The following is a 72,089-nucleotide window of genomic DNA, read 5'->3' as shown; positions in this document are numbered from 1 at the left end:
CTAAACATAAGACTTTGTTTTCTCCCACTTTGAGTCAGCAGAATATACAGGTCATTCCAATTTCTTAGCTCTGAAAAAATTGGTAGTATCCAGACTTACCATTTAAATAAGAAGGTATTAGTACATCATTGGTTTTGAAGTGCTTTGAGACATCCTGAGGTCATGAAAGGTACCAGATAAATGCATGTTTGTTCATCTTTCTTCTCTTTATCAAGTCTTGGAGCTAGTTTAAAGGAGAATTTTTAGTTAGAATCATGCTGTCTGAACTAAGGAATATGTCTGCAGAATTTGGATGACTGAGAGAAACTGAAGCCTGCCTCAGGGCAATGCCCCTTTAAAGCAGTAATATGAAGCTTTTGCACAATGGGTTGTTAATTGTGGAGTGTGTTAGGCAGCCAGTGGCTTGTCCCTTTCTTCAAAGAACTAAAATAGCTATCAATCAAAGTTATTACCCTAGTCTGGGCCCTACCCTTTGAACTGTGGGTAGACAATGCACCTCTCATGATTTAATTAAACCAAAGTGGCTGTACATGAATATTGAATCCAAGCAATCTATTCTGGTGGCCTAAAATGCTTTTTGATATATGTGACCATTCCAATTAACTGGTTTCAGGGTTCCTACTGTTAAAAGCCCCAGCATTTGATATAAGTAAGCAACAGTGATGCCAACATATCTACAGTTGAACTGCTCTTGCTGACCACAACCCTCCCCCACCTCGCCCTTAGAAATTCATGGGTGACATAAGGGTGGATTTTAACTCAGGGTGGGTTTCTGGTGAGAAATCGCTCTAACTTGTTAACTTCCTGCCCACCAGAAACAGCAGAAGGCCATGATCATTTAATCACTAATCATTTGAATGCTACCAGTTCACTTCTCTGCTGGCACAAGCACAAAGAAGGCACAGAGCAGCTGCCAGTAGGTCAAGGTTTTGGGTATATGGAGTTAGATCACATTGAATCACGAAACATGCTTGAGGAGATAAATGGCCTATTCCTATTCCTATGTTCCCAAAGGTCACCCACCAGCTACTGCACAAGCGGAAAGGAAGATCTCGCAGAAAGGAAATGAATCCTGCGGCTTTGCTTGTGCAGCCTGGAGGGGCACTGACAGAGGAAAATTTTTGACTCACCTGGTGGAACACTTCATCTTTGCCACCAGTCTGACAGCAAGGCTGTGGTGGATTTCCCATTTAGGCCCAGGTTAAAATGCCATGGCATCCTAGTTGTGACGATATCTCTTTAAATAGTGGGCATAGCTGTGCATATCACTATTACATTAAGCACATAAACTAACAGGTTGACTGGAAGCAGTTTCAGGAGCTGCACGAGTCTGCTGCTTTACTGGACCGCACAAAGCGGAGCAAGAGAAAAAAAACAAAGGAATCATCCTGTGACAATGACTCAGACACCAAGCACGTATAGCAAATGGGCACCCTGCATCACAGCTTTTCCCTTAAAAGACAAAGATAGACTACCTAGCTATTTCAGAGTACAAAGAAAATCACACATAGAGGAACTCATAAATTTAACCAAAACAAATCACACAATCATAAGCAAGCATTATTGAAACAAATAGTCCTTAAATCAAGATGGGGGCTTGTACTGTCTTCCATTTCTGAGATCAGTGATTTATTTCTGACTACCAGGCATTTTAATTGTTGTTATTTGTTTTGGAAACATTGGACAGTTCAAAGAACTGCTGAGGACCTGCATTTCATAAGAGGCCTCAATCACAGGAGTTCTGCATACAGGGTCTCATCATTATAGATCAACTGACGCCAATTCCTACATTATGATGAGTCTCCAAATTACAAATCATAAATTCTAGGACCCTCCACATTTGCACATGTTTCACTACTTCAAGTGCACAGGTCAAGCTTTCGTCTGTATTGAATTATAAGGGTACATTTCTTGAAGTGGTTCACCAATTCTATGATCATAATGCAGCTGACGTTGCTTCAAGCCAACAAGAGCATGAATGTCTTTGTCAGTTGAATATCGAAACTGTAGAAGTGTCCTGGCTATCGGAAGTTGTGTCTTCCGCCAACGACCTGTAAGTTTCTGTGTCGGGCTCATTCCTGCACCTTCACTCAGTGTGTTGTGCCATTCTAATAGCACAAGAAACTGATTGATTGGGTTCCTTGCATTTTGTTTTAACAGGCATCGACAGCAATTCTCAGCTTTGATAACATCTCATGTTTAAATCCCTATGACTGGCAAACACTGCAAAATCTGTGGATGCGAACTGTGGATCGTTATCTGTGCTAGGATAGCCCAAACCTTGAAAACATCTCTTGGATTTCTCTCAGAACACTGTGCATAATAATGGAAGTAAGGCCAGTTACTTCAATAAAATTATGACAATAGTTACACACAGCCACGTAGCTCACAAAGGTCAGCAGCAATGTTCAATCAAAGCCTAGCCACAATTTTGTTCCCAAGTAATGTTTCCTCACATGGAGAACTTCTACAAGCCAAACAGATATCGCACTTTCTAACACATTGGCTGGAATTTTCTGTCCCTGTTGATGTCGGGCGTGAGTGGACAATATGGCGAGAAGGCCAAAAATTGGTTTCACACTGTCGTGAAACCAGTTTGCGATCATCCGTTTCATCCATCAATGGCGGGCCACGTTTCCCACCACCAGACATCGGGAACTTCATTTTAATGCATCTACATAAGCCCTGCTGGCCGGAATCATCCCCCTCGCTGGATCATCCGGGCACATTGGCATGATTGCACACCGTCCCTTTTCACATAGCATTTAAAAGGCGTGCACCTGGCGAGCTGGGCTTTGAGGGGAACTCGGAGGTGAGTGTACACTAATGTTGCTCACGAGGGTTGCCTGTTCGACTTCAAAGAAGAGGCACCGCGCATTCAGGCGAGGGCACAGGCAAGTCACATTTTCCCAGCTGGCTAACAGTGTGGTGCCAGGACAAGGGCTGCACTGTGGTTGGGGCAAGTTGGCAGGGGCAAGGCAGCACGATCTGATGGTAGTGCACAAGCACATGCAGGGGGCGGGGAGTAAAGCGGCCACACATTAGGGAAACCTTGTATAAAGAGAGCGTTCATCCGCAGCTGAGACAGCTCAGGTGCTGCTACATTGACGTGCTTGGAGTCGGGCCTCCAGCTTATCTGCCCACTCAAGAAACACAGAGGCATGAAAGTGCCTGAACTTTTCACCTCTTGGGCACAGACTGCAAATTCATGAGCGTTTTAGGGGGCTGTAGAACAATTGGATGACTGGGCAAGTTATACAATCACCTTGTGAAATCTGGCCATGGAGCAGTCACTGATGGAGGCGCTCACAGCCCCTTGCAATGTCTTCATTAAGCTTTGAACCAGTCTACCCCATGGTTCAAGCTAACAGTGCAGCCTTGCAGTGCGAGTTAAGAGAATGCTGCTGTGCCTGAGCTGGGAGCACAGCATGCAGTCCAGTGGGTGAAGATGTCACCAATCGGTCAGGTGCAGCGGGGCAGAAGTGGGTAAGCTTTCGGGCAGCCATGCTGCGTACTAAACTTTGGCCATCCTAATGGTGGCCAGCACTCTCCAGCATGCATTAAGGGGCCTTGAGACAGCCGGAGCTGCACACGTAACCTTGAGAGGTCCCTAGGAGACCAATGTTAACCCACGGGTCTCTGTCTGTCACCCTGCAGGAGGAGTACATCAGGAGCATGGAATCAGATGACCTAGCTGTATGCCTCATGGTTTACAGGGAGCAGAGATGAAGGAGAAGAGAGAGATGGGGGTGCCTAGCTGGGCAGAGGGAGGAGCAGCACCCTCAAGAGGAAGGGGCGGCTAGGGCTCCTCCGCACACCGCTGAAGAGCCACAGTGAGCCATCGTAGGTTGGCACATAGTGACACCCAGAGTTTTTTACATGCCGTCTGTCATTCCTGCACATGACTGAGAACCAGCGTCGCTGAAGACTGTGCATGTCTAGGGAACTGGTCGGTCATATCTGCCACCTGCTGCAGGATTTGGCGCCAAGGGGACATGGAGGGTATCCACTGCAAGTGGTCGTTAAAGTAACCGCGGCACTCAATTTTTATGCCAATGGCTCATTTCAGGGTTCCACAGATGACCTGTGGGTGCTCAGCAATGAGTGAAATACCTAGGATGTGTGATGGGTTTGTGTGTGTGTGAGTTGAGAGTGATTCCCCAAGTCCAAATCCTGGCAGAACCGAGGAGATTATTCATCCTCTTTCGGCACTATGTGGCTGTCCTCTTTTGCAGGGCGTTGGCGCTGACCATCGCTGCCACCACCACCCATGCTGGATTGGTGACCTTGTTTGCTGGTCTTTGCCAAGACTGGGGGTAGAGGACATCGCTGTGGGCCTTCACTGTGTCCAGTAGGACTCGAGGGAGGTGTAGTTAAATTTGGGGGCAGCATGTTTCCTCCCTTTGGCAGCCAACAGTTCCCAGCAACATCCTATCCCTTGGAGAGAGCTAGCTCTGTGCAGAGACAGCCTTTAAATTTGGCACCCAGATTACTGAAGGCCTGAGGTGTCGGCAGGGTGGGTGAATCAGAGGCTGCCGGGCATTCAACCTGGCATGTTTCCCAGCAATGCATTATTAATGAGGTGAGACATGCCGGGAATGAGACGATTTGGCGCAAAAAGCCGCCATTGCAGCCAGCGGGTAAAATGTCCTTTCTCCACCCGCTTCTGCACTTCATGCAAATCTGGGACAATTCTGCTCAATGTCTCTGGATTCGTAACAGCATTATTTCAAGTCACTTACATGCATTGTTTATTGACTTGAAAACAATTGATTCTAATGGAGGGTGACCCATTTCAATATTCAGTGTTCAGTTGTAAATGTAAGCTTCAAATTCAGGTTCCAGGGGAGTACAATCACTAGAAGCTCTTTCTCAATCTGTGCATATTTCGCCTTTGATGCTGTTATGCCCTTCATACACATGCCACTGCTTCGGAATCCGGCATCAGTGCTTCCCCAAGTCCAAATTGAGACACATCACTGCTTTTTGATTTGTTCATGGGATTTGGGTCTTGCTGGTAAGGCCAGCATTTATTAGCCAAAATCTCTGGTGGTCCAGTGGTGAGGATTTTGGGCTCTTACTGACATGGCTTGTGTTCGATTTCCCAGTATTGACTGGTTGGGCTGAATGGCTTGCTTCTGTGCTTTATATCTTACGTATTACCAATGCCTATTTGGCCTTGAAAAGGTGGTGATGAGCTGCCTTCTTGAACCATTGCACTCCGAGTGGTGTGGTGTAGGTACTCCTACAGTGCAGTTAAAAACTTTTACTTATGTTATGCCTTTCACAACCACAGGAATTTACAACCAATAAAGTGCTTTTGAAGCATAGTTGATGTTGTAATGTTGGAGATGTTTGCGTATTGTTGTGATAAGAAACTTGCTATGTGATAATAATCAGATAACCTGTATTTTATGATGTCGATTAAGAGATAAATATTTGCCAGGACACAGAGCATAACTCCTCTTCTCTTCAAAATAGTGCCATGGGATCTTTCACATCCATTCAAGGGGACAGATAGGGCCTCATTTTAACATCTGTTCTGAAAGACAGTGTAGCACAACACTGGAGCATCAAGTCCTGAGGTTTGAACCCACACTTTCATGACTCAGAGGCAAAAGTGCTACCAACTCAGCTACAACTGAAGCAGCTAGTATTCATTAACGCAGCTGTGTTAGGTAGAAGGTTCCAGCACTTTGATCCAACGACAAAGGAACAGCAATATAGTTCCAAGTCAGGATGGGCATGTGAATTGGAAGGAAATTTGCAAATCATGGTGTCCCCATGTGCCTGCTGCCCTTATCCTTCTAGGTGGTGGTGTCATGGGTTTCAGAGCTACTGTCAAAGAAGCCTTAGTAAGTTGCTCCATACATCTTTAGATAGTACACACTGCAACCATGGATTGTTGGTTGTGGAGGGATTGAATGTTTAAGGTGGTGAATGGGGTGCCAATCAAGCAAGTTGCTTTGCCCTGGATGGTGTCAAGCTTCTTGACTGCAGTTGAAGCTGCACTCATCCAGGCAAGTGGAGAGTATTCCATCACACTCTTGACTTGTGCCTTGTAGATGATGGAAAGGCCTTGAGGAGTCACTCTCCACAGAATTCCCAGCCTCTCACCTGCTGTCGTAGGCATAGGATTTATATGGCTGGTCTAGTTCAGTTTCTGGTTGATGGTGACCTCCAAGGTGTTAATGTGGGGGATTTAGTGATGGTAATGCCACTGAAAGTCAAGGGGTGGGGGGTGATTAGGCTCTATTTTGGAGGTGGTCATTGTCTGGCACTTGTTTGGCGTAAATGTTATTTGCCACTTATCAACCTAAGTCTGAATGTTGTCCAGATCTTGCTGCCTGCACAAATTGCTTCATTATCTGGGGGGTTGCAAATGGAACTGAATATTGTTCAACCATCAGCAAACAGCCCCACTTCTGACCTCATGATGGAGGGAAGGTCGTTGATAAAGCAGCTGATGGTGGTTGGGGCGAGGATATTACCCTGAGGAACTCCTGCAGTAATGTCCTGGAACTGAGATGACTGGCCTCCAAAAAGTACAATCATCTTCCTTTGAGTTACGGATGACTCCATCCTCTGCAGATCATTCCCCTGATTCCCATTGATTTCAATTTTACTGGGGCTACTTGATATCACATTCAGTCAAGTTCTGCCTTGATGTCACATCACCTCTTGAATTCAGCTGTTTTGTCCATGTTTGCACCAAGGCTGTAATAAGGGACTGGAGCTGTGGACTCCTGGCACCAGTGAGTAGGTTACTGGCGAATAACTGTCACTTGATTGCACTATCGATGACACCTTCTGTCACTTTGTTAACGATTGTGAGTAGACTGATGGGTTGGTAATTGGCCAGATTGGATTTGTCCTGCTCTTCATAGAAATGGCATAACAGAACAATTTTCCACTTTGTTGGACACATGTAGTTGTACTGGAGCAGCTTGGCTAAAGGCAGTGCTCACTCTGGAGCACAGGTCTTCAGCACTACAGACAGGATGTTGTAAGGCCCTATAGTCTTTACTGCATCCAATGTATTCATCCTTTTCTTGATATCAAGCGGAGTAAATTGAATTGACTGAAGGCTTTGGTGATAGTGGGGACCTCAGGTGGATGCCAAGATGAATCCTCCACTCGGCGCTTCTGGCTGACAATGGTTGTAAGTGTTTCAGCCTTATCTTTTGTTCTCATGTGCTAGGTTCCCTCTCACATTCATGGAACCTCCAGCTGCTATTAGTTGCTTAGTTTTCTACCAGCATTCATAACTGAACCTGATCCCTTGAATGAGGGATCACTTAGCTCTGTAGAATGCTTCTTCCGCTGTTTAGCATGTATGTAGTCCTGTGTTTTTCCCTTTTCTTGGTTCTCTCACTATTTGCCGCAAGTCCAATCTGGCAGTTATGTCCTCCAGCTCAGTCACGACTGGTGCTACCAAGTCACCCATGCTGATGGACATTGCAACCCTCAGTGCTTCTTCCAAGTGGTGTTCAATTTGGCTCAAGGAGAGAGGGCAGGAAGTGGTAATCAGCAGCTGCTGATGGGACAGGACATACCCAGATATGGTGATGGAGAAGTCTGAGTTATTGGGTGAAAGGTATGATTCTGTGAGTGTGCCGATATCCGGGAGTAGCTTGACTAGTCTATGGGGCAGCTCTTCCAATTTTGGCACATCTCACAATTTTGCAGAGCTTTGTGTTTCCCTCACACTGATAATGAGATGTCCACCAAAATAGTGAAAATCACTTTAAATAATCACCACATCCACTACCACCATGTATCAATGCCTCTTTAAATAGAGCTATGCATTGGTAGGAAGAGTTTCAATGTTTTGTTAAGCATATAAAATAACAAGTTAACTTATAGTGATTTCAGAAGTTGTACTGGACCACACACAGAGAGAAAACAAGAGAAATCACCTGACTCATCAGGAGCCAAATCACATGACAATGGCTCAGATGCTACACACGTATAACAATCATGCGCCCTACTTCACACAAGTGACATAATAGAACTCTTCTTTGCATACATTCATGAAGTTCCTGCCTGTTTTAGGCAGAGGCCTCAACCATCTCCAGACCCTGCATATTACAATCTGAGATGACAGAAAACGGTCAAGTTATGAGCCGTTAAATACACTGCTTGTTTTTAACCTAGCCATCTGCTCTCCAACATGGGGGCAGGGCTAAAATCAACCAGGTGGATTTAACCCCTTCAATCCTGATCCTAGTACTACAGAAATATATGGTTAAACACATGGCAACCCAAGCAAAAATCTATTTTGCCAATCTCAGCACAAAGCCAAAATCTTCAGTTAAGGAGAGGAGGGAAAAATTGGCAAGGAAAATAATCCAAATAATATGTACAAATAAAAGAACCAATTCAGTAATGATAAAGGAATAAACTCAATGATAAGACTAGTCATATCTTGGTATGTTTATGTAACAAGCAATAGAACTGGTGTTAGCTTGTTTCTGGGCCCCAGGTGAGTTGGACAGCTTATAAAAGTCTCATTTTGTTTACTGCTCAGGGAATCTAAAGAATTTGAAATGCAATGTTGCAATTTAAATTGAGTATGAATTGATTCAAAAACAAAGAACATTCTTTGTAATCAAAAATTTGATTCACATTTATTTCTAAATCTCTGCCGTTATCTAATTTAAACTGTCAAACTTTATGAAACAAGCTCAATTTGACAGCTGCATTTGTGCAATATGTTGCATATGAATCTGACACAGAAACTCAAACCAGCTTTTCCAATTCATTTCCAATCGGTTAGAGTAAAATGGATGAACTTCATAGCTATTAGCGTACATTCTGCAGGTTCTCCTTTGAAAAGTTCCACTAATTCCACTTTAACCACTGAGTGCATAAGTGTCAAGCCCTATCCGGCCCTCACCTGTTCTCCACACCTCTCAGCAGAGGTCACAGAAGGAATGGGAGCTCCAGCTGATTCCCTCTCTCCCAGCTTGAGGGTACTTATAATGTTTTTCCTGGCACTCCAACTTGAGAACAGCTAAATCATCACAGACCAGGGGCTGAATTCTGAACACTCCCAGTGTGCTTGATTCTATTTGCCCACAGACCCGTCAAAGGAGCCCAAGGCCTAAGCAAGGAGAGAGTTACCTTTTCCATAAAAAAGTGATGATATGTCAGCATAGCAATAACCTTTTGATATAAAGGCTCAAACTGCCTATTTGTACTTCTGTTAAAAGCACTATGTTCAACCTCATTAACCAAACCACTAGTTGTATTTTGTGTGAAGGGTACAAAGTTATAAATCAGGTCTTGTCAACACAATAGAATTATAAAAAGTACCATTAAAAGTGATTTAATTATGTTTGTAGTGACTGACAATTATTATTGAAAAATTATGGTTTAGATATCATTGTAGACGTAACTAATCTTCCTGAAAAGACAAGAAAAAATAACATCCACCACTAATCTGCTTAGAAAGCAAAAACATCGAAGTTGCAACATGTGAACTATTAACATTCAAACAGCTAACATAGTCACATGAAATTCCTTAGTATGTTATTTCCTCACATATCTCAAAGCAATGGTCATCGTGGAGAAAACACATTCGGTATGAGCATTTCTACATGGTATGGAGAATATATAGGAGCTGATTTTCTTCATGTCTCAACAATTAAAACAAGCAATGGCTCCATTAAAACAGAAAACAAATGAATCTCAAGTAATTGCATTATAGTGCCTTAAGCCCAATATTTATAGTGTAATTTCGAGGCCAAAATATACAAAAACGTTATATCATTTCATATTGCTAGCTAAAGCATGACAAAATTAACCTTCATAATCTGTTCTTGTTGAGATTTGAGTCTGTTTCCTAACTTCAATAAAACTTCTACCAGGGGGATTAATTTGTCAAAACATGCAGCATGTAATATATCTTTGTCAAAGTAAGACTTTGGTGTTGCTTCCCTTAAAGAAACATTTGAAACCAACTACCTTCTAATAAAATTACAGTGAAATAAGTAAGTCATGTTTTCCAGTGACTGATACTATAGTTTATGACGTTCGATGGCATTCCTAATTTAAATGAAACTTTGAGTACTTTACATCTGATTGATCAATCTGCATCTGAGCTGACTAATAAAATTCATAAAAGATTTAGGATGTGAATTACCATTATTCAGATGTAAAGGACACATCACTATTCACTCCCACACTGGAGTGCAGAATGGACAAATCATCCTGCTCCCCTTTCCTTAGGTATGCAGTAAGAGATTTACTTCCAGTTGTATCAACAGAAAATTTTCAACCACTGACATATTTTTGCTGATTGTTTTTGGCATTTACAAAGCTCAGTTTGGTAATAAAAATGAAGGACAGTGAAAGATTAAACAAATATATAAAAAGAGTCTTGTGATGCATTTTAGTGACAGACAAACGATAACCAAATATAATTAATCATTGCAGGGAACCTCATAGAACAGGTCACCACCATCTAATGCTAAATGTGCTAAAATATAGAAAACACAGCACAACAGTGAACTGCTTCTAACTATGCAACTAATACAAGGGCCTGAATTTCCTCGGGGATACTGACTGTAACTTCAGCAGGAATTTGGGGATTCTTAACTAAAAACAGCAGAGAACCAGCATGTTTGCTGATTCCAGGATTTCCTCGTCAGCCTTTGCATGGGGTGGAACTCCCCCTACAGGGCCACTGACATTAAGGGCAGCCTCAACAGAATTCTTACTCCCTCTACTCATATTAGACACAGGCTATCACTGGAAGCCAGTAGGCCAAGTCGGTCCAAAGAGTGGAATTCAGATGAGGTTTGGCAAGTCAGAGAAAAGGAAAAATTATTTCTTTTAAAATAGGTTCTGCCCTCTTGCACAGGTGATGAGGGGGCACCATGACAACTCAAAAGGTGTTGGCTGAGCTGCTCCCGAACACTGACCCAGCACCAGATTTTCCAGCTGTGTGAGACAGGCAGGCAAAATCCAACAAGTTCTGATTTGTAAGGCATTGCCAGCCACACCCCAATGCAACCATTAGTGTGGTAGTCCATGGATTTCTGGGCCAGAAATTCTTCTAACACAAACAATAACAACTAACTGGAATTAAACAGTGCCTCGAACATTGCAAAGTATCTCAAGGCACTTCACAAGAGCGATATAAAAAAAAACATAGGCGGTCAATATATTATACACAGGTTAAAGCTGAAGTATTATGCCTATCAAAGAGTGGGTTGTGGGCAATGCTGGGGGGAGGAGGAGGGTCTCTGAGGCAGAGATAAGAATTATGCAGTCAACGTGAGTCTCTGAATGTTAGCCGTGTGTCCTCTCTTCTCCTTTCTTAATTTAAGTTTGACAATTTTAAGTTTGTTTGAGTATTCTCTCTGGCTTCATTTATATTCTGTCAAGCTTAGGTTCCTAAATTTCCTTGACAATTGTATTATCAGTATCAAGTACTTATTCTAAGGTGGAACATTGATAGTAGTGAAACGGGGATTAAAGTTAAACAACTCTTTTTCCTGTCCTAACACGGCCTGTGGCCATTTTAATGCCAGGCGATTCAGGGGTCAGCCTGATTCGGGTCACCTTATTGATATGTTAATCGGGATTAGGACAGCCGCTGGCGGAGGCTAAGAATACTGGACACAGACCATGTCCTCCAAGCCACCAATCCCCATGCATGCTCACACAGAAAAATGGCTACAAGCTTAAGGCCTGCAGATATAATTAATTAAATGAGCGCTACAATTGCATTCGCTCACTGAATCACTTCACTGGTTAAATTTTGGTAATAATTGTTAATAATAATTGTACTAATAACTAATATGTGTAACTTAGGGAACATATCTTTGCATTCTTCTGAAAAATTGATGCTGTCTACTTCCAGCCTGTTTCTCTTGTTTCTCCAGGTGATGGTCATCATGGGGAAACCACATTCTGTATGAGCATTGTTGCGCAGAATGGAGAATATATAGGAGCTGATTTTCTTCATGTTCATTAATATTTTTCCTGGTCTTTGCTGAAAACTTTTAGGTACCTCTCCTTACTGGTCTGGCAATACTTTATTTCAGGGGAGGATATAATGCTTTCCACAGTGCCGAATTCTTTGTACAGTACATCTCCTTCTACCTCTTTAAGATTGCATGCTTAAACACTATCACAAAATTCTTCAAAGAACACAGCACTTGCAAGGGCTAAGATGGACATTGTGTAGTGAAAGTTGCTTTCAGACAAGCTATATCTGTCACACAAGTACTCTTTGACTCTTATGTAAAAACTTAAAAAGTCTCTCACGTTTTCCTGCCACATCTGGCGTTAATTGCTTCAATCTTCAATTCTTGTCCCAAATTACCATAAGACCATAAGACATAGGAGCAGAAATTAGGCCGTTCGGCCCCTCGAGTCTGCTCTGCCATTCAATCATGGCTGATAAGTTTTTCAACCCCATTCTCCCGCCTTCTCCCCGTAACCTTTGATCCCCTTACCAATCAAGAACCTATCTATCTCGGTCTTAAATATACTCAATGACTTGGCCTCCACAGCCTTCTGTGGCAATGAATTCCATAGATTCACCACTCTCTGGCTAAAGAAGTTTCTCCTCATCTCTGTTCTAAAAGGTCTTCCCTTTACTCTGAGGCTGTGCCCTCGGGTCCTAGTCTCTCCTACTAATGGAAACATCTTCTCCACGTCCACTCTATCCAGGTCTTTCGGTATTCTGTAAGTTTCAATCAGATCCCCCCCTCATCCTTCTAAACTCCATCGAGTATAGACCCAGAGTCCTCAAACGTTCCTCATATGTTAAGCCTTTCATTCCTGGGATCGTTCTCGTGAACCTCCTCTGGACCCTCTCCAGGGCCAGCACATCCTTCCTGAGATACGGGGCCCAAAATTGCTCACAATATTCTAAATGTGGTCTGACCAGAGCCTTATAAAGCCTCAGCAGCACATCCCTGCTTTTATATTCTAGTCCTCTCGAAATAAATGCCAACATTGCATTTGCCTTCCTAACTACCAACTCAACCTGCAAATTAACCTTAAGAGAATCCTGGACTAGGACTCCCAAGTCCCTTTGCACTCCAGATTTCTGAATTCTCTCCCCATTTAGAAAATAGTCTATGCCTCTATTCTTCCTACCAAAGTGCATGACCTCACACTTCCCCACATTATAGTCCATCTGCCACTTCTTTGCCCATTCTCCTAACCTATCCAAATCCTTCTGCAGCCTCCCCGCCTCCTCAATACTACCTGTCCCTCCACCTATCTTTGTATCATCTGCAAATTTAGCCAGGATGCCCTCAGTTCCTTCACCTAGATCATTAATGTATAAAGTGAAAAGTTGTAGTCCCAACACTGACCCCTGCGGAACTCCACTAGTCACCGGCCGCCATCCTGAGAAGGACCCCCTTATCCCCACTCTCTGCCTCCTGCCAGACAGCCAATCTTCTATCCATGCTTGTACCTTGCCTCTAACACCATGGGCTCTTATCTTACTGAGCAGCCTCCTGTGCAGCACCTTGTCAAAGGCCTTCTGGAAGTCCAAGTAGATAACATCCATTGGCTCTCCTTTGTCTGACCTACTCATTACCTCCTCAAAGAATTCTAACAGATTAGTCAGGCATGATCGCCCCCTGATGAAACCATGCTGACTTTGCCCTATTTTACCATGCACTTCCAAGTATTCTGAAATCTCATCCTTAATAATGGACTCTAAAATCTTACCAACGACCGAGGTCAGGCTAATCGGCCTGTAATTTCCTGTCTTTTGCCTCACTCCCTTCTTAAACAGGGGGGTTGCATTAGCGATTTTCCAGTCCTCTGGGACCCTCCCTGACTCCAGTGATTTCTGAAAGATCACCACTAACGCCTCCACTTCTTCCTCTAGGTTCCTCCTCATGTCGCTCATCAGCTCATACACTTAGAGGACACTGAATGGTTTGACCGCTAAAGCTTCAATACAATATGGCAATATTTTCAAAGCATTGCTGAGAAAGAAAAACTAAAGCTCAGCCACTTCATTGGCAACCCCTCATCCCCAAAACAATTCCATAGTTCTTCACCTAAACTCTGAAAGCAGTTTGTCACACAATTCCAACATTTCAATGATCTGACAATAGCCAGTAGTAGAGAAAGCCACCTGGTCACAATGTGCCTCAATAGATTGCACTCATCCACTTCAACAAAGTCACAGAACTTGTTATGATGCGGTAGATGATGTGTGCCGGGCAGATCAAATCCACAAGGGGAACTTAACGACATGGTCACAATGGTTTTGCAATTTGTATTTTATTTTGAGGTGCAGGCCTTGAATTCAGTTGTAATAAGCCCACCAAGACTTAGAGATTCTTTACAAAACTAAATTAAAGATTTATTAACAAAAGAAAGGATTTTAAGCACATACATAGGTCTACAAATTACTACTATAATAACTTAATAAAATCCTTAATTAATCTGGCTCCTAGTTACACTCTCATTAAGGCAACAGTAAAAACAAATAGATTTAATCAGACCCAGGCAAAGCCACACAATACCCTGTATAGTGGTATTCAAAGTGCGTTTTCTCAGCTTCGGTTCCTGTAGACAGCAACTTGATGTGCAAAGCCTTTTCACACTTGTGTTAGATCTCTGAATGCCTTCTCTCTTACACATAGCCTTCTCTCCTTTATACATGTTTCTCCATTTTTAGTGCAATTTCTATTGTTCCCATATGTTTTTGCAACTTTACTTTTCTCATAATATAAATGTTTCATAGTACTAATTTTATCAGTAACCTTTGGGAAAAATAAACACACTATTTGGCTTAGCATCTTCTGGCTAAGTGTAACATCCTACCATGTCTTTGAAATTCAAACTAGCCTAATTTATCTATAAATGCAAATTTTCCTCACACCTCATATTCTAAAACTTCAGCCATGTTTACATATTTAACATTTCAAAACTAGCTACTACTTGATGACTCAAAACCTCCAGCCCAGCTGTCTCAATTCAATTAAATCCCACTATTAACCTACCTTTACAATAAATCACAATAATATTATGAAAATTATTATATTTTCATGACATCCTCAATTGTTATATTCTGCTCACAGAAATGCTGCATCAACATCATGATTTCTGACAATGTGCCTTGTTGAATTGTGAAAAATACGACCCAATCAATTGGCTGCAACCATGACCTTTTGTCCTTTCAGTTTCTGGTAAACATTGCTGTGCTTTCCATAATTAACGCTTGCATAGTCAGCTGAATACATGGAAAGTCTCCCCAGGCTGAGACTGAAGCCGCTGATTTTGGGTAATATTTCCGCTGTAATCTCTTCCAAGGTTTCCTGGCTATCGCTATAGAATTCCAAAATTAAATGCTTGAAAATTGAAATATCTCAAAAATAAGGGGAGACACTGTTGGACCCTTGTTTGTGGCATCAGTTGCCAAAGAATAAAAAAGATAATTTGCTTTAACATTATCCAAGAGCTTGTATATAGAAAATGGCATAAGAACATTCTTGCTTTCTGATTTCACCTTTGTTTTCCCACATCTTAGTTCTCTCACCATGGAGGAGTCACACTAGATTTCTTTATCAACTTTTACACTGCAATCGATACTCCTATAAGATTGGTGGTGCCTCATGGCATTGCAGACTTTACATAGTTCAGCAGCAGTCACCCTATTGCTTTTTAGACAACACAGGTGATTTAAAAAGGGAGCTCAATGATGATGTACTGCACTTCGAGTATTAAATTTGTGCTTTTCCAATAATATGTACTGATTCAAATCTCCCTTTCCTCAGTGGCTGGCATCAATATCACATCGACACAAAGTGCAGGATGCATAATGCTCTCTCTTCCTGTTTTTTGCTATGAAGTCACATTCTTTTGACCATTCAGGATTGAAGAACATCTATCTCTTAGGCATTTTGAATTGGTGAATGGTGGTGATGAGGACAATATGTTAGGATCTTCTCTCATAGGTACTCACTGACCTGGAGATGATTTTAAATGACTGACACTGATTTTAGCCAATGAGGCTGGTAAGGTAACAGCTCAATATTCGTCACATAACGTTGAGGGTGGCATCATCATGGTTCAGGACAGGTCCGATAGGACCTTTATTCATGGGCACTTGCCAATTTGGAAATGATGTCATATGATCGATATTAATCAATGAGGCTGGTAGCATGGCCATTTGGAACTGCCCAACCTCTAATCTTCAATCATTGGTCAATTTTGATATCAATCATTTAAAATCGTCTCCATTGGCCATACACCAGGGAGTGCCTACAAATGATGGACCTTTCCCTCAAGCTAGGCCACAAAGTTTCAATCTTCAAAATCCCAGTCCTAAGGGCAGCCGGTACCGAAATGGGGCCAGATACACGAAAAGCTGGACTGTCCTGTACAAAATCAGACAAATGCCCACCCTAATTGGTATCCTATTATTCAAATAGGAGGCAATTTCAACAGCCTACTGGCCACAGACACTGTCATGGTCACTCTGACCAGTGAAAATGACAGCCATTAAATTAAGGCTTGAAAAGGTAGGTGGGAAGTTTTATTTTGTGGGGCTTTGAGTGCTTCTGCAGGCTCCAAATACAAAGTTTGGGCCTCTGCCATTCCAGGTGATGCCTCCCCTCCACTCCCAACCTCCCACGACTTCCAACCACAAATCCTGCTGAACCCCACCAACACCTTCCCCTTCACCCACTCCCACAACTTACCAAAGGCCAGTGGGTAACCTCTGGGCCACCTGATCTTTGCTGCATTGAGTTTGTGCCGATGTCAAAATCGTAGGGCTGCATTTTCAGTTTTGAAGAGAAAGGAAAACTGAGAACAAAAGATCAGGGAAAATGTTTGTTATCAACAACAACAACAGCTTGTATTTATCTAGCACCTTTAATGTAATATTGTAAATGGTCCCAAAGTGCTTCACAGGGGCACTTGCTACTTGCACCACACCACCTTCTGTGTTTTGTTAAAGTTATCAATAAAGAAGAAAATGGTCCAATCTGTATTCTGTAATATATAAAGGAATCTTAAGAGCCTCCCCTAATGGCTCATCAGGGTTAGACATGCAGACCAGGAAGGGCCCAGGATCATCTCTGTTCCATGCTGTTATCTGACCTCAGCTGAGGCAATAGTAGGGGTATCACTTGTTCAGTGCTTCTAGTATAAGGAGCAGAAAAGTGGGTTCTTGCTTCTGTCACTATTCAGTATCCCATTCTGAGGAAAAACGCACGTCTGGGCATCAGCCTCAGTTGCCTATCAACAGCCACTGTCATTTCTCACTCAACGGTAATGGTCACTTGGGCAATATACCAAACAGTGACCAACCATCAGTCGACTCCTCCAGGAGAGATGGGGAGAGGAGAACTTCAGAGCATAAAGTAAATGAAGAAAAATGTAAAAATAAAAGTAAAGATGGACCAAAATTATCTTGCCAATTGTGTCCGCACCTTTCAAAAGAATATGCATAACTTTTATGGTCCATCCTCAACTTTTACAATTTCTTGAAAGAGTTGAATAAGCATGGAGAAAACTTCCAAGAGGAAAACATCTGGTGAAATTTCACCCTGACTCCTAAAGGTAATTGAGAGGAAATTCCAAAATATTGATCTGGTACAACAATTGACATTACTGTTAGTATTCTACAGGTAAAAAACCTTTGGTCCCTCTCTTGACACCAGAATGTTCCACAGAATATTTCACTATTTATATTTGCACGTATCTTTAGAACTTTCAAGCGTGTTTGCAATCAGATATTTGCACAGTTTAATTTTTAAAGCTCTTAATCATCACGTCATTAATGATGTGATGAAATGTAGTTGACTCTTAACTGTCTTCTGAAACAGCCTAGCAAGCCACTAAGTTCTATCAAACCACAACAACAAAATAGGAATAAAACCAGGTGACATCAACCTAAACACCGGACATGACAAAGGCACACCCAACCCAATCAACCCTGCAGAGTCTTCCTCACTAACAGCTGGGAGCTTGTGCCAAAATTGGTAGATCTGTCCCACAAACTAGTCAAGCAACAACCTGACATAGTCATATTCACAGAATCATACCTTTTAACCAGGTTCCTCCCATGGTCCTTCATCACCATCCATGGGTATGTCCTGTTCCACCAGCAGGCCAGACACACCAGAGTTGGCAGCACATTAATATATGGTGGTGAGGGAGTGGCTCTAGGAGTCCTCAACATTGCCTTCAGACTTCATGAAGTCTCAGGGTATCAGGTCAAACATGGACAAGAAACTTCCTGCTGATTACCACCTACCACCTGTTCTCAGCTGATGAATAATACATCTCTCCATCACCAAGACCACCTACTCCCATCTCCATAAAATTGCCTGCCTCAATTCATCAGTTGCTGAAACCTTCAACGGTCTCTTTGTTACTTCTGGACTTGACTACTTCGGTGCATTCCTGGCCAGCCTCCCACTTTGCACCCTCCAAAGTATTGCCACCTGTACCCTAGTTTGCTCAAGCCCCATTCACCCATCACTCAAGTGCTCGCGAACCTGCATTGGCTCTTGGCCTTGGAACACCTCAATTTTAAAATTCTGATCCTCATTTTCAAAGTCCTCCACAGCTTCACTCCCTCCCTATCTCTGTAAATTGCTCCAACAACCTTCCAGCTTAAATATAAGCTTTTAATGGATGACTGTCACAAATTATTGTTAAATAATAATTCTGACATCTATTTATATGGGAAACAACAAAAAACAAAGGACTTTCTAAAATGAATTAAAACAAATGTTATTATTGCTCATAATTATGTGAATCTTAATTTTATTGCATATTCAACTATCCTCCAGACTGCTAACTATAGGTTCCTAACACTCTTTAGTTTTTCTCCATATGGTTAGGTCAAATAAACAAATGCAAAGGACAAATAACAGATTTTCTATTGCAGGCTGTCACCTCATTGGAGGGTGTTAGCTGTTGGCTGATCCAGAGCTACATCCAAGTGCTGTAAACTGCAAGGAAAGTAGCTAAAATAAAATAGCAGTTTTAAGGCAAGCCATCTATATACAACATTTGATGCACTTAGTGCAACTCTTCTGTAAATAAACAGTAATTTGATGCAATAAGTTCATGTTTACTTGCAAATCAATCTGCTGTAAACATCATTTAGGGTAATTTTAGGTTTAACGAAACAAATGACGGAAAAGGAAATAGCAAAAGCTTGACAAATGTAAATAAAACTGAACTAAAATGAAGAAATTTATATAAAACTAAATATATTACAACACAGAATGAAGAAAATTAAACGTTTTATTAAAGAGCAATGACTAGGGTAAATTTGTGATTTATTATTGTGTCCCATTATTTGAAGGTCCTTTGTAATTCTCTGCTTATTATTATCCACCATATCAAGCCATTGGCAATCCTACGTGTTAATTTGACATCGATGCAGTTAAAAAAAAAGGATGTACCTGGATAAAATGTAGCTCTTTCAAGGTAACAGCTCCAGAATGTGAAGGCTATAGTTCAGATAATGAACTGTTACACACGTGTTTTGCAACATATCTCAGTGCCGATTCTGACATAAATCGCATTCAACACAGTTAATCATAAAGCTCACGTTTTACATCTTTTGAGAACCAAATAACCCAACAGAGCGTTTACCTTATACTGGCATTAATGTGTCACTCAAAAGATGCGGGAGAAGCTGGCGCTTTTATTAGTGCATATGTGCAGTGTGAACTATTGTTTCCCCTCAGCTTGATCATTTCCATTTTCCAGGGCGGGGGGGAAATCCTCCGGTCTGAAAGCACTGGTTGCCATGGATTTCACTCAAACCTTCCCAACGAGCGGGCACGTCCTCCTGGTGGCGTCAGAACAGTCTTGCTGGAGACAATTAGCCTGCAGCCTGTTGGCTCTGATCCTCTTGTACTTTACATACCATTCCCACTCTTTATACTTTATATGGGCAAGGCGCTGGGCGCAAGGTGTAATTGCCGCGAGTTGTTGAGTGACAAAACCGCGGCGTAAAGTAACTTTGCCGAGCAGAAACCCGAGGAACTTTCGCCGTGGGAAATTATATTCGTGGTAACGCGTAAGTGCTCAATATTAATAGTTGGGTTGCAATTGTCTTCACGCAGTGGCGACCGGTGTTTTTAAATGTTCCTGCATGATGGGACGTTGGGAAGGAAATTCAGACTAAACGAGGTTATTATTCCCGGTTTAAGGAGAGATCGCGGAATCCTTTTCGAAACTTTAAAGCGGTCGCAACGTTAGGAAACGAGGGGGAGAAGCACCTACCCATCCAGTCAGCGTTAACCGTTACATACAGCCATTTATTTCCAGTTAAATAAGGCTTTTTTTAAATGTCCATTTGCTTGGGTCCTCTAATATTGTCAACACTTGTAACTCTGTTGATTACCAATTACTTCGTACAGTCTTTAGTAAGTAACATACTTTCCACATCAGGAAGTTAACTGAGCAGCTGTCTTGCTGGCTGTTTTTATTATAGTTGTGATTTGGAGTACGCGGTTCATGTTATCCTATTTCTTGAAGATGTTAAAACGTTTTATCCCTAATCACGGAATCAGCATAACCATAGCTAGTTTTTGGTACGCTGGCGGTGCTTGTTTTACATGTTACTGCGTAGCAGCTTGTGGTGACAGATTATAATGAATAGTGTTTATTAATGAGTCCAGTGTTTAAAAAACACAAATGTTTATCACCAATCTGCAAGTGCAACAGGTGGAGATATATAATAAATGTGCGCGTGGTTTCCTGTTTTGACAAATAAAAACAAATCTCTCGAAATAAAACCATTAATATTAAAAATAAACTGATGTGATTTCAAACGTAATTAAGAGTCGACAAACAAGGAACGGATTTAATTAATTATTTTTCCTTACATTGTTATCAACATAAATTCACTTTGACTTCGGTCAGCGATTTGACAAGATGCTTTTGAAAAGCTTAAATGTACACAATGTTCTATTTTGGATACACTGCATGTTGTTTAATGAAGGTTCTATAATTAGAGATCTGCAAGCTGTCATTTGTATTCCTTTAGAAATGTATAGCTAGAGACTAAATCCGGGTTTTTCAGTTGAGCAGCTCTGATTTATTAATCTTTCAGAAGTTGTTTCAAACTGAATGTCCACACCAGCTGAATGTTGAATCCACTTGGTAATGTCAGTAATTTTCTATTATATTACATACAGTTACAAGATGGAAAAGGCTTCTGTGAGTACGGTGTAACATCTTCAAAAGGCTCACTGAGAGGCAAGTAGTGTCGTTTATGAAACCTACTGTTGACAGAAACAAGTTTTAAATTAAACAAGTTTAGATTTTTTCTGGACTCTGGTTATCTACAGGATTGTACAAAGCCTTTTTGGAAAGTGTCAATTTAGATTTTAGATTTCAGAGTAATTCGCTGATGCCCATTTCATCTGGACAAATTATTGCAATTGATGCCCGGCACAGTGAAAAAAATCATTAATCTTTTGGATTTAATATCATACAGGTTATTTGAACATGCAAAAATAAAATTACAGAAGCCTCTTAATGGAACACTCCAACAAATGCTGCCTTTCTCTAAGTCTTTTATTAAACACATATAACTGAATGTATATGGAATGGGGCCATAGAAATATACCACCTTTATTAATGCATAGTGCCCATATTTTTATATTAATAGTTCCACAAATCAATGCAAAGTGAATTCCCTAAATGTATATAAGACTTTTATTGATTAATTACTTGGAATTAAAATGCTGTAATTTCACAAGGCTCTGTGAGATTGGATTCGTATCTCATGATTTAGCTGACACAATCATTCATATTGAGTTAGCAATTAAAATGGTTAAAGTTCAAACTGCAATTTTTAAACAGGAACTTAGTTGTGTGGATAAAGACCATTGAGATGTGATTTATATTCTCCACTGCTGATGACTACAACTCATGAGTTATCAGATAAGCCCATTTGTGTTATAAATCATATTGTAGGCTCTTTAAGACACAATAAGGGCATCTTTTAGTTAGTCGTGCATACTTTATAGTGGCCTCATATGCTAAATATTAATGTTCATGAGTGATTATCTGGAATTTTCAGTCTCTATCTGATTTCTTATAGTTTGCTGCACTTTCTAAATGTGCTCGGCTATAGTGATGTGAGGAGCTGCAGTCAGGATGACGCTGCTGGCAGGAGACAGTTCGGACTATGATTACAGCGCCCTCAGCTGTGCCTCTGACAACTCCTTTAACCAAACAATCTACAATGAAACACAGACTCTAAAAGGTGTATTTTACAATAGAGCCCACCTCGTACATTCTCAAGAATACTTGTATGGCAGTGCAATTCCAGAGGATCGCAAACACCATGTTATAATAAATGTCGGGGGGATAAAATATTTATTGCCATGGACCACACTGGATGACTTCCCTTTAACACGTCTGGGGCAGCTCCGATCTTGCCACAACTTTGATGAAATAATGAAAATTTGTGATGATTACGATGTGACATGCAATGAATTTTTCTTTGATCGGAACCCAGGTGCCTTTAGGACAATTTTGACTTTCCTGAGGGCTGGGAAGTTGAGACTTTTGAGAGAAATGTGTGCTCTTTCTTTCCAAGAGGAATTGTTGTACTGGGGCATTGAAGATGACAATCTGGAATGGTGCTGCCGTCGCCGATATCTGCAGAAAATCGAAGAATTTGCAGAAATGAACGCTTTTGAGGAAGATCTGGCAGAAGGTGAAAAGCTAGGTGATTTTGTTGAGCCATCGAGATGTAATCACTTAATGACAAAACTCAGGGATATGGTGGAAAACCCTCAGTCGGGGCTCCCAGGAAAAATCTTTGCCTGCCTTTCTGTTATATTTGTGACAATTACTGTAGTTAATCTATCCATCAGTACCATGCCTGACCTCCGAGCAGAAGAGGATAAAGTAAGTGTGGTTTTGCACTTTAATTCACAACAATTCAAAATTACTGAAAAGGTTTACAGTTAAGGAATGGTATATTTTCAAATGTCAAAATGTAAGATGCATTTTGGTTTCAACACTCAGCAGAGCTATTCTATCTAGTAATTTAGGAATTTGCAAATAAAATCTTAACACTGATAAATATTTGATAAAATTTATAATTACTAAATATTGCTAAAGTCAAATACTTGGTTACATCTTATTTTCCATTGTATAAAATATTTTGCATTAATATATTAATCAGTTTCATAGAATCTTAGAATGAAAGAGGCCATTCAGCCCACCATGTCTGTGCCAGTTCTTTGGTAGGGCTGTTCAATCAATCCACTCCCTTTCCCTTTCTCAATAGACTGTTAATTTTTTCCCATTCAAGTATTTATCCAATTCTCTTTTGAATGTTACTATTTAATCTGCTTCCACCATCCTCTCAGCTGGTACATTTTAGATCACAACAACTCACTGTGTAAAAACATGTTTCCTCATGTAGCCTCTTGTTCTTTTGTCAATCACCTTAAATCAGTGTCCTCTGGTTACCAACCCTTCTATCACTGGAAACAATTTCTCCTCATTTATCTTATAACTATTTATGCTTTTGAACACCTCTATCAATCCTCCTCTTAGCCTCCTCTGCTCTAAGGCCCCTTCTGCCCTCTCAGATGGATGCAAAAAATCCCACTTTACTATTTCAAAGAAGAGCAGAATAGTTACCTCCAGTGTCCTGGCCAATAGTTATCCCTCAATCAATATCATAGAAACAGATTATCTGGTCGTTCTTACATTGCTGTTTGTAGAAGCTAACTATAAGCAAATTGACTGCCTCATTTCCTATATTACAGCAGTGACCACAATTCAGAAGGACTTTGTTGACTGTAAAGTGCTTTTGGACATACTGAGATTGTGAAAAGAGCTATATAAATGCAATACTTTCTTTCTCTTTAAGGTGAACAACCCCAGCTTCCTCAGTCGTGCCACATAACTGAAGTTTATCTGCATATATGGGAAAGAAAGAGCACAAAAATAGATTGTCGTGTGACAAACATGTTCCCTCATTATTATATCATTCATAAGATCATACGAACAATGACACTGACAAGAAAAGCCCCATTGATCCACCCAGTCTGTCCCACAATCATCTCTGTACTACAAGCCTGGTTAGAACTATAGATCGCATTTGGGCTTTCATAATTTTCAAAGGACGGTTGCCAGGGGTCAAATGTGTATGTTCCACAAGACACCTGAGAATGTGTGTACCTCCCCGCTCACTAAATTGGTAACAATATGAGGGATAGCAAGAACCAAAGAACAAAGAGAAGTACAGCACAGGAACAGGCCCTTCAGCCCCCCAAGCCTGAGCCAATTGTATTGCCTGTCAAACTAAAACATTTTGCACTTCCGGGGTCTGTATTCCTCTATTCCCATCCTATTCATGTATTTGTCAAGCTGCCTCTTAAACACCACTATCGTACCTGCTTCCACCACCTCCTCTGGCAGCGAATTCCAGACACTCACTACCCTCTGTGTAAAAAACTTGCCCCGCACATCTCCTCGATAGTTTTCTCCTCTCACCTTAAATCTATGTCCCCTAGTAATTGACTCTTCCACCCTGGGATAAAGCTTCTGACTATCTACTCTGTCCATGCCACTCATAATTTTGTAAACTTTTATCAAGTCGCTCCTCAATCTCCGTCACTCTAGTGAGAACAATCCGAGTTTCTCCAACCTCTCTTCATAACTAATAACCTCCAGACCAGGCAGCATCCTGGTAAACCTCCTCTGCACCCTCTCCAATGCCTCCATATCCTTCTGGTAATGTGGCGACCAGAATTGCACGCAATATTCCAAGTGTGGCCTAACCAAGGTTCTATACAGCTGCAGCATGACTTCCCAGCTTTTATACTCAATACCTCTGCCGATGAAGGTAAGCATGCCATATGCCTTCCTGACTACCTTATCCACCTGCGTTGCCACTTTCAGTGACCTGTGGACCTGTACACCCAGATCCCTCTGCCCGTCGATGCACTTAAGGGTTCTGCTATTTACTGTATAATTCCTACCTGTAATAGACCTTCCAAAATGCGTTACCTCGCATTTGTCCGGATTAAATTTCTCCGCCCAAGTCTCCAACCGATCTATATCCCGTTGTATCCTTTGACAATCCTCTTCACTATCTGCAACTCCTCCAACCTTAGTGTCGTCTGCAAACTTACTAATTAGCCCAGTTACATTTTCCTCCAAATCATTTATGTATACTACAAACAGCAAAGGTCCCAGCACTGATCCCTGCGGAACACCACTAATCTCAGCTCTCCATTCAGAAAAGCACCCTTCCACTGCTACCCTCTGTCTTCTATGACCAAGCCAATTCTGTATCCATCTTGCCAGCTCACCTCTGATCCCGTGCGACTTTACCTTCTGTACCAATCTGCCATGAGGGACCTTGTCAAAGGCCTTACTGAAATCCATGTAGGTAACATCCACTGCCTTTCCATCGTCGATCATCTTTGTCACTTGCTCGAAAAACTCAATCAAGTTAGTGAGACACGACCTCCCCTTCACAAAACCATGCTGCCTCTCACTAATACGCCCATTTGCTTCCAAATGTTAGTAAATCCTGTCACGAGGACAGTTCTTTGGTAGGGCTGTTCAATTAATCCACTCCCTTTCCCTTTGCAGAGGACAGCACTAACCCAAGAGACTTGGATGGGCACACATACAGGATTAAAAAACAGACAAACTAGACACCAGGGATCAACCGTTTGATCATTTGGGACAGGGCATTGCCCAATCCACACATGCCCATGCCTACACTTTCAGTCACTGAATATTTTGGGCTCCCATCTTAAATATGGCCATAAATGTGCATCAGAACCCAAACTGCTGCAAATTCGGAAATTTGCATTGGAGTATACAGTAATCCAGTTCACATAATTTAAGATTGCAAATTCAGTTTCATTCTTACAACTGGTTAAAATTCAATATATCCTTTGCTCACAATTCATTTATAAATAATTTTGTAAAACAGATCGTTATCTTTTATACTCTGAGGAAAATGTCAACAAGCTCCCTTAAAGAGAAAAAAAGTCTAAAGGAATATTTTTCAATTAAAGATCTCGCTCATTTTACGTTACAAAAACTCTCCTGTTTATTGATTTAAATATTAATATTATTACCCAGAGGTAGACCCTTGATTTGGATATCCCTACCTGCTAGCCTGCTCCAGTAATGTCAATAATAAGTGGTGCATGTGAGCAGACCTATAGGAAATGGCATCCCTGCAACTTCAAACCACCTTCAGACAAATCGGAAGCCGTGTGATCCTGAGAAATTACACTGTAAGGTGGGGAAACATAGTCGGCAGCAACTCTCAGATTTTTCTAAAGTCATGGCCATAATAGTTTCTTTTATCACCACATTAACACACTTTTTTTCAAGTGGCATCCTAGATTTGGTCAACAGGATTGAGACTCAAGGCTTGAATATCTCTATGTGGTAGGAAAGTGGGTGCTTTTACAAGAACCATAGAACACTACAGCACAGAAAACAGGCCATTCGGCCCTTCTAGTCTGTGCCAAAATATTATTCCGCTAGTCCCATTGACCTGCACCTAGTCCATAACCCTCCAGACCTCTCCCATCTATAATTTATTCTTAAAACTTAAGAGTGAGCCCGCATTTACCATGTCAGATGGTAGCTCGTTCCACACTCTCACCACTCTCTGAGTGAAGAAGTTCCCCCTAAACCTTTCCCCTTTCACCCTAAAGCCATGTCCTCTTGTGTTTATTTCTCCTAATCTAAGTGGAAAGAGCCTACTCGCATTTACTCTGTCTATACCCCTCACAATTTTGTAAACTTCTATCAAATCTCCCCTCATTCTTCTACGCTGTAAGGAATAAAGTCCTAACCTGTTTAATCTTTCCCTGTAACTCAACTCCTTAAGACCCAGCAACATCCTAGTAAATCTTCTCTGCACTCTCTCATTCTTACTGATATCCTTCCTGTAGTTAGGCGACCAGAACTGCACAAAATACTCCAAAGTTGGCCTCGCCAATGTCTTATACAACCTCACCATAACATCCCAACTCCTATACTCAATACTTTGATTTATGAAGGCCAGTATACCAAAAGCTTTCTTTACAACCTTGTCTACCTGTGACGCCAATTTCAGGGAATTATGTATCTGAATTCCCAGATCCATTTGTTCCTCCGCACTCCTCAGTGCCCTACCATTTACTGTGTATGTCCTATCTTGGTTTGACCTTCCAAAATGTAACACCTCACACTTAACTGCATTAAATTCCATCTGCCATTTTCTGGCCCATTTTTCCAGTTGGTCCAGATCTCTCTGCAAGCTTTGAAAGCCTTCCTCGCTGTCCACAACGCCTCCAATCTTAGTGTCATCAGCAAACTTACTGATCCAATTCACCACATTATCATCCAAATCATTGATATAGACAATAAACAACAATGGTCCCAGTACAGATCCCTGAGGCACACCACTAGTCACAGCCCTCCAGCCTGAGAAGCAATCATCCACTACCACTGTCTGTCTTCTCCCACACATCCAATTTCGAATCCAGTTTACAACCTCTCCATGGATACCTAGTGTCTGAACCTTCTGAACTAACCTCCCATGTTGGACCTTGTCAAAGGCCTTACTAAAGTCCATGTAGACAACATCCACAGCCTTTCCTTCATCTACTTTCTTGGTAACCTCCTCGAAAAACTCTACAAGGTTCGTTAAACACGACCTACCACGCACAAAGCCATGCTGACTATCCTTAATCAGCCCTTGGCTGTCCAAATAATTATATATCCGATCTCTCAGAACACCTTCCAATAATTTACCTACTATTGACGTCAGGCTCACTGGCCTGTAATTACCTGGTTTACTTTTGGAGCCTTTTTTAAACAACGGAACAACATGAGCTACCCTCCAATCCTCCGGCACCTCACTCGTGGCGAAGGACATTTTAAATATTTCTGCCAGGGCCCCTTAACGTAAGAGATAAGCCTGATGAATATACTTTTTCTTTATGAAATGGGGGGATTGTTTTAAATATAGAAATATATTGAACCCCTCAATTACAGTTCTGTAATTCTATTAGATCATGGCTGATCTGTACCTCAACTTCTTTTACTAGCCTTTGGTCCATATTTGTTGGTGCCTTCAGCCAAGAAAAATATATCTATCTCAGTCTTGAAAACTTCAATTAACCCAGCACCCACAGCCCTTTGTGGAGACAGTACCATATTTTCACTACCCTTTGTGTGAAAAAATATTTCTCTCTTTCACTCCTAAACAACCAGGCTCCCCTTTCTTCTGGGTTCCTCCACCAGTGGAAAATGTTTCTCTGTGTTTGCCCTGCTGAGTCTTTTATCATTTTGTATGTCTTGATCAGATCAGTCCTGTACCTTCAAAGCTCAAGGGAATGCAAGTTAACTTAATACAATCTGTCCTCATAATTTAAGCCTTTAAGTGCCATTCTGGTGAATTTATGCTGTATCCCCTAGAAGGCCAATATATCTTTCCTGAAGTGTGGTGCACAAAAACTGTACAGCGTACTCCCGGTGGCTTCTGCCAAGGCTCTGTACAAATGAAGCATAGCTTCCTCATTTTTGTATTTACATCCCCTTGTATTAAAGGGCAACTTTTCACTGGACTTAACATACCTGTACACTCACTTTTAGTGATTTTCATACACACATTTCTAAATGCTTTAGGTTCTCACCATTAAGAAAATATTTTGATTATGTTTTTCTTAGATCTAAGGTGCGTGGACTCATGCTTCCCCATATTGAGCTTCATCTGCCAAAAATGTCCCCACTCACTTAGTCTAGTCATGTGGAACTTCAGTGAAAATTGTGCCTGATATTTCAGTCTTCTAATTTGTTTTATTCAAAACACAATAGTCCCAAAGTCATGCGAGTCAGCACTTTTCTTAATGGGAATATAGCTTGGAGGTGCAAGTACGTTGACCTCCACACTTATTTCTCCAAACTGCACTCTCGCCAAGAGAATTCTGTCGACGTGCTGTCGAAGAAGCCTTGGTGAAGTTCCACAGTGCATCTTGAATATGGTACATGCTGCTGCCACTGTGCATCCAGTGGTGGAGGGACTGAATGTTTTAGATGGATGGATGGGGTGGTGATCAAGGGGGCTGCTTTGTCTTGCATGGCATAGAGATTCTTGAGTGTTCTTGGAGCCATACTCATTCAGAAAAGTGGAGAGTATTTCATCATACTCCTGACATTGGTTTGGGGGGGTGGGTGGGAGGCAGTGATCAGCATTGGTCATCAGTTTGTAGAGCCAGGAGCAGTCGTTCATTTTTTTTAAAGGCCTGCCTGTTTGGTAGCAGCCTGTAGCACTGTCTTTAAGGACGCCTGGTTAGGCCGCAGGTTGACTCGATTTTCCATCTGCAGGCAGCTGGCAAAATGGACCAGGCCTCCCGCTGTGATTATTAGGTGGCCAATTGGTGTGCCAGATGGGGGCATGAAGTCCACACAAGAGGAATCTCTACCTCAGTAGGTGGGATTTTCAACTTCAGTGAGTGCCTAAAACAGGAAAAGCCCATCCACCTGATTTCTCATGGCATTGACATCAATGAAAAGGAAACTTGGGGAGGATGTGTAACAGATGAGTGATCCTGCCTGTTGCACACCTCTGCCAAAGTTGAAAGTTCAACACCAATGATACAGTTAAACGTTACTGCTTTAATGATAGTGCTGGTAATTTAGTTTATAACTGAGGATAAACAAAACAACTACAGATTTAACTAATCACAGTTCTTAGATAACGTGGACTGAAACTTTGTAATATACTAAGTTAATGGAAGGCTGAAACCTAGTATTACTGAGCCAAGTTATTGTTCCACAGCCATCGATCCAAAGATAATATGTATTTTTTTCATTAGCAACCATTAAAATAGAGTTGGTTCATTAAAATCAATAGGCGTTGCTGGCAGTATTTGTGCCCATGTTAGCACTATGTTATAATAAAATGGTAGTTTGTTTTTATTCTTTCACAGGATGTGGGTGTCACTGGCTTGGTTGGCATTTACTGCCCACCCCTAATTACCTTTGAGAAGGTGGTGGTGAGCAACCTTCTTGAACTGCTGCAGTCAATGTGGTGTTAGGAAAGAAGTTCCAGGATATTGATCCAGCGAAAGTGAAGGAATGGCGATATAGTTCCAAGGATGGTGTGTGGCTTGGAAGGGAACATGCAGGTGATGGTGTTCCTGCAAGTTCCCCTGTATTAAAATACAGAGATAGTTTCCAGCGCTTTGGAAGTTTCCACTCACTTTGTCTCCTGAAGTAATAATTGGTGCTGTTTCATCTATTTTTAAAACAAACTTTTTGAATTCATGAACTTGAATTCTAAGCTTCAGATAATGGTGCAAAGCTTTATGGGATAGTGCAAATGTATCTGCAGCTCTTTGCTGATGCTGACATGATATCAGGCAGCTCAGAGACTGAAGGAGGGGTTATGGGGAAATGTGATCTAAGGTGTGGAGGGTGCAATTGTTGACCATGGGGATCCCAGGGCAGCTGTGGCCCACATTGTTCTAGTGGAGCCTAGAAGAACATTCTGTTCTTCCCATCCCCATAATAATAATAATTTACTCATATTTGGGACATCTTTCTTTTCACCACTTGGTTCAACTTTGCATGAGGCTCTTGGCAGGCCTGCCTAATAGAAGACCCTAGCAAATATGGCTGAACAGCAGTAAGTGGTGCACTGCGAATGTAATACAACTTGCTTTCATCAGGCAGGCTTCTTATTTCTGAGGGGATCTTCTTAAAACACAATTCTGAACATTTTCCAATTAAGGAGAGCTCCTTATTAAGTCACCTGTGCTTATATTTAACCTTGGACCTTGAAAAGTTAATTACTTTGCCTATGTTGTCTGATTAGCAGACAACTCCTACCAGAGTCTTGCATCCTTAGCTGTTCCTTACCTCATAGTGTTTCTACTGCCTCTTCACCCATTCTGAAATCCCTCATTTCTACTGTGATAATTGTGTATTTTATCAATGCTACTCCCCAAATTCCCTGTCCTCTCTAATGGCCCTATTGCTTCAAATATTTAGCTCCCAATCAAGCCTGGTCCATTACATCATACTCTTTTGCAGAATTTCTGCTTCCAACTCACTTTTATTTCTCGTGCTATGTGCATTTGTGTACAGAATTCTTAGCTGGGTAACTGTACTCACCCTGCCCATATATTCTGCAGATCTTCTTCCCACACATTTTGATTTGTTGTGTAGATTTTCCCCTCCCATCTATGCCTAAGAGTTATTGATGCATACATTTGGCTTGCTGAACTATCTTGTACCAGCCAGTTTGGGCTATAGCAGCATTTGCATTAACATGCTCCTATATCTGTCTACAGAATTGCTGAGTAATTAATTAACACTTTCCAATTATCAGTCAGACAAAACACCACAAATTAACAATTGTTTATTAATTTAGTATCGAAGTTAGCTGCACTTAAACTGAGTTGGGAAATGATTAGTAGAAAGATTAATTGATTAAATAAATAAGACGGACCAGAGGCAGTTCAGTTATGTCATAGTAACGTAACATGAACTGCTTGCTGATTATAAATTTAGAGTTGAGATCAGTGTCTGAGACTGATGTAAATTGATAGGATTAAAGCGTTTTGCAAGTAGATGAACTTACATTCCTTAACACCCTAAACCAAGTACGATTCAGGTGAGGTGCAGTGATGGAACGGTGGAATGGAATTCTTCCTCTGGTCTCAGAATAAATCAGATGAGTGGTGGACATCAATTAGATAAGTTCAGAGGTGATTGGGATAGAGGTGAAAGTGGGCCTGGAGTTATCTCCTAACGCTCTAATCCTGCCTGTATGAAACATGCCCTTAGCTTTGACTTCCCACGTGCAATATTACAAAAGGTTGACTAGAATTTTTATAAATAATCATGGGAATTTAATATTTTTCTACTTGTTGTTGACTCATCACATCTTACATATCAGCCCATAACTTCCAACCTCAGGGGCATCATACCTGGGGGGGGTACCCCAAGGATGCACTACCCACCCCCCACAAGCCCCTCTCGGAAGTCCCCACATAAGGATTGCACGGCAATTGCCTGAGAAGTTCAAACTTCTATTGGGAAATTACCCTGCACCGGGAACAATCCGATAGTCCGATCTCAATCGCAGACTTCGGGTGGTCCCACCTGTGCTAGGAATAGTTGCCCAGGAACTGTCGGAGGAATTAAAACCACTTCTAACTCCTGGCTAACCATAGTACTGATCCTCCCAACCCCCCCCACAGGACTCCCCGACTACCTGACACTTTCCCAACTACCGTCCTGAACCCAGACTACACTCAACCACCCCAACTACCACCCCCTGCCCCCCACACCCCCAACTACTGTCCCGACCCCCCCAAGACTACCCTTCCAATCCCTGAATATCCCCTCACACCCCCAACTACCCTACCGACACCCCGATACCCTCACCCCCGACTACCATCCCAACCCAGCAACCACCATCCACATCCCCTGACTGGCCATCCGATGCAGCCCACTGACCATCCAAACCTCCTGTCCCCAGCTACCCTCCCAACCTCACCAATGACCAGCTGAACAGTCCCCACTGATCAGCCCCCCACTGATCAACGTCCCCCAATGAACACCTCGCACCCCCCCACCAGCCCTTCCTACCACTCACCTTACCTTCGCCCTGATTTCTCAAAGTGGCTGAACCTTTAAACTTACCTAAACAAAAACAGAATTACCTGGAAAAACTCAACAGGTCTGGCAGCATCGGCGGAGAAGAAAAGAGTTGACGTTTCGAGTCCTCATGACCCTTCAACAGAACTGAGTAATATTAGGAGAGGGGTGAAATATAAGCTGGTCTAAGGTGGGGGTGGGGGAGGGGGGGGAGGGGTGAAGTAGGGGGGGGTGGTTGTAGGGACAAGCAAGCAGTGATAGGAGCAGATAATCAAAAGATGTCACAGACAAAAGAGCGAAGAGGTGTTGAAGGTGGTGATATTATCTAAACGATTGTGCTAATTAAGAATGGATGGCAGGACACTCAAGGTACAGCTCTGGTGGGGGTGGGGTGGAAAGACTAACAGGGCATAAAAGGTATAGATTTAAAAATAATGCAAATAGGTGGGAAAAGAAAAATCTATATAAATTATTGGAAAAAAGAAAAGGAAGGGGGAAGAAACGGAAAAGGGGTGGGGATGGAGGAGGGAGTTCAAGATCTAAAGTTGTTGAATTCAATATTCAGTCCGGAAGGCTGTAAAGTGCCTAGTCGGAAGATGAGGTGCTGTTCCTCCAGTTTGCGTTGGGCTTCACTGGATCAATGCAGCAAGCCAAGGACAGACATGTGGGCAAGAGAGCAGGGTGGAGTGTTAAAATGGCAAGTGACAGGGAGGTTTGGGTCTTTCTTGCGGACAGACTGCAGATGTTCTGCAAAGTGGTCGCCCAGTTTACGTTTGGTCTCTCCAATGTAGAGGAGACCGCATTGGGAGCAACGAATGCAGTAGACTTAAGTTAGGGGAAATGCAAGTGAAATGCTGCTTCACTTGAAAGGAGTGTTTGGGCCCTTGGACGGTGAGGAGAAAGGAAGTGAAGGGGCAGGTGTTGCATCTTTTGCGTGAGCATGGGGAGGTGCCATAGGTGTGGGTTGAGGAGTAGGGGGTGATGGAGGAGTGGACCAGGGTGTCCCGGAGGGAATGATCCCTACGGAATGCCGTCAGGGGGGGTGAAGGGAAGATGTGTTTGGTGGTGGCATCATGCTGGAGTTGGCGGAAATGGCGGAGGATGATCCTTTGAATGCGGAAGCTGGTGGGGTGATAAGTGAGGACAAGGGGGACTCTATCATGTTTCTGGGAGGGAGGAGAAGGCGTGAGGGCGGATGCGCGGGAGATGGGCCGGACACGGTTGAGGGCCCTGTCAACGACCGTGGGTGGAAAACCTCGGTTAAGGAAGAAGGAGGACATGTCAGAGAAACTGTTTTTGAAGGTAGCATCATCAGAACAGATGCGACGGAGGCGAAGGAACTGAGAGAATGGGATGGAGTCCTTACAGGAAGCGGGGTGTGAGGAGCTGTAGTCGAGGTAGCTGTGGGAGTTGGTAGGCTTGTAATGGATATTGGTGGACAGTCTATCACCAGAAATTGAGACAGAGAGGTCAAGGAAGGGAAGGGAAGTGTCAGAGATGGACCATGTGAAAATGATGGAGAGGTGGAGATTGGAAGCAAAATTAATAAATTTTTCCAGGTCCCGACGAGATATATATCATATATATATTTCACCCCTCTCCTAATATTACTCAGTTCTGTTGAAGGGTCATGAGGACTCGAAACGTCAACTCTTTTCTTCTCCGCCGATGCTGCCAGACCTGCTGAGTTTTTCCAGGTAATTCTGTTTTTGTTTTGGATTTCCAGCATCCGCAGTTTTTTGGTTTTATCTCTTTGTTTTTATCTTTAAACTTACCTGCTTTACAGCAGTTAATGCTGCAAAAAAAGAGTCGTGGCTTCCTTTCTCCCGACTCTACTGCACTAGACTGAGGATCCCTGAACATCTGCACTGCACTTTTCTCACCCGGCCTGGGTCGGAAGGTCGGGTGAGGAAGGTGCAGCTCCTGATAAGGTAAGTATAAACGATAGGAGTGGCAATCCGACGGTGATTGCCACTCCACAGAAGTTCTGACCCATCATCTCACTTTACTTTGGTGCTTGACCTCACGACTTCCCCATCACTCCCTGTGAGCTGGAAATAATGCTGGGCCTTGACTCCCCATGTCCAACACCACAGGAGATCAGTTGTGTATTGAAAACCCTTGAGAATTCCCACTATAACACTTACTTGCTATTGCCATGATTTGATAATGTTTCTGTGACATTAGTAAAATTTGACTAATGCTTAAACCAATAACATGTTGCAAAGTATCATTGTAACAGCTAAGGCCTGCAGCACATATTTTGTCCATAGGTGTCATGATTTGGTTCCTGTTTTGGTTCCAACCCTTGATCTGTATCAGCCTTTCTGTAGATAGGTGTAAAGTAATAGTATTACTGCCTGAGTAGCGGAGGTGAAAGTTTACCCCATAACCTTTATGCATGGGGAAACCCAGAATTACAGTTCAAATTTCCAGTCAGGTTCAGGACAGTTTTAAACCATATGTTGACATCTTGCTGTACCTGTGCTGATATTTGTAGAGTAATATACTTAAACACTGCCCAGAAGTTTTCAATTACATTGAAATTATTCAGATTAGTATTTTAAATGATAGCAACGATCATAAGTTTCACTGTATGAAAAAGATATTAGCATATCAGTTAAGATGCTACATCTCCATTATTTGTGTAAGTCTGAAAGAAATAATTTGATAGTTTCTGAAACAGGTTTCAAATATAACAATTTGTTTAATTTTTGGAACTGTCAGTAGTGTTTTAAAAATTGGATGAAGAACCTCTATATAATTTTTATTGCAAAGACCATCTTTATAAGAGATTAGTAAATATTGTACAGTGTAAGTGGAAAACTTTCTAATGAGTAACAGATTGCACAGTGGATAGGCATTGCTTATTAAACAAGTTAAAGACAAGGATTTAAATGGAAAAATCACCCAAATAGAATCCTACGTTGGAAAGGAAATTGAGGATAAAATTTGTATTTTATGTATCCCACATATAGTTATAATTGAAGGAGATTTTAATTATTATAAAGTAGATTGGGATAGGGAAAATGTTTGTCGTAAAAATAAGTGGACTTATTACATGTTCAAGACCTTTTTCTCAATGTTATAACTCAAGGAAGAAGATCGAAGCATCTAATGCAAATACATTCTAATAAGACCTAAAGTGTGTGAAAAAATTTGTTCTAATGGGCGAAAATAGTGTTGAGATAAATTTGAAACCAAAAAAGAAACATTTAATGCTTACCAGGCAAATAATAAAGTGAAAGCTAGGCATATCTAAAGAACATATAGAAAAAATACAAAAAGTGAAATTAGCAAGACTGAGAGGGAGTATGAGAAGAAATGAACAAAACGACATAAGGGCAATATGGAGGCTTTCTAAAGTCTCATTCATCACCATCAATGTCAATAATAAATCCTTAGTCCCCCTTCTTCCTCATCTGCAAGCAATCCCTCAGTGACAAGAACAGGGTCAAGTAGGCTTGTTTTCAAGCCAATTGACTCTGATAATATGCTGCCCACACCATAAAATGTTTGGCATGAACAGCAAGGCAGGAGTGGGAAGCCCGTTTATTAAACTTTAATGTTTAAAGAGCAGGAAGGAAGGAGTGGTCTCTCTTCGGGGTCTGCCCTTGGCTGATCACGAGGCGACACCCCTTAGGTCAAACATCCACCCCCCCCACCTCCTTCCCACCACCTCCCTCCCTTAAACCCCAGCTTGCTACCTAACCTCCACAAGCCCTCCCTGCCCAAGACCCCGGACTGACTTGCTCCGGGGATCCATGGGCCTTGATCATCTTTTCCTTCTGCAGTCCTGGCAGCGGCCACTGGCACCTTCCTGGCACTGCCAGGACTCATGTGGCTGGCAGCTCCAGGTGCCGGACTTCTGCCCCTCATCTCACTTGGCCCTTGATAGTCTGCCCCACAGGTGCTTTATGGCTGTGGAGCAGGTCGGCATGGAGCCAATGTGGTTTCGAGGGGTGCGTGCTGTCTGCCCCCCACCCTGTGTTATTCCACCCACTATCTTTGTAGGAAACTTAGACTTTAAACCCACAGAATGGAATAACCCCCTTTTTTATTTTTAGCACAACCAAGAAAACGCACTTCACAGCTTTACATTACACTGTCTTTTACGTAGACATTAAATTCTCCTGAAATTAGTCCAAAGTGATTCTTAGTTCCTAATGTTTTAGTTCTGTTCTTTTCCTTTCTCAGCCTGGTAACTTTTAACCCCAGAACTGTCCTAGCTAGGCAAATCTTCCAGCTTAATTTTACTCCTCATGAATTTGATCTTTTCAAGCCGACCACGAGAACATAAAGAACATAAGAAATAAAGCCATTCAGCCCTTTGAGCCTACTCTGCCATTCAACAAGATCATGGCTAGTCTTCTGCTTCAACGCCATTTTCCTGCACTATCCCCGTGTCTCTTGATGTTTTTAATGTGTAGAAATCTATCAATCTCAATCTTGAACATACTCAACAACTGAGCCTCCACAGCTCTCTGGGACAGAGAATTCCAAAGATTCACCACCCTGAGTGAAGAAATTCCTTCTCACCTCAGTCCTAAATGGCCTGCCCCTTATTATGAGACTATGTCGTCCCAACCGCCCCCACAAGCCAGGGGAAACATCCTTCCTGCATTTATCCTGTCGAGCCCTGTAAGAATTTTGCGTGTTTGAATGAGATCACCTCTCATTGTTCTAAACTCCAGAGAATAAAGGCCCAATCTATTTAATCTTTCCTCATTGGACAATCCCTCCATCCCAGAAATTAGTTTGATGAATCTTTGTTGCACTCCGACTATGGCAAGTGTACCTTTTCTTAGGTAAGGAGACCAAAACTGCACAGAATACTCCAGGTGCGGTCTCACCAAGACTCTATATAATTGCAGTAAGACATCTTTACTCCTATACGGAAATCCTCTTGTAGTAAAGGCCAACATACCATTCACCTTCTTAATTGCTTATTGTGCCTGCATGTTAGCTTCCAGTGACTCATGAACAAGGACACCCAAGTCCCTTTGAAGTTTAATACTTCCCAGCCTCTCACCATTTAAGCAATAATCTGTACTTCTGTTTCTTGTACCAAAGTGGATAACCTCACACTTATCCACATTGTATTCCATCTGCCAAATTTTTGCTCACTTGCTTAGCCTCTCCAAATCCCTTAAAGCGTCTTTGCATCCTCCTCACAACTCATACTTCCACCTAGTTTTGTGTCATCTTCAAATTTGGAAATATGACATTTAATGCCTACATCCAAATCATTGATATGGGTTGTGAATAACAGGGGCCCAAGCACTGATCCTTGCGGTACCCCACATCTACCATATTCCAGTGTAGAGAACCATAGAGACTTTCGGGCTTTAGCTGCTCCCTCTGTCCTGGACCTGACAGACTAATTATGAATTGTCAGGGATATCTTCGAAAGTATTTTCCTTTCAAAATCAATTTCCATGGAAATGTGAATCACACGGGCCTTGGATCCAGGTAGCAATGTTGATTAGCTGCCTGTGAGAATCCAAATCCCTTTCATATTGGAACTAAATTTAAAGCATAACTCTTTACTATCTAACATTTCAACACTTTTCTGGGACATTGTAGAGTCACAGTCTAGCCACTGTTAGCACCCAGGCTGCTGCCATTGTCTCGAATGCATCTTTTACCCAATAAAACAAGTTGGGCTCCCTTTAATCTCAAACAATCAAACTACCCAGGCTTGCTGTCAGGCAGACTTCAGGTCAGGTCACATGACCTCCTTCATTTTGCCTTAAATTAAAGGCACAGTCCCAAAACATAACAATCTTATAAACCTCATAACTGTAACAATTCATTCTTGGGTTAGGAGTATCACTGACATGACCAACATTTGTTGACCATCCCTAATTACGCTTGAGAAAATGGTGGTGAGCAGCCTTCTTGAACTGCTTCAGCCCGCCTGGTGTAGGTACAGTGAAATTAGAAAGGCAGTTCCTGGACCTTGACCCAAAGAGTGAAGGAATGATGACATAGCTCCAAGTCAGGATACTGGGTGACTTGGAGAGGAACTTGCAGGTGGTGGCGCTCCCATGCACCTGCTCCTTCTAGGTGATAGAGGTCACAATTTTGGAAGGTGCTGTCAAATGTGCCATGTCAAATTGCTGCAGTGCCTCTTGTTGATGCAATTACCATGTGCCTGCGGTTGAGGGAGTGAATGTTTAAGGTGGTGGATAGGGTTCCAATCAAGCAGGCTGCTCTGTCCTGGGTGGTGTCAGGCTTCTTGAGTGTTATTGGAGCTGCACTCATCCAGGCAAGTGGAGAGTATTCCATCACACTCCTGACTTCTGCCTTGTAGACGGTGGACAGCCTTTGGGGAGTCAGGAGGCGAGTTAATCAACACAAAATACCCAGCCTCTGGCCTGCTCATGTAGCTACTGTATTTATGTAGCTGGTCCTGTTAAGTTTCTGTTTGACATTAACCCCTGGGGTGTTAATGGTTGGGAATTCTGTGATGGTAATGTCATTTAAAGTCAAGGCAAGCTGATTAGGTTCTCTCATGTTGGAGATGGTCATTGCCTGGCACTTGTGTAGTGCAAATACTGCCACTCATCAACCCAAGCCTGAATATTATCCAGGTCTTGTTGTATGCGGGCCAGGCCAGACTGCTTCATTATCTGAAGAATTGCAAATGAAACTGAACACAGTTCAAACATCCCCATTTCCAACCTTGTGAAGCAGGGAAGATCATTAATGAAGTAGCTGAAGATGGTTGGACCTAGAACACTGACCTGAGGAACTCCTGCAGCAAATGCCCCGGGGCTGAGATAATTGGCCTCCAAAAAACACAACTATCTCCCTTTGTGTTAAGTATGACTCCAACCAGTGGAGAATTTTACCTTGATTCCCATTGACCTCAATTTTATTAGGATTCCTTGTTGTCACAGTGAAATGCCTTGGTGTTAAGGGCAATCATTTTCACCGCACCCTGGAATTCAGCTCATGTTTGAACCAAGGCTGTTATGACTTCTGGAACTGGGTTTCCCTGGTAGAATCCAAACTGAGCATCAGTGAGCAGGTTATTGCTGAGTAACTCCCACCAACCTTCACTTTGATGATTGAGAATAGACTGACGGGTGATAATTGGCCAGATTGGATTTGTCCTGCTTTTTGTGAGGTAGGTAGATGCCAGTGTTGTAGCTTCTATTGCCTGTATTTTTGATTATGCCAACAGTTTCCTTCCTGGCCTTCGATTTTCCAATCTCTTTAAAAACTCCAACTTGTTCAAACCTCAGCTACAAGTCTTCAAATCAATCCTGAGCTCACCTCACAATATCTCTGCAATCTCCTCTGACCTTACGTCCCCTATCATATTCTTCCATCCTCCAACAGTGGTTTTTTGTGCAGCCCCCTGCCTTTTCATCCAGCCATTGGTAGTTGCACATTCAGCTGCAGCAGGTCCACTTTCTGCACAAAACCTTCCACCTTTTAAAAATCCTTTCAAAACACCTCTTCAACTAAGCTTCCAGTCACCTTTCCTGATGCTGGTGCTCATTCTTTTTATTGTCTATTTTTTTCTTCTCCTCCACACATAAATAGCATTAGGACATTCTGTGCATTAATTTTCATCTAATTGGCACTGTTGGATTACAAGAGCAGTAAGAGTACAGGTAACAAATTGTCCACTGAGGCATCAAAGAGGCAAGAAAATGGCTTAATTACTAATGAAATACTTTGGGTGAGTACTCAGAGGATGTAGATATTCAGATTGTATAACTACTATCATAAAATATATTATCTAAAGAGAAACCCACTAAAGAAGAGAGAGAAATGTTTTTTTCACCTCTATTTTGATGGACACTTGAGGCTCACAAAAACTTAAAGTCCAGTTTCACCAATGCTAAGGATATTGCTTCCATTTTGATTTAATATGCTTGCTTTAGAGTACAGTAGTTACATTTTGGTACCTCACGCACACTAACCTGGTCGATCTGAACAGGATCAAAATTTAAATGTGAAGTGTGGCTGTGTAAATTTTTTAAGTGATGACAAGATTGGGCTCACCTGGGATTGCATCTGCTACCACAGCCATATAGCCTGTTAACATTAACACATGAAACATGACAAATTACGAGAAAGTGACCAATTCCTATAGGTAATATACGCCAGGAGGAGTCAGCACCTTCAAAAAAAATAGAGGACAAAAGATTAGAAGATGACTACCAGAAAAAAAACAGTATACTATTAAAAGCAACAGTGGAATAAAAAAGTATATTTATATTTATCCAGTGAAGAAATACCCATAAGAAGTTAGCAAAAATAGAGTAAAATGTTGATAAGATACAATCTAGAAAGTGTAAAAATAACTTTTGAAAACAGTAGTCATTTATTTACTGTTGTTTACTATTTTTCATCTGCAGGGTGAATGCTCACAGAAGTGCTACAACATTTTCATAGTGGAGACTGTCTGTGTAGGTTGGTTTTCTCTGGAGTTTGTGTTGCGTTTCATACAGGCTCGCAGCAAATTTGTTTTCCTGAGGACTCCACTAAATATCATTGACATTATAGCTATCTTACCCTATTACATTACCCTTCTGGTGGACACCACATCAGTGGAAAATGGAAAACCTGGAGGAGGAAGCAGCTACCTTGACAAAGTGGGCCTGGTTCTGCGAGTCCTCCGTGCCTTGAGGATTTTGTATGTCATGCGGCTTGCCAGGCACTCCCTTGGACTACAGACACTGGGGCTAACAGCTCGCAGATGCACACGTGAATTTGGTCTCCTCCTTTTATTCTTGTGTGTGGCCATTGCACTCTTTGCCCCATTGCTCTATCTTATTGAGAATGAGATGTCTAGCTCACACGAGTTCACAAGCATACCAGCATGTTACTGGTGGGCTGTTATCACCATGACAACAGTGGGCTATGGAGACATGGTGCCGCGAAGTATCCCAGGCCAAGTGGTAGCATTAAGCAGCATTTTAAGCGGCATTCTTCTCATGGCCTTTCCTGTAACCTCCATCTTTCACACTTTCTCTCGCTCATACGTGGAGTTAAAGCAAGAACAGCAAAGAGATCAGAGAAGATTACAATTCATGGTCAAATCTAAATCACAGATGAACAATAGTTCACAAGAAAGTGAGAACTTATTTTCAAGTCTCTCTTCAGAACCAAGAGAAAACTAAGCTACATTATTTTGAGATTAAACAGCAGATGCGAGAAACAATCTTCATTTGTGAAACATGGTGCATTTTCTTTTCGCAGAAAAAGGAATTTGAGTCACTATCAGATATTTACTGTAGTATGTCTGAATGTGAAATGTTTTTTGGGAATGCAGTAACTTATAACTATCTGGACAACACACCAAATATTTAAGGGTGATTTCTAAGTATATTTTATTTCAATCTGCCTAGAAGTGACCAGTTGGAGAAATTTGCATGGTGTTGAATTCAGGCAAAATTTAGCATAAAGAAGCTGAACAGCTGTTTCAGCATTGGCTGCCCCACTGAACATCCTAGAAATCATTATTGATAATTATACAATAACCAACGTGTGTAATAACCTACAACATATCACACCAAGTACTGTCAAAAGTAACAAATAACCACCTACCATAATTCTACATGTGACATGAATGAGGGTTGCCTGAAATATCTGAGGAAGCAATAGCCATTTTGTTGGACTTTTTAGGATGTTTCTTTTTAGTTTTGAAACTGTTTGCCTTCCCAAGCATAGATTATTTCATCTGAACTGCAGTCTAATTGGTAGGGGAAAAAAAATGAATGTAGTCCAAAGGCTAAAATAAATCAAAACTCAGTGTTTCAAAAATTCTGCATGGAATTTACATTCTCAGCAAGCAGAGAATCTACAATCAGTACCTGTGCTATAAACAATTTAAGTAAGATCAAGCTTTAAAAAAGTCAGACTTTTGAATGATATTTCAGCCCTGAACACGAGACAGTCATTTTTTCAAAAGTCAAGTGATTTGGTTGGCAAACTGTTGCTAAATAGTTTAAATGATAGATACGTTTTGACCTTGGAAATTTTTTTGTTGAGCTAATTGGAGAATTTAAAGGCATTTTGCAATTCCTGAGGAGTCTCTTCAGAATGGGCCATGTACTTAACTCTTCACTAGGATGATCCCTTTTGCTGAACTGTATAAAGATAAAAAGGAAATTGGAGAATTGTAAACTTGTGATTTGTTGCCCTGCCACAATGTTAGCCTTGAGATGGCAGCGGGGACTGGTTATCCTGCAAGACCGCCTTCTTGTGCCACTTTTTGTATTGTTACCTGTGTTATGATACCGTTTTAGGCAGTAGTTGGAAAGCTAGCACTTGGGATTCAACTTCTGTGAGGACAGAGCATTTATATAGAATTACTTACAACACAGAAACAAGTCAATTGGTCCAACTAGTCGTGCCGCTGTTTATGCTCTACACAAGCCACCTTCCACCCTTTCATCTAAACCTATCATTGTATAACCTTAGAATCATTACAGCACAGAAGGCGGCCATTTGGTCCACTGTGCCCGTGCTGGCTCTCCTTAGAAGCAATTCACGCACTGCCACGCCCTCGCTCTCTCCCCACATCCCTGCACATTCCTCCTTTTAAGATATTCAGAAAATATAGAAAAATTTACGGCACAAAAGGAAGCGACTCTGCCCATTGTGTCTGCATTGGCCAAAACACACGACTCCCAGCTTACTCCCATTTTCCAGCACTTGGTCTGTATCCCTGGAGGTTACGGGACTTCAGGTGCATATCCAGACACTTTTTATATGAGTTGAGGGTTTCTGCCTCATCTACCCTTTTAGGCAGTGAGTTCCAGACCCCTATCACCTTCTGGGTGATAATCTTTTCCTCATCTCTCCTCTAATCCCTCTACCAATCACTTTAAATCCATGCCCCCTATTCACTGACCTCTCTGCTAAGGGAAATAGGTCCTTACTATCCACTCTATCCAGGTACCTCACAACTTGATATACCTTAGGCAAATCTCCCCTCGGCCTCCTCTGTTCCAAGGAAAACAAACCAAGCCTATCCAGTTTTTCCTCATAGTTGCAATTTTCCAGCCCTGGTAATACCTTGGTAAATCTCCTCTGTACCCTCGCTAGTGAAATTGCATCCTTTCTGTAATGAGGTGACCAGAACTGCACACAGTACTCAAGTTTTGGCCTAACTAGTGTTTATATAGCTCCAGCATAATCTCCCTACTCTTTTTTATTCTATGCCTCAGCTAATTAAGGAAAGTATTCCATATGCCTTCTTATCGTCCTGTCCTGCTACCTTCAGGGATCTGTGGATGTGCACTCCAAGGTCCCTCACTTTCTCTGCACTTCTTAGTACCTTCCCATTTATTGTGTACTCCTTTGCCTTGTTTGACCTCCCTAAATGTATCACCTCCCACTTCTCCAGGTTAAATTCCATTTGCCACTTTTCTGCCCACCTGAGTCCTTTGATATCTTCCTGCAGTCTACAGCTTCCCTCCTCACTGTCAACCACGTGGCCAATTTTTGTATCATCTGCAAACTCCTTGATCATACCTCCTACATTTAAGTCCAAATCATTAATATATACCACAAAAAGCAAGGGACCTGGCATTGAGCCCTGCGCAACCCCACTGGAAACAGCCTTCTAATTGCAAAAATACCCATCAACCATTACCCCTTGTTTTTTGCCACTGAGTCAATTTTGTATTCAGCTTGCTACATTCCCCTGAATCCCATGGGCTATTACTTTTTTTTAACCAGTCTGCCATGTGGGACCTTATCAAAAGCCTTGCTAAAATCCATGCAGACCACATTAACTGCACTATCTCATCAATCCTTCTTGTTACCTCCTCAAAAATTCAATCAATTCAATTGTGTCTGATGAAAATCGTCAGACACGATCTTCCCTTATCAAATCCATGCTGGCTGTCCTTGATTATTCTGTGCCTTTCTAAGTGACAGTTTATCCAGTCTCTCAGAATTGATTCCAATAATTTGCCTGCTACCGAAGTTAGACTGGCTGGTCTGTAATTATTTGGTCTATCCCTCGCTCCATTTTTAAGCAAAGGTACAACATCAACAGTCCTGTAATCCTCCACCACCACTCCTGCATCTAGTGGGGATTGGAAATTGATGGTCTTCTATTCCTTTCTCCATCTGTTTATCCAGCTTCTCCTTAGGTGCATCTATGCTATTCACTGCAGCTACTCATGATAGTAAGGTCCACATTCTAATCATTCTCTCAGTAAAGAAGCTTCTCTTGAATTACATATTGAATGTATTAGTGACAATCTTATATTTATGGTCCCTAGTTTTGCTCTCCCCCAGAAGCAGAAATATTAATATTCTCCATGGCTGCTTTTCAAACCATTTTGTAATCTTAAAAACCTGTATCAGTTCACCCATTCGCCTTCTCTTTTCCATAGTCTTTCTTGATTGATATTACTCCTCTCTTCTGGTACCTTTAGAAATGAATTTGAAACCTATTTAATCCAATCTGCTGTAAAGTTGGTTTGAACCCCACCCAGACTACATATGAAAGTGGTATGAAAACAATACTTGATGAGCCAAAGCTTCACACTGTGGCACATGAAATTGGCACTGGTTTTCCATGTTGTACATGAAAACATATGCTTTGCATTTCAACTATATAATCTGCCCTAGTGTGCACTCATTACACAGTAAAAGCAAACAGAACGTATTAATATATAGTGTATAGATTCAATATTAAATCAGAGACAGAGCACTGTATAAATGTAGCTTATGATGCATGGCTAATACAATAGTGATTTTCATATATTCCCAGCTGAGGTAAATGAGGTCTTCCGTTAGCAAAATGATCCAACTAATTTTGCTCCCTTCAGAGGTCACTGTCAAGGGATTTTCTAAGTTATATTTAGAACCACAGAAGTTTACAGCACAGAAGGAAGTAATTTGGCCCCTGTGTCTTTGTCGGCTTTTTGGTAGGATAATCCAAAACTAATCTCACTCTCCCACTCTCTCCATATTACTGTGTCTTCCACTGCTTCAAATATATATCCAGACTCTCCTTTAAAATATATAATGATCTCTTACATTTCTCCTCAGCTCTTAATGACAATTTTAAGTTGATGACATCTTGTCACCAATTCTCCAGCCAGAGGAAATAGTCTTTCTATATTCACTCAATCAAAACCTCTATTAAATCTTCTCTTGGCCTTCTCTGTTCTGTGGAAGTAATCCCAGCATCTCAAGACTTTCATCCTAATAAGTTCCTATCCCTGTCAAGAATCTTCACACACTATGAAGTTAATGGTGTTTTTGTAATGGAATACTCAAAACTACAAACACATAAATCTTACATAAATCTTGACCCTGGTTCAGCATGTGGATTGATTTAGTAGAGGTGCTATGTTTAAACAGTAAGACCAGAAGGACAACTCTAATGTTGCAGTTTTGTTGGGAATGCTAGGTAAATGCACCGATGACTTGTTTTGCCTACCAAGTGAATGGCAGCCATTATGGGATGGGTGGAGTAAATGCTACAATGGATATGTGTAATTTGGTCAGGGAGAATGAAGCCATGAACCTGTTAAGCATTCAGACTATTCTTCCTCTGAATAGATGAAATGCAGCCTTCAGAAACTAGGATTAATTTGGAGCACAGAGTGTAACACATACATGTACGTATGTGCACATGAGTTGGGAAATTTTCCTGCTTGCTGCACCCACCTCAGGAAGCAGTACCCTGAAGTGTAGTATTTTCACTCCAGGAGGGGGGGTGGGTGCATGCTAGAGTTGAGGCTGCCACCCCTAGAAACAGTTTGGAGGCTGCCGAGTGTTGAAACAGGCCAGTTAAAAGACCCATTTCGGTTCTCTGGGATTTCATTCCACTTGTGTTGTTCAATATTAGGCCCTCTAGCCTTCATCCTCACACCCCCCCATACACATCCCATGCCCCATCCACGCCAACCAGCTCACCCCCAATAACCCCCTCATATCCCCATGTCAACTCATGACACCCCCATCCCTTTTTATAGCCTCTATGCCAAGTTAGTGTCAACTCATGACAATCCCACTCATTCCCATGGAACCTTAAAGCCCATATTCCAACTTAGTGCCAACTCATGACCTCCCCCCACTCATCCCTACCATCCTTATAACCCCTATCCTAACTTAGTGCCAACTCATGCCAACCCCTGACCCGCCAGCTTTTGCTCTTACACCCTCCTTGCCAACTCTCCCAGTTTCCACCATGGGTGGAACCATTCTGAGATGAAGTAAAATGAAATAAAATTCTATCTATCTATTACAGTCTTTACTACATAGAAAACACTATCATTGATAAAAACCCATGTAATACATTTAAGTCCCCTCAATAAAAACAAGCATTTTTATTCATAACACCACATCAAAGACAGCTAAATCCTTAATAACCTTTTGGAGCTGTCAATCAAACTGTGAACTTACAGCCCCTCACTGACAATGACAGGTTGTGGAAGCAGTCAAGCAGCAATAATTCTATAATGATAGCACTTACAGTTATATCAACAAACTGCTATTGAAACTGAAAGCAGAGATTTATTTTCAACTTGGAGACAGACAGGTTTTTTTTCAACTTTGCAAGGCAGGGGATTTAAATAAATTCACAGCTTGACAGTTCCACAGATCTTATTTGCCTTTTATGTGCATATGCATCTGCTCTTAAAAAAATCATAAGTCACAGACTCGCAACACAGCACTGAGTTCAAATGGCCCGGCTGGGTTCTGGTTTCCCCATGTGTGAGTCACATCTGCCCCATTCCCCAACCTGCAAAAATATGATCTGCAAGAAATGGGGGCAGGACTTCTTGATCTGGGGTCCCAGCACCATTTTAGATAAGACATGGAGCCTCTGCGACTCTGTGAAAATCTAGACCTAGATGTCAGTAGTTTCTAGGTACATGTGGCTCACTACTTTCCTGTATATGTAATGCTGTCGTTTCTTTCCCTTTTATTTTCCACATATCCTGAAGCAACGTGGTTAAGCTTAGAACAGTACTGCAGTATTTTTTCAACTTCCCATATAAGGATGGGACCACTGAACTGAAAATAAAATATCCTTCAGAAAGAATGTACCACTAAACCTGATATTGACACAGTAAATCATTAATACTGTTATCAACATAACACAGTTAATAAAACCTGATGACCTTTTCAGGGTGCACCAAACTACATCTTCACTTTTTTTTTATTATGGTGTAATTCAGTTTTCGCACATATGCAGCAGGAAGTGATAGCCAATTATTTTTCATTTTTTTACTTGTAATGTTCTTTGATCAAATGTTGTAAAGCCTTTTTTATTTATTTTCAGCAAAAGGAACATTGCCTATTTAATCATCTATATTGGTGTTAGAGTGAACATCCTTGAGTTGAATAGTATAACTGCTGAGCAACCATTGTATTTGCACATTCCATGCTTGAATGTAAACATGTCATTTAAAACATAAAAGCTTTGATCTGAATCATCCATTTATATATCCTGTGAGTATTTACAGATCCACAGTACTTGTAGTTGGGTGAGCAGCAAAAGAAATCTATCCACAAATGTTAAACTTATTTATTATGTGAACAGTAAATCAAGTGGAAATCATAATCATTCATGAACGACTAATCAACTGTAGAGTCAATATACAAGAATGAATTGTATCTGTTTTTCACATTCCTTTTTTTGCTGACGGATAATCTACTCCATAGCTGTAAATGATGCGTGCATAAAAATCAGTTGCTTGATTAAACTGTGCAGTTATACTACCAAATGTTCAGTTATTGTAATTGTTTCACCTGAGCTTAAAATAAATCAAATTAAAATGAAGAGTCCTTTAATATTGTGCTTTCTATGTATTATTTTAAGAGAATAGTTGCATAACTGTTATAATAGAACTAGCTTTGATTGTACCCTTTATTAGAAATTACTGGTAGTTTTCATAAATGATTTCCTGAATAAAGCTTGTTCCTAAGGAAAAGGAGTCAAGAGTTGGAGTTGGTTAATTGCTGAACATTTTTATATTAAATGTTAAGCTGCAGTTAGTGTGTGAGTGGTTCCATGTGATGTGCCCTTACCCTTTCATTGGAAGGCTGTGGGTTCTGGCACTGCCTACAGACTGACTCATGCATCAAGTAGCAGTTTATCCATAATATGAAAATGAAATGTAGTGTTAAAAAAACAATCCAGTCAGTATCAGAGTAACAATAATACTGAATTGAATAGCACTTTTATTTTAAGTTGCTGCAGGTTGCCAGCATTTGAAAGATGAACATTTCATTTGCATATATTTGCAAATTGTATATTTTTGAAATTTTGAAAGTTAATTTTTGGAAACTGGTGGCTAGGTAAAGTTAAGTAAATCCACAACAATTTTCAAACAACTTGCTCTTCTATGAGAGCCCTAACATAGAAAATGTCCCAAGGAATTTCACAGAATTATAATCAGACATAAATGGATGCCAAGCCCAAGAAGGAGATATAGGGGTGGGTGTTCAAAGAGATGGTTTTCAAGGAGGAGGTGGAGGTGGGAAATGTTCAAAAGGCCAGAGTCAGAGGAATGGAGAGTTCTGTGGGATTGAGGGAAACCAGGAGACAAGTTGGGTAAAAATACACAGGAGTGATAAATGAATTGGACATGGTGCAGGATAGAATATGGATAGCGGAGTTTTGGAAAAGTTAAAGTTTACAGAGTGTGGAGGGGATGGAGGTGCCAGCCAAAAGAGCATTGCCATTATTGTACCTGGAGGTGACAAAAGCATGGATGAGAATTTCAGCAAGAGATGGGCTGAGGTCGAGTGAATGATGTCATGGAAATGGAAGTAGAAGGTCATTATAATGGAGAGAATATGGGGTTGGAAGGTCAACTCAGGGTCAAATAAAATCCCAGTTTATTTGCGCAGCGCCTGGTTCAACCCAAGCTGGGGAGGTGACGAAATCAGTGACCTGAGTAAAGCAATTGTGCACCTCCTTAACCAATCAGCCCGAAGGATTGAGGAAAAAACAGTGGAAGAATTGAGAAGAAAGTGTAAATTAGAATGGGTGAATTTACATCAAATAAGGCACAGAAGGAGAAAGAAAGAGGGGAAAAGAAAGATTGGATTAAGAGAAAAAAGTGACAGAACTGAGAATTAAAGAAAAATTCATTTTAAATTTAACATTTTTAAGATCTCCAATGGCAATTAATACCTGAGGGAATAAGACTGCATACTTGTAATAGATAATTTTCAATTCCAGAAAGGTTGATTGGGGATAATTGATGCTTATCACATTGTTAAAAGTGTACTTATACTTGAAGTGACAAGACTTGACTTTGTGTTGTTCTTATCTAATGTACAAATAGGGCAACTTCACACCATTCACTGTATGTCAATGTAGAGGTAGACAGCAAAATGTGTTGTTGCAAAGCTAACAAAACTCAGTCAGCAATATTTGAATATTTGGTTTTTAACTGCACCTCAGCTCCTCGCCTTTTAAAGAACCTATTTTTATTTTTCTTGGACTGTGGCTTTAAAATTGGACTGTGGCTTTAAAAACTACCATGGCTGCAGTTGAAAAACATGTTCACCAGAATAGAATGAAGAATGTCTACAATGTTGCTATCCAGGAACAGAGTGTGCCATAAAAGATCAGGATGGTGCTGGAAAGGAGTGCTGGACTAAGGGGAACTGTCTGACAACAGCATTTTAATTGGCTCCTGACCAGGTGATCAGGGTTTTGTGTGGTAACAACGCAGGCAGAACAGCTCCTAGTCTGCAAAGAGGGAAGATCTAAAACCTCTCTCTCCTGTGTTTGTAAGATTCCAGTAATTCTGCCATAGTAGCTAGCTGGCTATTCTTCACGTCTCTGTAACCTGCTTTCTCTGAAAGGGGAAACATCACCAGTAGAGACATTGAAAAGCAAGTTTTTCAACCAGTGAACCACAGACTGGAAGTGCTGGGAGACCACCTCGTGTCATCAACAACAAACCACAAGGAATTTGGAAGACATCAATCAAAATCAACCCATCTAATCTGGTTCTCCGGATTGGTGCTATTGAATTGTTTTATCTCACCCTTAAAATTCATGTTTTGTGTGTCTTATGTGTATGATAGTGTGTGTTTGAATATAGGGGTTTAAGAAGGGGTAGAGTTTAAGATATAAATTTAGAAATTAACAGTTCATATTTATTTCTTTTGCCACTGGTTAAAGACAATTTGTTTAATAAACAGTTATTTACTTGGTAAGTTTACAAACCTGGTACTCTGTTAACCTAAATTAAACAGGTAGAATTGGAGCAATTTGGTGGTCTGATCAAACTTTTCACATTTGTCGCGGCTCAGGGAAGAGTGAGGTTTGATATTACAGCGCACTATCACCAGTCAGTCATGACAGCCTGAAGTTGCTGTATCATTTCCATGTAAATAGCAGCAAATGCCATTAGCCTGTTTTTTTGACAGCAACTTCTGGGCTGATGACTTTGGGAAGACAAATGTCTAACTGGTGGAAATTGCAAGTCATTCCAGATTAGTTGTTGGGCAATCAATGTGGCAGCAGAGACAGTAGAGGGATCGAGAGAGGCGATGCAGAGGGAAATCTGGGTGTTGTCTGCTATGGAAGCTAATCCTATGTCTTCAGATGACATCACCAAAGGGTTGTATGTAAATGAGGAACAAGTCAAGGTCAAGGATGAAATTATGGTTTGGGGGCACCAAGAGAAGCCAGTACTGGCGATGATCGCATTATGATTGGATGGGTAAAAGCAAAATCAAATGAAGGTACTGCCACAGAGTTAGAAAGTGGAATAGATATGGTGGAAGACGATGGTATAGTCAACACTGTCACAAATTGCCGAAAGTTCTAAGAGAAAATGCACCCTGGTTAGAGTCATTTGTGACTGATTAGTGTTATGGCAGGGAAGATACTTAGGGAAGAATTTTCTTCCCGTCGGGGGGGTTGGGCGGGAGCAGGCGTGCAGCCATTCGCCGCCCATGATCAGCTGCACGCCGACATTTTATGTGGGCGGGCCAATTAAGGCCCGCCCAGCATGACGTGCACCCGGAAGTGCTGAGTGCTCCCTCCCTGTGTGGGCGGGGGGAGTAGGCTAAGTCTGGGCCTGTGCTCTTTTGCGCATGCACGCAAAAGAGCACAGAAATCTCCCTGAGGCACAGAGCTGCCTCAGGGAGATTAGTTTGATTTTTTAACATTTTAATAAGGAAAAAAAAATTTTTAAGACATGTCCACTCATGTGACAGTGTCACATGAGCTGGGACATGTCAATGAACTTTAATAAAAACTTTCAATTTATACTTCATGAAACCTCATCCCGCCTGTGGATGAGGTTTCATGATAAATGCGAAGGCCGCCTGGGCTCTTTGCCTGCCCGCCAACCTTAAGGTTGGCCAGGCAGCTCAGTTAATTATTTTTATTGGAATTTAAACAGCCTTAATAGGCCTTTGATAGTTCGGCAGGCGCGCAGCCATCTCCAGTGCGCACCCACCAAACTGAAGATCTGAATGATCTGCGGTGACATCGGGACGCACACCCGACGTCACCACACATCATTTTACGCATCGGTGAGCGGGGCCCGCCCCCATTTGCCAACCCGAAGATTCTGGCCTTAGTTGCAGAAATTCAAACATGGAGCCATGAGAATGATGGGCACAGATTTGGGAAATGATATCAATTAGGGAGAGATGGTGGTGTGGTGGTAATCACTGGACTAGAGGCCCAGGCTAATGCTCTGGGGACATGAGTTCAAATCCCAAAATCTGGAATAGAAAGCCACTCTCAGTAATAGTGACCAAGAAACCATTGTCAATTATCATAAAAACCCATCTGGTTCACTCGTGCCATTAGGAAAGGAAATCTGCCGTTGCTACCTGGTCTGGCCCACATGTGACTCCAGACCCACAGCAATGTGGTTGACTCTTAATTGCCCTCTGAAATGGCCTAGCAAACCACTCAAATCAAGGGCAATTAGGGATGGCAACAAGTGCTGGCCTTGCCAATGATGCTTACATCCCATGAGAGAATGAACTTTAAAAAAAATTCAAAGATTTTGAACAGGAAAGAGAGATTAGAGATGGGGCCGTAGTTTGTAAGAGAGGGATTGAGGATTGACCATTAAGAATTTTTGTGGGAAATTTAAAAGGACAGTTCAACATCTTTTCTCCCCTAAATTCAGGTGGCACAAACTTGAGCATGTATAATCCAAAACTGGTTTGTCCATCCGTTATCAAATCTGGTTGGACGACATCAACACTGAAAGAATGATCTCAATCTTAATAACAGCAAAGAACATGAGTTACTCATACTTGTTAGAGGTGAAGATAGAGTGGACTGGAGAGTCAGGTTTTTGGAGATGGTTACTAATGGATAAAGAAGCCAGGGATTATTTGTGCACTTTAGGAAGATCCTGAAGTAGCGGATGCTTTTGAAAAAGGAGTATGAGGGTCAAGGATCCCATATTTAAACCATAATTAAAACATAATTTTAAGTATTAATTGAAGAGGTGCCCTTCATAGGAAAATGAATAATGATCAACTCTTTCACAGTGGGTCACTACTGCAATTAAGATTTCTCCTGGTAGGATGGATCAAGCTGTGGAGGATTCATGAAACATGAAATGCATCATTAAATCAATTTCCTGGGGCATAGGATTATGAGATTGTTGGACTCCCATAGGTGCTCAACAGTGTTTTGTGCCATTGGCCTATTGACTAACTTTGAGTATTTAGTTTGAAAAGCTGAAGGAAATGAAAGACAAAGCAACAATGTTACTTCATGAGCAAAGAAAACTGCATGCAGAAAAGATTGCTGAACCTCTTTGAATGACCATTGCGGAGACAGAGAAAGGCAAGCGGATACCTGAGGCTCGAATATACACATCCAAATCCAACAAGGATCATTGGATGGTGATTTGGCTGGGAACCATGGTCACATTCTCCCTCCATTAACCCAGGGGTACTTAGAGCCTATTACTTCTGAGAACAATCAAATGTGGATCATTTTACACAACTTAAATAATACCAGCTATGCTTTCAGTAAGCAGTTAGTTGTTGAGCAATAAATTATGGAGCAAGCTTAATAAAGAAAAGGAAGGCACAACAGGAATAAATATTTTGTAATCTTTTAAACATGAAAGCTCTATGTTCTTTATGGCATCATAAATCCCAAAGTACAGCAACAACTGTCATGTTGTTTGATGAAATGTACTTAAGATATTTTGATCCTTATAAAAAATTGGCAGGAAAATGTATAATAGTTTGTCATTCAGATCTCATTTTCTATAATTTATACTTTTTTGTTTCCATTATTTAAAAAAAGATTATTACCCCTGACAGAGAGGAGTTGCTTTCCTTACGCTGATTTATTCGCAATATAAATTGCTGATATTGTGATTTTTTAAAATATTGGTCAAATAAATGTGCCAGCTTTAAAATCCTTAAAAAGAAGCTCTTCAGTTTGTGGGCACCACTAGTTGTCCATCCCTAATTGCCATAGAGTGGTAGACGTTCTTCTTGAATCACCGTTTTTCCCTCTTGTTGGTTCCCTCACCACCTGCCACAGACCCAGTCTAGCAGCTACATTCTTTAGGACTCTACCAGCTCAGTTGGTAGTGGCGTTACTGAGCCGTTCTGTTATGACACAGCCGATGGTAAATGCTGAGCTGCTCAAATTTCAAAGGGAAACTTGAAACTCCTGCCGCAACCGTTTTTCAATTTGTATAAATTTCGAGGTGCATGCTTTAAATTCAGTAGTCATAACACCACCGAGTCTTATAGGTTTCTTACAAAACTAAATTAAACCCTTATTAACAGAAGAATTAATTTTAAGTACATACACATAGATCTACAAATTACTTCTATGATAACTTCTAAATCCCCTAGTTAATCTAACTCCTAGTTACACTTTTGATAGGGCAACAGAATTCACATAGATTTTTAAAAGACCCAGGCAAAGAAACACGATACCCTGAACAATCTAATTCAAAGTGAGTTTTCTTAACTTCAGTTCCTTGTAGACAACAGCTTGAGGCTTAGATGCTGAAGGATTTTCACACTTGTTAGACCTTAGAATGCCTACACTTACACACAGCCTTCGCTCCTTGGTACATATTTTCCCCTCTGAATGCAAATTCCCATTGTCCCTCGGTGGGCGGAATTTTCCTAGCCTGCTGGCGGCGGGCGTGATAGGTGGCGTGCGCGGAAAATATAGCACAACCTGCTTCACGACGGCGTGAAGGCAGGTCGCAATCGTCCGCTCAGCCCCCCCGACGGCAGGCCATGTTTCCCGCCATCAGTCGGCAGGGAGCTAATTGTAATACATCAGCATATAATTAAAAGGCCATCTCACTAGGCTCTTGGAACCCACCGTATCATCATGTTTCACAACAGCACGCAGGCGACGTGCACTTGGCGGCCTTCACTTTGGGGGAACTGAGGTGAGTGGGCAGCAGCGTTCTCCACAGCTCACCTGTCGCTTCCACGCCTCCGGGGTGCCGGGGGCAGGGGCAACCGATGCCTGGCCCTGGAGGAGACTGCTGGGGAAGGGGGTGCAGTGGTGTCTGGGGGCAAGTACTGGCCAGCCTCGGAGGCAACTGCTGAGAGGGAGGGATGTCCGAGGTCAAGTGCTGGCCAGCCTAGGAGGCGACTCCTGGGGGGCGGGGGGAGGGGGTGTGGGCAAGTGCTGGCCAGCCTTGGGGGGGCGACCGTTGTCGGTGGTGGGGGGAGCTTAAGTGCTGCCCTGGCACCGCATCCCACGCAGAGGCAATCGAGGTGGGAGTCAGGGTAAGTGAAGGAAGTGACCATGCATTAGGGACACTGACCATGGCTCTTCAACTGAGACGGATCAGCTGCAGCCACAGCGATTTGATTGGGGTCGAGCTCCTAGCCTGCCCGCCCAAGCAAGCAACGCAGAGACACAAAAAGGTCACCACCCGCTCCATACCTTACCCCCCACCCTGTGCTTCCCTCCCCCCCGGCACAGACTTCATGTACACCACCACTTTATTGGACCGCGGAGCAGTTGTACAATCTCCTCGCCAACGCTGGCCATGTAGCAGTGTCATGAAGATATTAATTTATATAGTATTTTGGAAAATATTTTTCTTTTAAAATAGAGGTTTAGTCTGTGAGTGTGTCTTAATTGGATTAAAGCCAGCTGTCTGGGTGCTTTGATGGGCACTAGTTTTGATATGTAAGGGAGATAGTGTGTACTTGCATTTTTTGAATAGAGCATTCAAGAAGTGGGGTGAGAACTGACGTCTTTCTAGCAGCTACCAATCCATATGTTTGTATTACTAATAAAATTGGTACTATGAAAAGGGTTTCATTGTTAAAAGGTGAAGTTCAAAGAGACTGGTGAGACAATGAGAATTTGAATTCAATCAGTGGTGGTTGGTATAACTTCAGCAGTTTTCGGGTGTGCAGAGGAGAGGCAATGTGAGATCAAAAGGCAGCTGCCAGCCTCCACAATGATCAAAGTGAAAGAACCTCATTTTGAATTCGTAAGGTGAAAATGCTTTGCCTGGTGTTTGGCTAAGTCTATGGGTTGCTGTTGCCTTAATGGAGATTAGTTTGGGAATTTGGTAAAAGTTATGATAGTAGTAATTTGTAGCCATGTGTATATATATTTTAACCTGTGTAAACTAATAAAATGTTTCTTTTAGTTTAATGTAAAGCCTTGAGAACTGGAGGTCTGATTCCTGAATTTAGAGTCATATCTCAAACATAACACTTAAAATTATAGGTTATGATAGTTGTTTAAAGTTTCCCTCTGGGATTTTTAAATAACTCCGCTTTACCAACAGCATCGGTCATAACAAGCAGTCACTGCTGGAGGCGCTCACAGCCCCTTGCAATTTCAGCATCCTGGTTTGGACCAGTGTCCCCCATGACGCAAGTTGACAGGGCAGCCATGCAGTGCACTCATCTCCAGCCATCTGAGGGGTGACCAGCATTCTCTGGGATGCGTTAAGGGGTGGTCACACAGGGCCAGGAAAGGTGCTAAGCACATCCATGATAACCACATCTCTCTGTCTTTCATGCTGCAGGAGGACCACGTCAGTATCATGGACTCTGGTGATCTAGCTGTATGCCTGATGGCCTACAGAGGCTGTAGAAGACTGAGGAGAGCGCGACTGAGGCTCCTGGCTGCACAAAGGCAGGAGCAGCAACCTCATGAAGAAGGGACAGCAGGGGCTCCCCACATGCTACCCAGGAGCGACAGTGAGCCATGGCTGGTCAGCACCTAGCGACACCCAGGGTCTATTGACGCCGCCTGCCATTCCTGCAGGTGACTGAGAACCAGTGTCACTGACGACTGCGCATGTCTAGGGACATGGTGGCTCACATCTGCCACTTACTACAGGACTTGGCGCCAAGGGACACGGAGGGCATCAACTGCCAGTGGTTGTGAAAGTGACCATGGCACTCAATTTCTATGCCAGTGGCTCCTTTCAGGGCTCCACAGTTGACCTCTGAGGGATTTCACAATCCGTCACCCACAAATGCATCCATGAGGTCACGGATGCCATCTTCTCCAACTTTGTACATTTTGCCCAGGACTGGGACAGCCAGGATGCAATGACCATTGGATTCATCCTGATCTTGGGGTTCCTACAGTTGCAGGGTGCAGTTAATTGCACTCATGTGGTGCTCAGGTCTCCGTTGCTACACTCAGTGGATTTCATAACTACAAGGGCATCCACTCACTGAACGTGCAGCTGGTATGCAACCACCAGAAATGCATCCAGCAGGTGTGTGCACAGTTTCCAGGGAGTGTGCATGATGCATACATCCTGAGACGCTCCCAGATTCCTGCAATCTTCCAGGGTCCACAAAGGCTGCAGGGTTAGCTCCTTGGGGACAAGGGCTGCCTGCAGATGACGTGACTGATGACACCCGTGTGGTGGCCTCAGACTGCAGCAGAGCGACACTATGATGAGGCTCATGCAGCAGCTTGCAACTTGGTGGAGCAGACCATCAGGATTCTGAAGATGCGGTTCCAGTGCAAAGACCGGTCTGGTGGAGCCCTGTAATAGTCCGCAGAGGGTGTCACGCATCGTCATCGGCGTCTGCTGCACCCTTTACAACCTGGCGCTGCAACAGGGAGACTAGCTGGCTGAGAAGGAGATAGAGGAGCTGGACGTCCCCTCGGATAAGGAGGACGCTGACGGGGATGAGGGTGAGTGGGTCCTCAGTGGTGACAATGATGGGGATGGGGCTCTCATGCTGGCTAGATGAGGCAGGAGTGCTCGGGAGGTCCTCATAGCTGCCAGATTTGTGGAGGATGAAGACATGCAGTGAGGTGTCCCCGTAGATCCTCACATTGCAGTTGTGAACATTTGACTTTTTTGCGCTGGAGCTTTAGGGACTTCCTGACCCGGCTACATCCGTGAAAAGAACCAAGAAATGTAATGGCGAGGTGCAGAAGTGCCGAGGCCAAGCCCACCTTAATATGAGCAGTGGAAGAAATGCCCCTTTGAGGTCCAGCAGTGTTGCAGTGTTATGGTGACTGCTTTATCTTTAAAGTTCTTAAGCATTTTTTAAACTATATTTAATCTTTCAAAGGCTTTTAATTGCTTTGCATTTGGAAGGTGGAGGGAAGGATGGGTGGTGTGTTGCGGTGTACGGGTGTTGGGCGGATTCTGCAAGCTTGCTCTTAAATACATTTTGTATAAGAGAAAGGCCTTCCTGACACGGTTTTTGCTGTAAATCACTTCCAATCCAGGTCCTATGTTTGTGATTAACAGATGTAAATATCCTGGAATAAACTTCTGGGCAAATTCAGGACATCTAGCCTAAGTCTACAGCAGCAGGACCCAGTGTCAGAGGCATTCATGGAGAGGTCTGAACAACATCTCCCTGCCCTCCACAAGTTTAAAGTTTCCACATAAGTACGGCACAAGTGCATGAGTCAGGACTTCCTGAGGGCCTCGACAATGAATAGCAGTGAATGTCTGAACATTCGCCGCTACTCCAATCAGAAGATCTGAGCTAACAGTTTTGGGAAAACAGCATTTTGCCTGAACATTGACACACAGTGGATGGTGTGAAGTTGATGTATTTGTACAGTAGATGGAAACGACACTCACCACAGCAAGTCAAGTCTTGCCATTTCAAGTGCAAGTGTTCTTTTAACAATTTAATAATTGTTCATTAATGTTAATCATCCTCTGGCACTGAAATTTAACTAATACAAAGTCTCATTCCTTCAGATTTAAATAGTTGTTTGAGATTTTTTTTTTAATTACTTTTTTTAACTTTTTTACACACAGGGGGCAATGGCAAAGGAAGGCTTTGCAAGGGGTTGAGGGTGGGGAAGGGTGAATTCATGGGGGGGGCAATGGCAGAGGAAGGCTTTGCAAGGAGGCAGAGGGGGAGCGATGGGAGGCAAAGGGTAGGCGAGGTGGGGGATGCTGGGTAACTGAAACGATGACAGACAAGCGGGTGAAAGAGACCACATGTAAGGGTGGGGGGGGATGCACACAAACCCTCTAATAGGATAGGGGTGGAGGTTGTTAGTGTGCCACAAGAGGGGTGGGTTGCACACAAACTCATAAGGGGGTGGGGGTGGGGTTTGGAAGGGAGACAGTGCAGTCTTCAGAACTGAGGGCAGTGGTGATCTCAGTGAAAGGTACAGTCATTAGCCTGGGGCTTGCACTCAGGAGTAAAAGTGGAGACAGTTCTGGTGCTCTGTGGACCTGACAGTCAACATTCAGAGAGTGGAGACAGTGATGGGGTACAGCGGGCATGCTGCAGGAGTAATCATTGGGAGCACGGTGTACTCCCACTCCAGGGAGGGCCAAGGGCTGTGTGCCCAACATTGCGCAGGGCTGGCTCACAGTCCCTGTCCATGGGCTTGTCTTTCTCTGTACTGAGCTGCAGATGGGATGGTGGTGGTACTGGGAGGCATCTGCAGACTGTATTTGGGAACACATAATAAAAGTGGGGACGTGTGGCGGGGGTGGTATGCTGTGAAGCTTTTCCTCTGAGTGCAGTCACCTTGGCAGATCCACATGGGGCATAGGCACGTTGGTAGTGATGGGCTCAGATCAGAGGGTAGGAATGTCAACCACAACAACTATGGAATCCAGTGTTATTGGGAGAGGCTGGGGAATAACAGGAGGAAGCTCTACCTTCACATTGTGAGGTTCCACGTAGATTTCTGGGACACGGACAGTTAGAGAGGGAGCGTCGGATCTCATTTCGAAATAGTAGTGCAGAACCACTATCTTGCTCTATCGGAGTTATGGCGCAATTATAAATCGAAAGTAGAAGCGAATCTGAATGGGTGGGGTCTGAGGCTGTGTGGGAGGAGCACACTGCTGGAATAAGGGGCCCTTTCTAGGGGCGCCCTCTAACTTGGTGCGTTAAGAACAAACTGGAGCCTTATTACAGGGAAAGGAGGAAGACCTCCTTGCGAAGAAAGCCATTGGAAGCCAAAGCCTTTAGCAACGCTCTAACAGGGATGCTCAGGAGTCAATGGCTTAACATTACATTTGCAGCATATCAGCATTAACACATCAGAATGTGAAATTTGGGAATGCAGGCAATCGGTGAGGGGACACAGGTGCAGCATATATGACATTGCATTAATGGAGGACAGTCACATGCTCTCCAGAATTTGCATTTCTGACGGGCCAAAGGCATCCAGTCACTAATCATCAGCAACTTATTGTTTATAAGTATGCCAGATCAGAGACTGGAGAATAAGCCTGGTTAGGTAGCGCTTGTCATTCAAACCTTCTCATAGCAATGAGGGATTCAGATGTAACATTTCTGGGATAGCATCTTGGTCACCTCAACGTGGGTGGTAGCATCTCAAAGACAAGGTAGCATCAGCAACAGTGCTAATAGGGCTGAAACCACTATAGACCATGTAGTTGTTATAGGTTACGGATTGTGAGCTTCAATATCTGGACCTGTTACTCAATAATGTCTTCAACGTTTCATTTCAGAGAGAAGGTAAAAGCAAAAATGGATCCAGGGCTCAATGCTGTCTTTTTGAGGGTCCGAATGCAATGGAGGAGGCGAAGGAGGGAGAGGCAACACAGAGCGCAGCTCCACCAGGAAGCCCCACCTGATGTCTAGGCACAAGGGGAACCAGAGCAAGGACAAGAGGATCAGGAGGAGAGACTCAGACAGCGGGGGTGAATCGCCAGACCAAAGGTATACTGAAGAATGCTCTCCGATTTACAAATGAGTGAGGGACAATGCCAGGCATGTCTGCGCTTGTGCCGAGCTCTGGTGGATCATATATGCCACATTCTTCATGAAGGCCTGACGCCACGTGGAGTTGGCGGAGAGGTGGGGTGGGGGGGAGTATCCCCTGCCAATGGCTTTAACGGTGACCACCGCACTCAATTTCTTTGCCTGTGGATGCTTCCTGGGAGCCACAGGGGACCCGTGCGGTATCCCAGAGTCTGCAACGTATAGATGCATAAAGGAGGTCACGGATGCCCTTTACACCAAGGCCCATCGATATGTGAGGTTTACTCTGGATGAAGATAGCCAGGCTGTGAGATTCACCAGCCTTGCAACTATCTCAGGCTTCCCAAGAGTACAAGGTGCAGCCGTGTGTGCCCATGTGGCTTTAAGGGCTCTGTGGCAGTAGCCCCTAATGTTTATAAACCGCAAAGGCTACCATTCCATTAATGTACAATTGGTGTGTGATCATCGGAAGTACATAATGCACATTTGTGTCAGGCACCCTGGGAGTTGCCATACATTCTGATTCACACACAGGTGCCTGAGATTTTCAAAGGGCCTGAACGTCTGCAGGGATGGCTGCTTGGGGATAAGAGGTACCCGCTGAAATGCTGGCTGCTGACACTGGTGCGTCGTCCTCAGAGTCCATCCGAGGAGAGGTAAAATGCTGCTCACAGCTCCATACAAACCTCAAAGAGCAGACCATTGGGATTCTGAAGGTACGGTTCAGATGTTTGGAGCACTCAGGTGGTGCACTACAGCACACTCCCAATAGGGTTTCCCGCCTCATCACTGTGTGTGGTGCCCTTCACAACCTGGCACTGCAAAGTGGTGATCCCTTGCCAGAGGGGGAAATGGAGCAGGATGAAAGCTCCTCAGAGGATGAAGGTCAGGAGGCCCAGGAGCCTCAAGAGGGTGATGAGGGTCCCTTTGAATGCGACAAAGCCATAGAGGAAGCAAGACATGGGAGATGTACCCGTGACACTTTAACAGCTGCCAGATTCCAGGATGAGTAAATTGAAGGTAAGGGGAACTGGCCACAGTCTTCCTGGCCCTCAATGCCATTCCCTTCCATCTCAAGGAATTTCCAACCAGTTGATTCGAGAACAAATCCAGCATTGACACTTGCACCTTCTGGCCTCATGATTCACCAGGCCATGATCTCCACAAAGGTCTGCAGTGCCCTCTGTATGTGCTCGCTCTGGGAAATGAGAGAGCACTCAACAATGAGACCGACACGAGAAATGACTTGAAGCAGCTCGTCACATAATTAAGAAACTACAGCGGACAGTGAGTTGAGGACATGGTTAGGGATCTCCTCCTCCCATCCATGTCTTATCCTTTTCCACTGGCATTTAGGACACACAAGTGCCACTAATCAGTCAAGGTTGATGTGCTGCCCTCGCACAATGGTCTTCCGTGAGGAAGAAGGGTTAGAACTGCATAAATCACACACTTCTAATGAAGATTTTAACACATCTCCCTGACATCACACAAGGTGTGGAGACTATCTTCACTGAGGTTGACCCCACATGAATGTGAATCTCGCAGAGGGAGACTATCACTGAGTGGGAGGATGAATAAACTTCGAAATAAGAAGATTCCAATGTACATAATCACAACGCCTTCAGTTGACCAAGCCACTCACTTAAACATCAAATGTATTTACAAAAATGCAACATTTTTACAGTGGGTAGCATGCCCGTGACCCAAAAGTGATTTCAAAATTTCTTACTTCCCTAACCCTACCACTACACCTGGGTGCAGCCCTGACATCCACAGCAGAGATGGAGGAAGCCTGCTGACTGCTACGTCCTGATGACTGCGATTACCTTGGCGGAAGTCCTCTGGTGGCCATTGGCCTGAAGGGCCCCGGCCTGATAATGGTCTTGTGCTTCGGGGAAGACGCATCCTCCTCGGCCTGAACAGCTGGAGTGGATTGGGTCACAGGCAGAGGGGACTCTGAGCGGCAGCACACCCTTGGAGTGTCCTGAGAGGAGGCCCACGGGGCGTCCAGCTGACACTCATCCTCCCAGTGGGTGCCTGAGGGCCCTGCCCTGACTCCTGCAGGAGATGGTGCACCTGGAGGGGGGTCAAGGGGCCTCGTTCCAATGTCGCCTACGTCTTGATAGTGCCCATCAGGGTATGTGGCCATACAGTGCAGGGCCGAGTGCAAATCCGACATGATCTGCTGGACCAAGGTGTCCATGGTAGTCGTCAAACTTCCCATGGTGACCTCAAGGTGCCTGCATGTCGGAGCCATGACATTAGACAGAACACGGACGCACTCCTCCATCGGTCATTCTAGTCTGACTGCCGAATCTCTGCCTGATTTTCCATCGCCTGTCGTTGCATCTCCAGCATTGCTTTGGTGGTCGCTTGCAGAAGCTCATCACCTGACTCGGACTGAGTGGGTGGTTGGTCTCCAGCAGCTCTCTGAGTGCCGGAGACCTGAGCTGTCCCTGCCTCTGCCTGCTGCGGGAATGTGTCAGTGAGGTGTTCTCCAGTAGGTGAACCTGGGCCTAATCTAGAGCTATGCCCCACTGAGACGTGTGTCTCTGCGCTGGTGGATGGTGCGGTTGAATGCTGTGACGGTTCCTCATCTGCTTCCTCTTCAGACATGGTCTTGGGCTGGGACTTATGGTGGGCACCCTTGTGTACCTCAATCTGCTCGTGCATATAGGTAAAGAATAGAGTTTTAGCTGATGAGCATGGGGAATATAAGACTGCATGTCACTTACTGTGATTATCAGGATGTGATGAACTGATGACGGTGTGATCTGTACTGGGTTACTGAGACAATCCAATTTCCCCTTCCCCATAGGAACAATCCCTGTCCTCCCCAATGATCTTGGCAGCATCCTCCTCGAATTCTGTGTGGGTTACGATGTCGGCTGTCCTACCCCAGGTTTGGGATCTTTCCCTTTTATTGTGGGCCAGTTTGCCCTGGATGAAGATAAAGGAAAGGAATGTGATGAGAAGGGATGGAACAGAGTTTGAGGAAGATGCATGTCCCCTGTGTGTGGTGAGCCCTCCCCAGAAGGGGTTGAGGATGGAGTGTGAGCTGCATGATAGATGGGATGGTGGTGATGTGAAAGTTTCTCTGAGGCAATCAGTGGTGATATGTGTCCCCCAAAAGTGGTTGTGTAAGATCCCTGAAGAGGCTAGCCCTTTGAGTACATGATGCCATAATGAGATCTTGATAATGGAGGGAGCTGAAGGATGACTCACCCTTGCGGAGTGGATGAGATCATTCATCCTCTCTCTGCACTGGATGGCATTTCGGGTGTGCTGGCCAGCTGTGCTGACATCCTTTGCGGGATCCCAGGCCAGAGAGGTGAGGTTGGTGTGCTTTCTGGAGCCATCCCTGGGATAGAGCACATCTCTATGTCTCCACACTCCTCTTATCGAGGCCTAGAGGGCACTGTGGCTGAAGCGGGATGCAGCCGCCTTCCTTTGGCTCACAGACACCTCTAACGTCTCCTGGAGATAGCTGGGCTGGAGAGTGTGAGATGTGAGATGTGCTCTGGTGGGGTTTAAATATGGTGTCCAGACCTTCGACCCTGCCAGGTAACAGCGGGCCAGATGAATCAGCTCCCGACCTGCCAGGTGATTTGGAGAGATACTCACTTGTGCATAATTAATCAGCATCCAAGCACGGAATCGAGTGCGATTTCCCGCCATTCTGAGTAGCGGGATACGCACCGCAGAACCCACCCGCCACCGCACTTAGTTTCAAAAACACAAAATTCCACCCTTTATTTCACTTTGAGGACTTGACTTGTCATTAAATTCATTTAATTTACACTTCCTTGTTCAGACATTGTGCTGTTTATTTCTCAAAGCTTCCATCGGATTGGTCAAGGAGATACTTGCCATGTTCACTTGGTTCCCAGCTGTTCTACAGAGGGTGCCACATTATTTCCACCTCTTACTTTCAGCATGGAGATTACATGAGCAAGGGCAAGTCCAACAAATGGTGGCTAACTAATGGTGGCTACCACTCATTGACTTGCCACAGTCATTTTGGGCCATTGGCATTTATTGGCAGGCACTAGCAAATATCAAGTGCCATTTTGAAATGGTGCTGAAGGAGGCGAGATGAAAATGGTTGGTTATTGACTTCTCCCTAGCATTGTGTGAGCCTTGTCAAACTATCAAGCCATGATTCCATGAATTGGCAGAGAAAACCCAAGTGTAATTTTCTGTGAGGTAGATATGGATGATGCACCAGATCTTGCTGAACAGTGTCAAATAAGTTGCATGCCAACATTCTATTTCTACAAGAATAGAGAGAGGGTGTTTGACTTTTCTGGAGCCAATCGAACATCATTGGAAGACAAAATTCGAGAGCTGCAGCAATGGCCTTTAATCTTAATGAAACCTGGGGTTCAATCCAAAAATAAATCAATAATTAATCTTAATAAAAAATTAAATGTGGCGCCAGGTGCAGCAGCGCCATCTCATGGCCTACACTCAGAGGTGCAGGGTTACCTTCACCCCTCACGACCTACAGTGATGAACAGCAGTCTGGCACCCCACTTTATTCCTTCTACTCAGGGAGAAATTAGAAACAGTGGTCGGATAGGCAGTGGAGGAGTCATAAATTGTAGAATCTCTAAGGGGAAACATAATGGCAGGCAGTAACAACATATCATTATATAAGTATCACCTAATATATTTGGAGCAATTTATTTCTCATTAGTGATGACAGCTTCTATTGAGATGGACCTTGTTAAGATTTTAACTGATAGAATAGTAGAAGATATTTGGTAAGCTGCAGTAGAGGCTGTTAACAGGAAATTACTGGGAACAGTTATCTATGAGTGCCTGCTATACTGCTCTTTTAAGGGAGTGCATCTGCTTCCTTCATTTCCTTCTTTTCCTGTTCTTCACTTTCGCTGTTGCTACTGCACCGACAGCCTCCTTACCTTCCTGTTGCCTGATGGCAAGAAGACAAATGTTTAATTTCTATTTGTTTGGAGAAGTTTTTCAAAAGCAAAATATAAGTGGGAATAGAGTATTTTTTAATTAAAATTATTTTCTTCCTTGTAATGTTCCTTCCAAATAATTATATTAGCACCAATTGCAGCATCACTATGAATTGCAAAGTTATGCTGTAGACATGATTATCTTTGACATCATTCCATAGCTGTAGAGTGGTCCTATCTACTGTAGATCCCAGCAGATAAGTTGACCTTCAAAGCCTGAAAAAATCCTTCCAAAACTGGGGTCAACTTACACACTGAGCTTAAAATGTGAGCCACTGATGTTGGTGTAGGTGGTCACCATTTTGAAATGTGAAAAAAAGGTAATGCAAATTAAATCAATATGACATGTTTTATTGAATGAATTGATTCTACAAGCATACCTTTAACAACAATCAAAACATTTTAAAAACCATCAAATTCATTGTATTCGGCATCCAACACAGAGATCAAATTCATCCTGAGTCACTTTGGCATCATCATAAGGATCACACTCAGGATCAGATCTGGAATTTTCGGTTACAGAATCATCCCTCCACAACAAATCATCTTCTTCTCCATCCATTGTATTGGATATTCTGCATTTTTTTGAACGATCTGATGACAGGTTGTTGTTGGGTCAAAATCCTGGGACTGTCTCCCTAACAGCACTGTGGGTGTATCCATACCACATGGACTGCAGCAGTTCAAGAAGACAGCTCGCCACCACCTTCTCAAGGGCAATTAGGGATGGGCAACAAATGCTGGCCTTGCGAGCTATCAATGAATCCGCATCCCATCAATGAATAAAACAAATAGCATCCCATGATATTATGCTGAAACCACGCAAAACACCAATGGCACAGCATATTTTCATTCTGTGAGGGTTTTTTTCCATCAACCATCTACCTATTCCATTCAGCACGAACATGGTCCTTGAATGGCTTTTTAAGGCACACATTCAAAGGTTGAATTATGGAAAATACAAAAACTACAATTTGGGTGTTATTTGTTTGCAGGCACTTCTTGATCTCATTGGTTATATGGGATCAGAACATGTCTGAAACTAATAAGCTGCGTTGTTTATGCAAACCACTGGGATGCCCATTATCGATCTATAACTTCACTCCATCCTCACCCATTCAACTGTTGTCATGACCATGCACAAAACCCCTGTAGAGAACTTCATTTTCAGTATGCTTTTATGTTTGAAAATTACTGCTGCCTTTAATTTTGTTCCATCAGCCATTCAGGCTAATAACACTGTGAATCTTGCCTTCTCATGTCCTGTGGCTATCACTAGAACTGTTTTCAAACCTTCCTACTCCATAGTTCGATTGCTGGGCATAAGGAAATTCATGGGTGTTTCATCCTTGTTGCCCATGTGACGTAATGGGTACTGGTGCTTTTGCCACTGTCTGATAATGAATTGCTGGAAACTGGTAATTTTGGCATCAAGATGTTTTGGTGGTCTCTGAGCGATCTTGGTCTTCTGCTGGTTCCCAGACCCTGATTAAACATTCAGCCCTTTGAGTCTGCCAGTGAATTTTGACATGGGAACTTATAATCATAATTCCACCTTTGTGGGGAGGATGTGCTGACAGTCAGTGAGGTTTCTAGCCGATCCTCTTTTTAGATTACCCCAAATTACAGCACACCGTGAATGGGTTGCACCCATGCATTAAAAATTGTAACCCAAGCTTGCCTACAGTAAGGCTTGACACTGACAGCAAAACATTAAAATTTCATGGCACAAATTTAGATCTAACTTTAACTCAGATGTGCTGTTCATCCTCATTTTCAATTACTGGCTTGGTCCTGGTCAGAAAAAATCAAAGTGTTTTGACTGTCAGTAGCCTGGTAGTGGAAAGTAAGGCACATGGATCACCTATTCCAAGGAAACATTCACTGTCACCTTTTTCCAAGTTCTGAACCATACAGGAAGAAGGGAATGGTGCAGGAAACAGAGGGTAGGAAAATGGAAACATTATTGTTTGAGTTATGATTGTTGAAAGCTCATTAAAAATCTGAGTAACCATAGGAGACGGAAGTAAATGGGAAAACCAAACTTTTGCTATTCAGTTTTCATTTACAATTTTCTGGGAGATACACATAGAAACAGACTATACCATCCAAAAAAGAGCAAGAAAAATTGTTAGTTAACCAATAATTTGGCTAGACCAATGACTATTGGATAAATAAGCCCTACCACACATGGGTCACATCCTCATGACCTCAAAAAATAGAACAAAGATATGTCACATCATTTGTAGTACATAATTGATTTTTTAATGAAGTTAAATGCTTTCTGGTTTACTGTACCATCTTCAATAGCATAGCTTGGTTGTGCAAAAAGTTAAAATGTCAATTTGTTTCCTGTTATTTCTTCTGAGAAACTAATTTGATTCATGACAATCTAAAGCCAATCTTGCACTTGACATTTTTCATACCTCAGTTATTTACATAATGAGCCGTAACCTCCGACTAGCATCGGAAAGTGCTGGCCCACAGAAATTAGAAGAAATAAATACATACTTACCGGGTCTTAAAATAACGTTGACACTTCCATTTGTCGGAGCTGCTTGAGGCCTGCATCGAAAGAATGCTGAGATTGGGCTGAGGTGTTGGAGGTTTGGGGATGTCCAAGGTCCGGGGTAGGCAGGGTCCTAGGTCCAGGAGATGGGGGGTCCGAGGTCCAGGGGGAGGGGGTCTGAGGTCCAGGGTGGGTGTTGGTGGAGTCCAAGGTTGGGGTGGGGGTATTGGTGGGGGTATTGGTGGGGGTCGGAGGTCGGGGGTGGGGACACCGGTTGGTGGGGCCCAAGGTGGGGGGGCGGGGTTTGGGGGTTCAGCGGGGAGGTCTGAGGGGTTTGTCCGAGGTGGGGGCGACCAAGGTGGATAGGGTCCGAGATCGGAGGGGTTGGTTAGGGGTACCATTGGGTTGGGGAGGCGGGGTTCTTGGATGTTGAGGGTGGAGTCCCGTGGGGGGGAGCAGGGGACTCGGAGTCGAGGGTGTGGGGGTATCCCGTGGGGTCGGTCTGGGTCTTTACAATAGTTACTCAGAAGTTAGAAGAGGTTTTAATTCTTCTAACTTTTCCTGGGTAACTATTAGTATAACCTCGGCGCAACCATCTGAAGTTTGCCATTTAAATCACATTTCGGATGGTTCCCAACGCAGCATAATTGTCCAGAGAAAGTGTGCACTTCTGGGCAATTGCCATGCAAACCCTGACCTAGGAACTTGCCGAAAGGATTCCCCAGCGCATCTTTGAGGTACCCTTAAATCCGAAACTGGGGAGCGCGGAAGTTACGGGCCAATATTTTGCCTTTCTGACTCCAAATTCATTTCTACCTAAATGCCCTGTACTGCATAGTTAATTGCATCATCATGAGCTAACCAAAAATATAATGAATTGACCCAGTCAACACTACTTATTCTTCAATTCGACTTATAAGTTCTGTGTCCCAAAATCACTTAGCAAATTCTTTTTTGAAAACTACTGATTGCTGCTGTTATCCTGCAAGTAAATCACTGCTCAGTGGTTAAATATTTATTAAGGTCACGCCTTTTGGAGTCACTGAAGAGGATTTTACCAATAATGGTTCTTAGGAGCATGAAAAAATCCATTGCAACAATAGCTTCACCATGTGCGCCTGCTCAGTTTACCTTGAACTTGCATACAACATGATAAAATAATTAATTTAGGGCTTTGTTTGTCCTTCATTTGCATCAATGTGCAGTTTATGATTCGTACCTTAATTTACCATTCAATTTTAGCTTCATAAATACTGTCAGATTTATGTGTGGCTTTTATTAGTCCCACACACATGCTATTTGCAGTACCATGACAATATCGATCAACATATAGGTAAAGTGTGAAATTTTTAAAATGCTGAGTTAGTCACATCAAAATGATCGCCTGGTATCTATATTTTCCTCTGTTTATGAATTTTTTAAAAATTGGCCTTGTTTATCAAGTGGGGGGGGGTCATTGCTTTGTTTTCATGTCTGTTTTTATTGCTGAAATTTAACAGTGGAAAATATGCCTCTAAAGTGTCTTTTTTGTAGCAGTTGATTACGCCCAGTTAAACATGATACATTTAATTATGTAATGATTTCATTATTTGGCATTTGCTGCTTTTACGATGCTTGTATATGCCAAAGTACTGACGTGTAGTTGGGTTGTTAGATTGCTTTAAAACTGATTTGTATAGAAATATTTAGTGGTTCATGCTGAGAATTAATTGTAACTCCAAAATATCTTTGTTAACATATCTTCTTTAATGTTTTGTCAGTGTCCTTTTGCTACTTCCTAAAGTGTATTGGAAATAGTACTTATGGTATATTCAGAGCCAACTATATTTTTCCCTTATATTCACTTCCTTTCCCAAAAGCATTTAATCTTGCTGGGGGAAAGTTCATGGTCATGAATAGTCCTCAAGTGTCTTGTCCAAGTGGTCATTCTTGATCTGAATTCCTAACTATTCAGTTGACAAGTTAGTTATTCAACCTTTAAAGCTGAATCTACTCATGTGCTCATAAGATGCCCATAAACACATCAACTAACAAACTACAGAGCAGGAGTTGAAACTGACTCAGATACTGACAGTGTTAAGCTCTGAGCTACTGGGGAGCTGCAAAAAGTACTTCATTAATTGGAGTTGTGTATTATTGTTCATCTATTCATACATAAATATATTGGGTGGCATTTGACGCCACCCTATGAGTGGGCTTGGATGCATGGAGTGCTGGAAAATGGGACGGAAAGGCATGGGGTGAAGAGCCCATTGCCTTCCCCATTCCCCCAAATTAAGTCAGAGGTGGGAATGATTGAGGATGACCTTCCCGTCTGGAGGCCAGCAATTGAGGCCCTTAAGTGGCTTCAGCCCGCCTCTGCTGGTATTTTTGATGGGCCCGCTCCCTCAGCCATTAAATCCAGCCCATTATATCAGAGTGTAACAAGCTAGAGCAAACCCAGGACCCAGTGGTCAATTGGATTTACAGACCAGAACTTAAAAGTGAAATTTATTCACCCACAGCAATTGTTGCTTTAAGTGCAATAATAAATAAACCAGTAAAAGGGATTCCTTTCCTACACTTTCTCACTCTCAGTCTGCTTCTCTACATATTTTTCTTGTTACAACTATGAAGTTTGTAAGATTGTTATGTTTTGGGACTGTCTCTTTAACTTAGGGTAAAATGGAGAAATGAAGGGGATCACGTGACCTGTTCTGAATTCTGCCCAGCAAAACAAGTTTGGTTATTAAAGTTGTCTTACTGAGAAGAAGATACAAGATATTCATGCCTGTAAACAATGACCAGAGCAGCTGTGCTGACAGTGAATATCTGTTAGCCACCAGGTACCATGGAGGTGTTAAGAATGTCAGATTTTGTAAATGGCTATACTTTAGACTGTCTTTTTAATTCCAAGATAGAATGGAGTTGGGGGTTTTGAAGATAGTTAATCGGCATTTGTATCTTGATACAAGGCTCATGTGATTCAAAACGGAACCATTTCTTTCATTCTTACAGGCTTGGCAACATTCTTGATTAAAGCCACATAAGGGATATGATTTATTAAAGTTAAACCGCCCTTTATATAAATTCTTAGGTTATATCACCATCTTGGATACAGAACTTTCCAGTACAGTACTGAGGCAGTGCTGCACTGTCAGAAGTACCATCTTCAGAATGAGATGCTAAATTGAGGTCCCGCTTGCCTTCTTAGATGGATGTAAAAGATCCAGTAACATTGGGCAGAATTTTCTGCCTGTCGGGCGGCCCGGCCCGTGCGGGAGCGGGCGAGGGTGGGCGAGGACCCGATTGCTGCCCGGGATCGGGTCCATGCTGCCATTTTATGCGGGCGGGCCAATGAAGGCCCGCCCAGCGTGAAATGCAGCTCCCGACGACAGCGGGAGTGGGTGGGCAGTGGCAGGACTGCAATGACTGCCGGGTCCAATGGCGACCCCGGCGGCCTGTTTCAAAAAGTTGCTGCAGCCTTTCAAAGGCTGTCAACCATGGGCCAGTGGAAGGGCTCCCCAGAGACGCTGCTGAGCAGGCCAGACAGGAGGGTAGGGCAGGGGGCACTGTGCCCCTCATTTTTCTGATGATTGCCTTGCTGCCCTCCTCGAGGAGGTGGCAGCACGGCGGGAGGTCCTCGTTCCCAGGGACGGGAGGAGGAGGACCCCCCACATGACCAAACGTGCCTGGGAGGAGGTGGCGGAGATCGTGAGCTCCCGCGACGTGGTGCGACGCACTTGGATCCAATGCTGCAAGCGCTTCAACGACTTGTTGCGCTCGGGAAGGGTGATTATCATGTTGGCATTGGTCACTTAACCCAGCAGGTAAGC

At 42.8% G+C, this 72,089-nt stretch overlaps 1 protein-coding gene across 1 annotated transcript; it reads left to right on the top strand.

Annotated features, from left to right (window-relative positions):
- Window positions 1-19,922: 19,922 nt before the first annotated feature.
- Window positions 19,923-41,868, top strand: kcng1 (potassium voltage-gated channel, subfamily G, member 1). The gene is made up of 3 exons (XM_078556305.1): window positions 19,923-20,041; window positions 21,165-22,890; window positions 41,007-41,868. The coding sequence occupies exons 2-3, from the start codon at window positions 22,132-22,134 to the stop codon at window positions 41,769-41,771; spliced, it is 1,524 nt and encodes a 507-aa protein (XP_078412431.1). The 5' UTR covers window positions 19,923-20,041; window positions 21,165-22,131; the 3' UTR covers window positions 41,772-41,868.
- The last annotated feature ends 30,221 nt before the right edge of the window (window positions 41,869-72,089 follow it).

This window comes from Cetorhinus maximus, chromosome 13, assembly GCF_964194155.1.
Source record: "Cetorhinus maximus chromosome 13, sCetMax3.hap1.1, whole genome shotgun sequence".
Lineage (NCBI taxonomy): Eukaryota > Metazoa > Chordata > Chondrichthyes > Lamniformes > Cetorhinidae > Cetorhinus > Cetorhinus maximus.
The sequence above is the reverse complement of the archived record's forward strand: the minus strand, read 5'-3'. Positions and strand labels throughout refer to the sequence as shown.

Bases quoted from the DNA above. Each gene is read 5' to 3' on its own strand.
- kcng1 (XM_078556305.1), top strand. From the start codon at position 22,132: ATGACGCTGCTGGCAGGAGACAGTTCGGACTATGATTACAGCGCCCTC. The intron at 22,891-41,006 runs GTAAGTGTGGTT...TTTCATCTGCAG, and splicing joins TCCGAGCAGAAGAGGATAAA to GGTGAATGCTCACAGAAGTG.